The sequence below is a fragment of the Camelus ferus genome, chromosome 33 (genome assembly GCF_009834535.1).
Source record: "Camelus ferus isolate YT-003-E chromosome 33, BCGSAC_Cfer_1.0, whole genome shotgun sequence".
Taxonomy (NCBI): Eukaryota; Metazoa; Chordata; class Mammalia; order Artiodactyla; family Camelidae; genus Camelus; species Camelus ferus.
Genome location: NC_045728.1, coordinates 19698144 through 19770232, shown reverse-complemented (window position 1 = coordinate 19770232; position 72089 = coordinate 19698144). Strand labels below are relative to the sequence as shown.

At 41.9% G+C, this 72089-nt stretch overlaps 1 protein-coding gene, 1 long non-coding RNA gene and 1 pseudogene across 3 annotated transcripts; 1 reads left to right on the top strand and 2 right to left on the bottom strand.

The window, feature by feature from the left end:
- Positions 1-19763: 19763 nt before the first annotated feature.
- SLC35F2 (solute carrier family 35 member F2) lies at positions 19764-71727 on the bottom strand. 2 transcript variants are annotated; one of them, XM_032472335.1, is made up of 8 exons: positions 71362-71727; positions 36416-36591; positions 31580-31707; positions 27750-27909; positions 26590-26749; positions 25994-26046; positions 24615-24769; positions 19764-21014 (listed from the first exon to the last, which is right to left on the bottom strand). In XM_032472335.1, exons 1-8 carry the CDS (start codon positions 71472-71474, stop codon positions 20829-20831), a joined length of 1131 nt encoding a protein of 376 aa, XP_032328226.1. In that variant the 5' UTR covers positions 71475-71727; the 3' UTR covers positions 19764-20828. The 2 variants fall into 2 exon arrangements, with proteins under 2 accessions (XP_032328226.1, XP_032328227.1); XM_032472336.1 differs by having other exon boundaries at positions 20829-21014; positions 26590-26746; positions 71362-71474.
- LOC116661101 lies at positions 45444-53714 on the top strand. The gene is made up of 3 exons (XR_004316842.1): positions 45444-45585; positions 51411-51415; positions 53704-53714. It is a non-coding gene; the product is annotated as an uncharacterized LOC116661101 (long non-coding RNA).
- LOC116661215 lies at positions 52971-53103 on the bottom strand (annotated as a pseudogene).
- Positions 71728-72089: the final 362 nt, after the last annotated feature.

The following is a 72089-nucleotide window of genomic DNA, read 5'->3' as shown; positions in this document are numbered from 1 at the left end:
TCCCCCTCTCCCCCTGGGCAGAAGGGGCTCTGTTTTAGACCTAGAAATTTATTTCAACCAAACACTCCAGGATTTGGTACAATCTAGAGTAGAATCAAAGCCTTAACTCCATGCTTTTAGGAGAATTTCTTGACCTGACATTCCAGCTCAGTAATTATTGTCTGTATTCATTCTGCCTAGTGTCATGTCTATTGAATCCAGTTTTCAATTACTGTATTTTCATATGTATTAAAAAGCAAAATTCAACTGAATACATTTGAAGATCTAATTGACTTTATTAAGTGATTCATGAGTTCAGGCAGCATCCCATCTAGCAACTAAAAGTAGTTGCACAAAGGGAAGGTTTTTGCGGGAAGAAGGCGGGGGTGGGGAGGTGGGGGGGTGTCGAGGGAGCTGTTAGCAAAAGAAAAGAATAGGTTATTTTTAGGCCAGGACATCTTTTTTTGTGGGGAAGGAATTTGGCGAGGGTTTTATCATGCAGATGCCTCTTCTTTCTCTGGGGATGCAGAGGGCCCCTGAAGCAGATGACCTCACTGGTGCTGACCAGAAAATTCCAGACTGGTTGATTAAGATTACATTTCTGGTGACTGTTGAAGCTGCAATTAGGTCGGTATTAAATCTGGGTTTAGTATCATGTATCAAATAATAAAAGTTTTTATATCTAGGGGAAAAAAACATTCAGGAAAATCACTGACACTTAATAATCTTATTTTACATCATAAAACTATTGACTGTTGCCACAGCAAAACAAACAAACAAACAAAGTGTTTGATAACAGCAGGGAGGGAATTCTTCAGGTATGCAACTCCAGTCCTCACAAAAAAGACAGACTCACAGACACAGAAAACACACTTATGGTTACCAAGGGGGAAGGCAGGGGCGGGGATGAATTGGGAGTTCAAGTTTTGCAGGTATTAACTACTATGTATAAAAGAGATAAACAACAAAGTCTACTGTACAGCACAGGGAACTATATCTAATATCTTGCAGTAACCTCTAATGAAAGGAATGTGAAAACAAATAAATGTATGCATGTGTATGACAGGGACATAACGCTGTACACCAGAAATAGACACATTGTAACTGACTATACTTCAATTAAAAAAAGAAAAGAAAAAAAAATCTAGGTTTGGTATCATGGGCTTAACACAGTGACGCCATTTGGGGCCTGTGGGTTTTCTCCTTAACACCAGGATAGCTACTTGGTTCTTCTTAATTGCTTTTTGTCCCTCCTTCAGATTACCAATATCATCTCCAATTTCTCTGAAGATATTTTTTAAGCTTATTTTAAAGTCTCAGTCCATATTTTACATTAATTCTGTTTTCTCTAGCAAAGGTCATTTGGGTGGCCTTTCTCTCAGACTGGATTCCCATTATCTCAATATTTTTGCCTCTGAGTTCATTTTCCCCGGGTGTTGGGCCCAAAATGAGGAGCTGTGCCCTAGACTGTGGCTTGTATTATTCCTGGGGAGTTGGGGGGAGGGGCCATTCTACTTTCTGTACCTTCACCAGGTGACCCTGACCTAATCTCCAAGTTATTGGAGAAGCTACATGAGCCCCTCAGAAATCTCCCCTGAAAGGTCTTTTTTTTTTTTTTCTCTCTGCATTGTAACTGTCCAACCTTGGAGGGTGATATTATGATGTATAATTAAAAAAATACGTATTTGATCTTCATTCTTCTTGGCACAAAGCTCTTAAAATCCTTGGACTTTCCTGAAAGTGAGAAGAATGACAAAAATGTAAGAAACACTTTTTGTTATTCACAGCAAGCCTCGTTCAATCACACTTCAGTTTATCTTAATGAGATGACTTGGAGGAAAAAGGCTGGTAGTCAGAAGAACCAACCATGTGATTAGAGGGTCAGAACCTTCAGCCCCACCCCTTGACCTCGAGGGAAGGGAGAGGGTCTAGAGAATGAGTTCATTCACCAGCGGCGCATGATTGGATCATTCATGGCTACAAGATGAAGCCTCCCTAAAAACTGTCACCCAAGTTCAGAGAGCTTTGGGCTGGAGAACATGTGGAAGTGCTGGGAAGGTGCTCCCCTAGCCGGCCCCCCCCAGAAGACAAGGAAAGCTTCGTGCCCTTCCCGCAGAAAGCCCGCCTTATGCACCGCTTCCTCTGACCACTCCTGAGTGCATCCTTGTCTAACAAGCCCCTGATCTAGTGGGCGAGCTGTCTCCCTGAGCCCCACAAGCCATTCTGAGAACTCACTGAACCTGAGTAGGCTGTTGTGGAAACCCCTAATTTCCAGCTGGTCAGTCAAAAGTACAGGTGGCCACCTAGGACCTGTGACTGGCATCTGAAGGGGACGAGGGAAGTCCTGTGGGACTGAGCCCTTTAACTTGTAGGCTCTGAGGCTAACTCTAGGTAGACTGGGTCAGAAGTAAAGTGTGAGTGTAGTAATAAAGAAAAACAGTGCTTTTTGTTGGTTTTGTTTTTCTTTTTAGGAGGAGATGGGAGAGAGCAGGGAACACACAGGCTTAGTCATCTGACTGCATCATTATTATCTGCTTCTCACACGGCCACATCACCCTGCTGTTAAACCACTGACTTATTATTATTTTTATTTTTTGGTGGGGGAGAGGTAAATTAGGTTTGTTTATCTATTTATCTTAATGGCGGTACTGGGGATTGAACCCAGGACCTGGTGCATGCTAAGCACGCACTCTACCACCGAGCTATACCCTCCCCCCAAATCACTGACTCTTGAAGTCCTGGACTGGAGCTGCTACGTTTCCATTTTACATTACAGCAGAGCCTTCAGTGACCCACTGTGGGCAGTGGACAAAAGAGCGTAACTCAGAGTTCCCCTCCCCCATTCTACTGTAGCCTGGTCTTCCTTCTTCTACCCCAGGCTAAGCTTTCCTTCCCACACTAGGTCATCATCATGTTACCTTCCCCCTAGGACTTCTTGTGGATTTTGCCCCCATACTTCAAATCCCAGCGCTTTTCTCTCATTTCTGTGGTATGACTACGGTTTATTTAGAAGAAAGCCGAGAGCCCTGCTAATTCACTATCTCACCCAGAACCAGAAGTTGCTTCTGTTCCTTATCGGCACTGGTAGAAATCTCCTTTGACCTTGGATTTTTGAAACTTGATACATTAGAATCCTGTTTTCTTCCATCAATTAGCAATTTGATCATGAGCAAACTAATTAAGTTCCTACAATCTCTGCTTTTTTGTTCCATCTCCTGTAGTGACTGCAAGATCACGTGCAGAATCGTCTGTAAAATGTGTTGTCTGAAGTCAGTAGAGAGTAATTTAGAAGAGCAAAGTGTAGTCAAGTATCAATTAGCTCTTGCTGCTTAAACTATCCTAAATCTTAGGGATTTAAAACAGCCTGTTAAAAAAAAAAATTCAACCGAGTAAAATGTAAAGATCTTATTGACTTGATTCAGTGATTCATGAATCAGGCAGCAGCCACTCTAGTAGACAGAAAGGAGCTCTGAGGAGCTGTACAAAATGAAAGACTTCTATAAAAAATAAAAAATAAATGGAAAGACTTCTATATTCAGAAGGAAGTGGGAACAAAGTAGACATACTAGGCAAAAAAAAAAAAAAAAACAACAGATTTGCTATGGTGATGTCAGTTTCCTTTAGAGGGTGGCAGGGCTTGACAGGCAGATTATACCCAGTTAGTGCTGATCAGGGGATTCCTGGTTAACTGGTTTAAGGTTCCATTTCCGGGGGGAGCTGAAAGTGTAATTAAGTCTCAGTTTGGTGACTTAGGGCTTGACGTAAGTGACTCCATTTGTGGCCTGTTGTCTTGTTTTTAACAAACCACAATTTATTTAGCTCATGATTTTGTGGGTTGGCAATTTGGGTTGGGCTCAGCTGGGTGGCTCTGGGAATTGGCTGGAATGCCCAGCTAGAATCAGCTGGAATAAAGCTGGTAACTGGACCACGTGTTTCTCAGCAACCAGCAGGCTAGCTCCGGCTCGTTCACCTGTTCGCTTGGCGGCGAGCAAATTCCGACAGTGAGCGCAGAAGCAGGTGCGTTAAGCTTGGAACTGACACACTGTTTCTTCTGCTGCATCTGACTGACCAAAGCAAGTCATAAAATCCGTCCAAACTCAAAGGGTAAAGAAATAGACTTCACCTCTTGATGGGAAGAACCACAAAAGTCACAGTCCAAGGCCTTGGACACAGAGAGGGAAAAACCATCTGTACCCACTTTTGCAATCCACCACAATCAGTAAACACAATCTCTGGAGACTAATTGCCTGGATTTGAGTGCTGGCTCCATCATTTAGTGGTTGTGTGACCTCGGACATTACTCGACCTTTCTGTGCCTCAGTTTCCTCATCTGTTAGGTGAGGATAATTACAGCACATATCTCACAGGGTTACCGTGAATTAAATGAGCTGATGCTTTTAAAGCGCTTAAAGCAGTGCCTGCCACAGAAAGGCTGTATGTGCTGTCTTTGATCTTGCGGTTTGGCTTCCCCTTGTCCCTAATTTCTTGCCTGTGCTCATCATGTTCCCTGTTGGACAAGAGGTCAATCTCTGTCACACTTCTTCCCCCATCAAAATTCCACCCATCCCTCAAAGCTCTGCTCAAAGACTTCTTTCCCTCAGCTCTCACCCTTTCTCCTTTTAATTGGCATTACTTCTTGCCCCTCTGCTTTCCAGCATCACTCTTTGATAGCAGTTGTCACATTCTGCCTTGCATGGATTGTACATTTATCCATCCCAAAACAATAATGAGCTCTTCTGTGTTCCAGGCACAGGATAAAGGGTGATGAACAAAATGTACAAAGTCCCTGGGCCTATTGGACCTCAGTAGAGGAGAGAGTCATGTTTCTGTTTGTCTATTCTAGATTATACCTCCTGAAGGTGGAGATGAAGTTACATTCAGTTCTTTTTTTTAAACCATTTTTTAAAAATTGAAGTACAGTCAGTTTACAATGTTGTGTCAGTTTCCATTGTACAGCATAATAGTTCAGTCCTGCATATACATACATATATTCATTTTCATATTCTTTTTCATTGGCAGTTACTGTAATATATTGAATATAGTTCCCTGTGCTATACAGAAAAAACTTGTTTATTTATTTTATATATAGTAGTTAATATCTACAAATTTCAAACTCCCAATTTATTTCTTCCTACCTTCTTTCCCCTCTGGTAACCATAAGTTTGTTCTCTGTGTCTGTGAGTCTATTTCTGTTTTGTAAATAAGTTCATTTGTGTCTTTTTTTTTCAGATTCCACATATGAGTGATATCATATGGTATTTTTCTTTCTCTTTCTGGCTTACTTCACTTAGAATGACGATCTCCAGGTCCATCCATGTGGCTGCAAATGGCATTATTTTATTATTTTTTGTGGCTGAGTAGTATTCCATTGTATTTATTTATTTGTTTGTTTGTTTGTTTATATACCCACAGCTTCTTTATTGAGTCATCTGTTGATAGACATTGAGGTTGTTTCCATGTCTTGGCTATTGTAAATAGTGCTGCTGTGAACATTGGGGTGCAGGTGTCTTTTTGTATTATAGCTTTATCTGGATATATGCCCAGGACTGGGATTGCTAGATCATATAGTAAGTTTTTTTAAGGACCCTCCATACTGTTTTCCACAATGGCTGCACCAGCCTACATTCCCACCAACAGTGTAGGACGGTTCCCTTTTCTCCACACCCTCAACAGCATTTATTACTTGTAGACTTTTTAATGACGGCCACTCTGACTGGTGTGAGGTAATACCTCATTGTAGCTTTGATTTGCATTTCTCTAATAATGAGCAATGTTGAGCATCTTTTCATGTGCTTGTTGGCCATCTGTATGTCTTTTTTGGAGAAATGTATATTTAGGTCTTCTGCGCATTTTTTGATTTGGGTTACTTGGCTTTTTTTTTTATATTAAGCTGTATGAGCTGTTCATATATTTTGGAAATCAATCCCTTGTCAGTTGCATCATTCACATTCATTTCTTTATCTTTCACATACCCTAGCCACAGTAGGTATGCAAAAGCTGTTAATTGAATCAAAATACACTGAATTGAATTCAACAGAATCAAATGTTATCAAAGTGACAACGTTTGATTCAGGTCACTAGGTAACTCTCTTTTTGGGTGCTTGTTCCCTGGGAAGAGAGCCAGATTGCCTTTAATGCTTCAATAACGTCCTTTCCCAAAACATCTCCATAAGCTTCCCGTATTCAGGCACTGAAATTAAGACAGTTTCTCCAGCTAAAATCAGAAGGGTCAGCTTCTAGAGCAAGTGCCACTTGAGGCTTTTCATAGCGTCTGTGTGAACAAAGCCACTTATCTTTCCCTTGTGTTACTTCCCGTAAGATGAAATTTGTGTCCATGACTCAGGGCTATAACAGACCGTGGAGTTAGTCAGCTCAGAATGTGACGTGGCTGAGCTCTGACTCTGAAAAAAACCCCGTGCCCTGAATCACAGAGTGTTTTGATGGTGCTCAGCTGGTAGGAGCCTCTCCCATGGGGTGGTTTGAGAAGTCAGTGCAGCGCAAGATATAAACAAACTAAGTCACAAAATAAAAGTGAAGAAATTCATAATGTTCTGCTTTCTCCTATGACGGCTAATTTTAAAACAGAAATTACCAAATTCTTTCATGAACAATTTTTCATTTTGCAGGGGTAGGGCCGGGAGGGCCCTATGCACACATATGGTCTAATATTTAAAACCCCAGAAGGGAGTCTAGTGTTGTTATTACTCATATTTAACAAAACCAAGATGGAGAAATAGACAGAGTAAGGGATTTAACAAAGACCACGAGGCCGGTTACTAGCTGAGTTGCAACTCCAGACCTGTACCTTGCACTCTTCCCAGTACTGCGCAAGTACCAAGGGTGGTGTGTGTGTGTGTGTGTGTGTGGGTGTGTGGCATGTGTTGGGATGGGAGGTAGAAAGTATCTACAAAAAAACAAAGGGAAAAAAAAGAAAGGAAGGCCGTGATTCTGAAGGTCTGGGCTGTTCTTTCCCAGTGGACCCAGTTGCTGTGGGGAATAAAAGTTTCCAGGGGAGCTGGAGCAAGGTCTCTGGGAGCTGGAATCTCAAAGTGAAGCGCCACCTGGGCTAACTGCCATGGAGCAGGGCTCCCTCTTCGTGATGGATACCGTGCAAGAATCAGGCTTGCTTTTTGGGGTGGGGAGGAGGGGAGAGTGTCAACCCATCTGTTGTATCTGGTATGGGGGTTGGGGAGAGACTGTGAAAGAAATGGCAAGTAAATTACTCCTTCCCCAGAAGGCAGATTTTCAGTTGCACAGATGGGCGGTGAAACAAATCTGAATGCAGCCTCACGAATCTTTAGGGGCTTGATGTCGGCAGCCCAAGCCGGGGCAATGGGGAGCCTCCAAAGTAATGCGACCTGAATCAGATCAGTGTCTTCTCACCAGCTGTTCACTGTCAGGATGTCTGTAACAGGATTCAGCCCAAGCCCCATAGGCCTCCCCTTCCTGTGTTAAGGCCAGGATTCATCTTCCTAACTTTTCATTTCAACACCGCCACCTAGTGTCCAACGCTCGGATTTACCAGGTCTCAGTTATCTCTTCAAGGAAATGCTATTTAACTCTGTGAATTTGTCAATATTTGCTGCCTTCGAAAGCTATCTCTGACACCTCATTAAATGAAAAAAAGAAAATTAAAAAATGCTATGTACTATATAGTTCCATATATGCAGATTTGTGTTTATGTGTGTGTGCAAACTTTAATCATGTCTAGATGCATAAAGATCTGTGAAATATTCTCTAAATTGATGGTGTCGCTAGTTAGTAGGATTTGGGGGAATTTGTTGTGACTTCCTTATTTTTTTTTTTCCGATGGTTGTTTAGCAGTTGGTTATGGTTTGTTGTAGTTGTGAGAGGTGAGCCTGTGGTCCTGCCATTCCCAAGTTAAAGAGTCAAAGGTCCTACATCCCTGAAATCTGCCTGGGGACTCAGCATTCAGACACTGTTTTGAATGCAGGGAGTTGATTAATTCAGTTCTGGCCTCCAGTCAGCAGTCTCGTCTTGCCAGACAATCCTGGAATCTCTGGGACCAATTTTCATCAGGAGAGAAGGGCCCTCATTCTTCCCAAAGACTACAGAGCTCAAAGACGTGGCCTCATTTCCATGGAACCACGTGCTCCTTCTGACTTCCTTATTTTTATACTGACCTCTTCAGTTTTTCATAATGATAATCAATCATTCTTGTAAATAAGAGGAAAGCTTATTTTAAAACACCAAATAAGCCCCCAGGGTGAAAATCCACCCCCAAAAGATTATTTTCTGAAGTTAAATAAATTCAAGAGAAACTTACTGAGCATCAGCTATGTACAATGTATCCTTTTGACCATAAAGTACACCACCAAAGTCAGATAATGGCCTTAGCTTTTATGAGTGTTTACTAAATGTTAGGCACCATGCTGAGCTCTTTACATTCTAAATCTTAAAGTAATCCTGGAGGTGGAACTACTGAGGTGAGCATACTGTGGCTCAGAGAGGGTAAGTAACTTACACAAAGTCACAAAGAATATATGAGATTCAAATCCAGGTGTTTCTCCAAAACCTGAATACTCACTGCCCAATTCCCTTCCAAGTTTCTAAGGAATTTCCTCACATTATCCACGAGCATGAATAGAAAAGGGGGCTTTTTTTTTTAATGCTTACTAAGTGTCAGACACCATTCTTTAGTCCTCAGAGAAATCTGCAAAGGACATACTTATTAGAGAGCAGCCACCAGGGAGCAAAAGGCCATCTCTACATGATAACTTAAAGGCACAGAGATAATAAACACAACAAACAGTGCGCTGAGCACTTGCTGTCTGCCAGGACGTGTTCTGAGAGCTCAGCGTGTGTTGACCAGTTTAATGCTCCAAACAAAGCCAGGAGGTAATAAGCGTGATTACCCTTCTCATTTTGCAGGTGCAGAAAAGGCTCAAAGGGGTTGAGTGCCTTGCCTAAGACTTAAACCAGTAAATGAAAGAGCTGGCATTGGAACACAGGTCTGACTAACCCCAAAGCCCAGACCCTTCCCTCAGTCTGATGCTTCCCTGAGCTCAGGGTACCTACCAATCAGCTCATATTTCAGATGAATAGTTTAAAGATGAAGCTGCCATCATCCCCACTTTACAGAAGAGGATCAGGGCCCAGAGACCTGAACACGATAATCTTCCATGGGCACTTAGCTATTTGATGAGAACAGAACCCAGAATGCCAGACTCTCAGCCCCCTTTACTCCTATTCCATGTCGTGACCACTGGATGCAAGTGTATGTTCGCCACAAATGGTTAGTGTATTCGTTTTCTATTGCTGTGCAACAAACTGCCACAAACTTAGTGACTTAAAACAACACAAATTTACCATCATACGGTTCTGGAGACGAGAAATCTGAAATGGTTCTCACTGAACTAAAATTAAGGTGTGGGCAGGGCTGTGTCCCCTTGCGGAATCACCAGCAGAGAATCCATTTACTTGCCTTTTCCGGTTTCTAGGGGCTACCCACCTTCTACTTTTCATGGCCCCCCTTCCATCTTCAAAGTCAGCGATGGCTAGTCAGGTGTTTTTCATGTTGCATCACTCTGATTCTGTTTCCATTGTCACATCTTCCCTGACTCTCCTGCATCAGTCTTTTACTTATAAGGAAGGACCCCTGTGATCACACTTGACCCACTTAATAACCCAGGGTAATCTCTCCATCTCTAGATCTTTGACTTGATCATCTCTATAAAGTACCTTTTACTTTGTAAGGTCACATATTCACAGGTTCCAAGGATGAAGATTTGGACATCTTTGGGAGGCCATTAGTCTGCCTAACATGGCATACTGATCTTTAGGATTTTTAGTTATTTAAAATTGTAATTTAAAAACTGTGTACCTATGTCGTTCGCTTTCATTAAATCAGGAATGAGTCCTTGGAGGAAGCTGCTCTCTGGAGTGCCAAGTTCTCCCCTTACAGAGAGCAGGCCCAGATTTCCTTCTCTGTTTGGCAGCAGGCTCCTAACCCTTAGAGTTCTGACCTTGGAAGGTGCAATCCCACAGCCACGCTTCTGGACAGTGTGCTGTTTACCGCCATACCGGGGTCCACAGGGAGCTGTCCATGCCATCTTGCTGTGCAGCTCTTCCTTCATAACCACCATGGTTTCCCATCCTGAAAAGTACCAAGACAGGTCACGGCTGGGAAGTAGAAGGTAGAACCCAGGTGGGTCATATAGGACAAGGAGCAATGCAAGATGAGATAGATTTGACTAAAAAGGGTCAATGGGAATAAAAAGACTATCGGATACCCATGTAAGCAGTACTCCCTGGCAAGATAAAGGATATTTCCATTATCCTGGAAACTTCCTTCATGTCCCTTCCAATCGCCCTTGTGCTGCCTTGAGGCAAACACCATTCTGATTTCTCTTCCCATCAATTATTTCTTGAATTCTGTATAAATGGAATCATGAAATAGGTACTCTTTTGTTCCTGGCTTCTTTCACTCATATAATGTTTTTGTATTCATGTTATTACATTTATCAATAGTGCACTCCTTTTAATTGCTCAGTAGTGTTACATTTGCAAAGATACCAAAATTTTATAAATCCATTCTCCTGGTTGTGGACCAATTGTTTCCAACACTTTGCTATCATGATTAAAGCTGCAATAAACATTCTTGTAAATGAAAAGCCACTGGGCTGACATATCTCAAAGGACCCCAGGTAGCAGTACCCCACCTTTTAGCACAGAAATGGGGAGACCTGGTACCTATGCCACTTGAATAGTTGTACATAAGATCTAACACAAGAACACTTCTTGAACTGGTCCTTAGCTTGCTAGAAGGTAGGAAAGTAACAGAAGCGCAGTAGGACTTTCTGGATGGAGGAACGCAGTTGCTTGTTACACATTCACTATGTGCCACCCATTTGATAGGTGAATCGTTTATCTTCTCGGTAGGAGGTAAAATAATATAAGAATACTTCCTGTCTCCATGGTATTTTCCATGTGCCTGTCAGTCTTGAGATCATTGAACATGGACTCGGAGGACTTCGGACTCCTCCAAAGCCAAAGAACAAACTGAAACTCACTGGCTAAATAATTTCATTTGGACTAATTATCTATGACAAACAATTTGACAAAAGAAAAGGTTTGCAGCAACAGTGGATGGACCTAGAGGTCGTCATTCTAGGTGAAGTAAGCCAGAAAGAGAAAGAAAAATACCATATGATATCACTCACATGTGGAATCTAAAAAAAAGGACACTATGAACTCATCTACAAAACAAAAACAGACTCGCAGACATAGTAAACAATCTTATGGTTCCTGGGGAAAGAGGGTGGGAAGGGATAAATCTGGGAGTTTGAGATTTACAAATGTTAGCCATTATATATAAAAATAGATTTTAAAAAAGTTTCTTCTGTATAGCACAGGGAACTATGTTCGATATCTTGTAATAACCCTTAATGAAAAAAATAGGAAAACAAATATGTGTATGTATATGCATGACTGGGACACTGTGCTGTACCCAGAAATCGACACATTGTAACTGACTAGACTTCAATTAAAAAAACAAAACAAAACAGAAGTTGGAAAGCATGATGCGCCACATTGCAAAGGGTCTACCATTCCATCAGGACAGTTTGGAATAGAGATGCAGGATCAACAGTGTGTGATGTCCCTTAACCAAACAGTAGGTGTAATATATGATGTCCCCAGCATGGACTCCAGAGGCCCCTGGGGACACTGCTCAGTGTGTTGACCAAGATCCAGGACCTACAGAGGGAAATTCTGAATGGAATGCTGCTGATGTAAGGAACTTCAAAATCAATATTTTTTTCTCCCTAAAACATGTTGGTATTGGAAGTGCTGGGGGAAAAAATGAGGAAGGAACCAGAAGAAAGGTCTAGGGAAACCAAAGAACCACAGGATATGATGGATGTGCTGGGCGGCTTCTGCTATGGAACTGTGGCTACCTTTATCTGGTATCACGTATCTCCTTGACTTGGACAGAAGATAACCCAGACTCACAACGTGGACATTCTCCAACACACTTTTCCTAAATTAGACCGGAGATAATGGTAAGCAGGTACTTGAGGATTGCCCAGATTATGGCTCAGGAATGTCAAGTTGGGATGAATGCATATCTCTCAGTCTGGGAAGTCATGAAAGATGCTACGTCATACCACTGATCTAGCATTAGGGTTTTGCTGGGCAGGATGTGGGTGCAAGGCAATGAGAAATCTAAGCAGTCAAACACAGACTCTAAGTGGGATAGGGAAGAGAAAGAATTCAGAGGGGAAATTTTAAGTAATTAAAGAATAAGAGTTCAGGAGAGCTTGAAAAACAAGTGTGCAGAATTTGAAGATGTAAATTGTGCTCCAAATATAGAATGTGGGAATTTGAGACACAAAGGTAGAGAACTTCCAAGTGATTACAAAACACAGAGGTAATATGGGAGTAACTGTTAGAGAGACATTCCTTAATTTACCTTTAACAGGCATTGGCACGAGGAGATGAAGAAACTGTGAAGTTCAAATGTAGGTCATTGATCTTCATGGTCACGGCTCACCCAAGTGATGGAGGAAATTGGGTGGGAAGAGGGCGGCCAGGTGTCAAAGTCTTTAATGAGGGCTGGGGAGTGACTGGGGGGGCAGGAACTGCCTACACCAAGGGATTGAGGGCATAAAACTAAGATGAAATAGGAAGATAATAAAATAAAATATACAGTTGCACTGTTGGAAATAAATTTTATTGCTGTGAGAAAAATCACAAAGGAATTATTCCATTGGGCCAAAACTGAAATAATACTGTTGGCAACAAATTTTATTGCTATGACAAAAAAAAAAAAAAAAAAAAAAAAAAAAACTCACAAATAGTTATTAATCACATCAGGGAAAAGATTCCTGGAAGGTGTTATACTTCTGAAGGAAATAGTCAGATTTTTCAAACTTAATAGTTTATTCTTAAATGTAAATCATCCTCAATTTAATGTAGTAGAGTGACCTTTTAGATAACAAATTTGTGCAGTGTTTTTTCTCTTTTTCAGCCCATAAAGTACCAGAAAACTGCCCTCGCTTCACTGAGAAAGCTTCCCTTCAGAAGGGAATAGGCGAGCCTAGATTCACCGAATATAGTCACTGCTTCAGAATTTGGTGTGGACACGTTGGAATCTCCTGGCAAATCATCCCTAAAAAGGTGAGTTACCTTCATGGCACTCCACGTACCAAGTGTCCCATCCCTTAGAAAGACTTGGTTGGAAGGGGAAATGTTCCATTTTGAGGATTGAAAATTTTAAAACTGCTTGACCCCTAAAAGTTGGGACCTCTGGGCAGGCGAGGAAGTCAGTAGCTCTGGACTGGACTTTTAAGTGCTGACATCTTAAGAGATGACCGTGTGTAAACCCAGATGCTGAGTATTTGGACTGCAACATGCCTGGTCAGCTCCAGCAGGCTGGCCTCGTTCATTCTCCATCAAAGCACCACATCGTCTGTGGACACGTGGGTCAGCTAAGGCCTCACTCGGAAAGGAGGGGCATCCTCCGGCGGACTTTGGAGGGCCAACTTCTCTGCAGTTATACCGTATGTTGGGGAGAAGAAACAACAGAGGCTAATGAATCAGAGACAACGCATCCTGCCTGGGTGCAGAAGCTGGATGAAGGCCCCCTGCCCAAACGTTAGCAATTGCTGAAGCCGCCTTGGGTCTTCAGGGAATTTGGGGGAACAGGGAGAGCCCCTCAAAAGAGAAATTCTTACTAATGGGACTGTGAGTGCTCGTGTAATTCATTAGTAAAATAAATATGACATAGCTGTGCCCCCATTTATGGAGCAGTTTGTATCTGTGACATTAACAATGACAAGTCACTTGAGGCTTCCTTTATTTTGGGATCGCCGTCTTTCACTGTCAACAGCAGAAGCCGCTGGGTGTCTCAGGATAACAAGGGAAGTAGTGAGATTATGACACTTGAAATAGCCAAAGTGTACCCCAGGAGCAGAGCCTGCACCCCAGAGGACAGTGGGCCCCAAACATTACCAGGGGGGCGGTCAGGGCCTTATGTGCACCCAGCCCTGCCCACAGACACTCTGCCAGTGGCTCTGTGACCCCAAGGCTGGTGGCTTCCTCCAGAAGAGATCTCCGGTCAGGTCTGCTAATCTATTTGTGGACTTCAGTTCACTCAGGGCTTTTTGGATTGTTTGTTTCAGGTTTATGGGGTTTTTTTTGTTTGTTTGTTTTTTAAGCTGTAGATAAAGAACTCCATCTCTCTCAGGGTTTAATGTAGCAGCACATTAACTCTTCTGGCTGGCATTTCTAATAGTCCCCTGGGTAGCAGGCCTGTGCCTGGGAAGCGGCCAAAAACTGAAGCTCAGAACTAATTTTCAAATTCCCAGAGACTGAAGACACTATCTGGCAGGCCTGAGAGCTACCAAATCAAGCAGTCAACTGGTTGCTCTCGAGCGTCAGCCCTTTTTCTCTTTTTTTAATTGAAGTATGATCAGTTTACAATGCTGTGTCAGTTTCTGGTGTAGAGCATAATGCTTCCGTATACATACATGTATTTGTTTTTATATTCTTTTTCATTATAGGTTATTAAAAGATATTGAATATTGTTCCCTGTGCCATACAGTAGAAACTTGTTGTTTATCTCCTTTATATATAGTAGTTGTTAGTATCCGCAAATCTCTAACTCTCAATTTATCCCTTCCCACCCTCTTCCCCACCTGCTAACCATAAGTTTGTTTTCTATGTCTGTGAGTCTGTTTCTGTTTTGTAAATAAGTTCATTTGCCTTTTTTTTTTTTTTTTAGAGTCTACACATAAGTGATATCATATGGTATTTTTCTCTCTCTTTCTGGCTTACTTCACTTACAATCTCCAGGTCCATCCATGTTGCTGCAAATGGCATTATTTTATTATTTTTTATGGCTGAGTAGTATTCCTTTGTATAAATGTACCACTTCTTCTTTATCCAGTCATCTGTCAATGGACAGTTAGGCTGTTTCTATGTCTTGACTATTGTAAATAGTGCTGCTATGAACACTGGGGTGCAGGTGTCTTTTTGAAGTAGGGTTCCCTCTGGGTATATGCTCAGGAGTGGGATTGCTGGGTCATATAGTAAGTCTATTTTTAGTCTTTTGAGGAATCTCCATACTGTTTTCCATAACGGCTGCACCAAACTGCACTCCCACCAGCAGTGCAGGAGGGTTCCCTTTTCTCCACAGCCTCCAGCATTATTGTTCATTCATTAAGGTTTTATCATGAGACTGCAGCCAGCTACAGCTTCAGGCCCCACTTCAAATTCTAGTTCTCTTGCTGTTTCCACCACATTTGCAGTTATTTCCTCCATTGACATCTTGAACCCATCAAAGTCATCCAGGAGGGTTGGGATCAGCTTCTCCCAAATTCCTGTTAATGTTGCTATTTTGATCTGATGGCAGGAATCATGAATGTTCTTGATGACATCTACAGTGGTGAATCCTTTCCAGAGGGTTTTCAGTTGACTTTGCCCAGATTCATCAGAGGAATCACTGTCTACGGCAGCTATAGCTCACAAAATGTATTTCTTAAATTATAAGGCTTGAAAGTTGGAATGACTCATTGATCCACGGGCTGCAGGGTGGACGCTGTGTTAGCAGACATTAAAACAATGTGAATCTCACTGCATGTTTCCATTAGAGCTCTTGGGTGACCCTGGTGCATTGTCAATAAGCAGAAGTATTTTCAAAGGAATTTTTTTTTCTGGGAACGTCTCAGCAGTGGGCTTAAGAGTCAGTAAAATATGTTGTAAACAGACCTGGAGATACCAGGCTTTGTTGTTCCATTTACAGAGCACGGGCAGAGTAGATTTAGCCTAATTCTTAAGCGTACTAGCATTTTGGGAATGCTAGATGATCACTGGCTTCAACTTAAAGTCAACTTAAAGACCCCTAACAAAAGTCAGCCCGTCCTTTGAAGCCTGGAACCCAAGCAGTGACTTCTCTCTAGCTCTGAAAGTCCTAGATGGCGTCTTCTTCCAGTAGAAGGCTGACTCACCTACATAGAAACTCTGTTGCTTAAAGGAGCACATTCATGAATGATCTTGGCTGGATCTTTTGGATAACTTGCTGCAGCTTCTGCTTCAGCATTCACCTTGCACGTGGTGATGGAGACGGCTTCTTAAACCTCATGAACCAACCTCTGCCAATTTCAAACTTTTCTTCTGCTGCTTCCTGATCTGTCTCAGCCTTCATAGAACTGAAGAGTTAGGCCCCTACTCTGGGTTGGGCTTTGGTTTAAGGGAACGTTGCAGCTGGTTTGATCTCCTACCCAGACCACCAAGACTTCCTGCATATCAGCAATAAGGCTGTTTCGCTTTTTTATCATTCATGGGTTCACTGGAGTAGCACTTATAATTTCCTTCAGGAACTTTTCCTTTGCATTCTTGGCTAACTGGTGCGAGAAGCCCGGCTTTCAACATGCCTTCCTCACTAAGCTTAATCATTTGTAGCTTTTGACTTAAAATGAGAGATATATGAATCTTCCTTTCACTTGTACCGTTAGAGGCCACTGTAGGGTTATTAACAGACCTAATTTCAATATGTTGCATGAAGCCCAAGGAGAGGGAGACACGGGAATGGCTGGTCTGTGGAGCAGTCAGAAGACACACACTTATTAATTACTTCCACTGTCTTATTTGGGCACAGTTCCTGGCACCTGAAACAATTACAATAATCACATCAAAGATCACAGATCACCACGACAAATATAATAATAATGAAGTTTGAAATATTGTGTGAATTACTAAAATGTGACAGAGACACGAAATGAGCAAATGCTGTTGGAAAAAATGGTACAGATAGATTTGCTTGTGCAGGGTTGCCACGAACCTTCAATAAAAAAAAAAAAATGCAATCTCAGCAAAACACAAGAACACAAAGCACAATAAAATGAGGAATGCCTGTACATTTAATCCAACAGCTGGACTAGGAACATGACGTTCTACAGGAAAGCCTGCAGATGTGTGTCTGGGGTACGGGCAGATCAACGGCAGCAATTTCTGGAAAAATAAGATGTGGGTGGGGGAGGTGGGGGTGGAGGTGCATAGGAGTTGGTGATGGTGGTGATGGTGGTGGTGTGTCTGTGTGTGTGTCCCCTCACATAAAGGTGCACACACTGAACTAGCAGGCTTTTCATGTGGACCAGGGTGGATAAGGTCCCACACAGGATCACAAGACCAAAGTCAGGATAGGAATCTGAAAGAACGTGAAATACTCAGGCAAAAGTCGAAAAGCACTGTCACCAAGCAGAAACAGAGCAACACCCAGGGTCAGGGAAAATGGGACTCCAAACTCCAGCTGCTAACTCTTCAAGTGCTCCCCATCTCACCTGGTGTCTACGAGCTGGCCTCCCCGCTGGGCAGGCTGTGAGTGGCTGATGGAGTGATGACTATATGGCACCACCTGAATGCTCGTTATGGTCAGTTGGAGCCAATAATTGCTCAAATGGCCTATGTTTTTTTCTTGATCTCATTTCTCTTCCCTTTCCAATTTCCTTCTCCAGAAGTGGCTGCACTTCCAGATTGCTAGAAGAGGACAATATTTAAAGAATAAAGGAATAAAGTACAAGGGAAAAAAGAAAGAAAGAAAGATAAAAGGAATGAAGTGCAGGATGAAAGAAAGCACTGGGACAAGAAACTTTGGGAGATTAAATTCTACAGGTAAAAGTTTGCTCTTCCGAAGGGATTTCACTCTTGACATACCACGTCTGTATCACCAGACATCTGAAAACATTCTTTATGAAAAGACTATTGGAGAACTGCATGCTCAGCATTACCAAATTTCCTCATAAATCTCTGGCCTTTTAATCAGCTAAGTGGCTGTCCACTGAATTTCCCTGATTTATTGGTATCTTTCGGGGACTGAGGATACGTCCAGATGACTAAGTGATTAAATGGGGATGAAAATGGCACATCACCGTAATAATGACAGAACAGACTCGTGGCTCGGCATACAGAAGACCTCACAGAGATGCTCCAGATGCACAGAGGCTCCAGAACTACAGAGAAAACTGCACCATCCAGCTGGTTTTTACAGGAAAATCTTCCCAGTTCCTCTCGCTGGGGGTGCATCCCCATCCGCTGACTCAGCACTTCCACAAGAACCACGGCCCCCCTCAGGACTCGCTGTTTCAAGAGGCAGTGGGGACTTCAAGCTCCAGGAACCAAAAGGAATCCTGGATTCTGTTTTCACTTTAGTCACCAAACTCTGTGACCCACAAAGGATGTTTCAACTTTTCTGAGACCCGCATTATTCCAACTGTTAATCAAAAGCAATCCCTGCTGAGGACAGTTATCATCATACCCTCTTTTAAAACAAAACACTGGGAGCTCGAGATTTGCAGATTCTGACAGGTACATATAGAATAGATAAACCAGTTTATACTGTACAGCACAGGGAAATATATTCAAGATCTTGTAGTAGCTCACAGTGAGAAAGAATATGAAAATGAATATATGCATGACTGAAGCATTGTGCTGTACACCAGAAATTGACACAACATTGTAAACTGACTATACTTCAATTAAAAAAAAACCACTTTGATTTAACAGAACATTATGGAGGTGCTATAAAATGAAAGATTATTGTTTTTAAGTCACAGGTCTTTTTTATAATTATTAAAACGCCACCTGCTGGAAATACCGAGACTACATGTCAATTCTCTGAGACACCGGTTATCAGAAAGGTGAGAAATGTTAATTGCTGGTCCACAGAAGAACCTAGATTTAAAATGCAAGTAGTAAAACTGGCACCTGCAAAGCCCTCTCTTCTCCCCGTGTTAACCACAGTCCAATTGTGCGATTTGTTACAGCTATAAAACACTAGGGAATGATTTAGCTATTCTATTATATTATTCAGCAGGATTTTTTTAATGGCGTGTCTACAAAAAATATTGAAAAATCAATATTGCTCTAACAGGCTGAGAAAGAATTTATAGGCGGTTCTCAGCATAAGGATGTGTTGTGTTGCAAAAGCCTGTGTGTACACCAGCTGAAAACACAGCTTCTGTGGAAGTGGTCTTATGCAGGCTGGCTAGGCTCCCAGTCTTCACAACTTATTTAAACCAGGATGCACAGCCTTGCAGTCCTAACTACTATATAGTTGCTGAATGTCATTCATAGCATTGCTTCTTTGGAATACTGAAGTCTGACTTTCAGTTTGGGCTGGAACTCCTCTGCCCCTTTCCAAAGGGAGCAGGCGAGGGGAAACACCAGGAATACGGGTGATGGGGAGAAGGAGCAGAGTGGGGTGGGATGACTTACTTGCCGCTACATGCATCCGCGTGAAAGGCCTTACTTGAGCTCAATCTCCCCATTAAATGTTCTCGGCTGGGACCAAAGACAAAGTTCATTTAATAATACCCAAGGAGTGAGATACCCAGAGAACTAGAAAGATGATAACCCGTGGTGAGGAGGGCCAAGGAAACGGTAAGCACTTCAGTTCAGTAACTGCTACAAAGGAGCTGTGAACAAGAAGGACCCTGGGAACCCAGAGGAGTGGGGACCCGTGACATTTGAGCTCAGCGTCGACAGACACGTGGGGTGCAGTCACCGGAGATGCTCTACTTCACCACTATCCCCATATATATAGGTTTATTCTTAAGCAAGATATTTTTAAGAAATAATCAGTATATTAATCAAACTGAAAGTCTTTCCCAAAAAGCCACACACGTTAACATAACCTTTTCCTACTCGTTGACAGTTGTTAACGGTAAGGAGAGAAAACCAAACATCAGTTTTAATTGGCTGCAGGAAAGGAAAGTTTATTTCACTCAAGAAAAGTTTAAAAAAAAACAAACCCATGAAGGCAATTCAAAATTTTTAAATGTTTATTCTGGCACATGATCTGGGAGTCCACTCTGATTTCCTCTCCATTCCGGCTCAGCCCCAAATAGACAGAGCTGCTTCACTGTAAGAAGACATGATTCCGAAAAGTTGGATATGAAGCAATCTTGAATATATTAAGTCACTTAAAATCCACAAGGGGAAGTAGGCAGTCAAGGAAACCACACAGTAAGTATATTTCCATGAAATCAAAATCTTCTAATAATTTGAAAACTTACCCTCAATTTCTTTATATTTTTTACCAAAAAAAAAAAAAGTTTACGTATAGAGTTTTTTGTCAAGTGCATACTGGTAGCTGATATCATAATGATGCTACATATCAACACTCTGCACTGAAGTAGTGTCATAAAAATCTCACGGCACGTTGTTTGCGAAGAAGTAGCATAGAAACCATTGGGAGAAGGTTCCTAGTACGCCGTCCTCCACCTTACGGCTTCTGTGGTACTCACGCTCGTATCTCAAAATTTCTCAAGTGCTGTCGACATGTACAGTCAGTCACCAGACCTCATCTGGTGGCCTAAAGGCCATGAGGCTTGTGAACAATTTTCAGCAGGACAAAACTCAGATGCCTCCAACTGAGGACACCTACTCTAAAACCTCCCTGGGCTGCCCCTCCTGCTGACCACCAGCCAGCCTGGACAGCCTGCTTCAGGCCCTTTCCTGAGGCTGGCTCACGCCTGGGTATGCTGCCCCATCCTGCTTTCCCACCTGCACCTGAGACCCGGTGTGGGCCCCGCACCTTGTGTCCTTGATGCTAACAAGCGTTGGTCCTCAAACACACAGAAACATAATCCTGGCCACAGCTTCTGCTCTATTTTGGTATTTCTATTTTTGAAACATGATTTTGTATTCCTTTGTATCTTTGTAAAAATCTAACCACTGGATCCAATCCAATGCTACAGGGGGTTCACTCTTGAGTCTGATCATTTTCCAAGTGTCCCCTCAGCAGGCTGCCGGCTCTGCTTTTATCTGGGTGGCAGCTCCCAGCTTCTCAGGAAGCCTCGGGTGTATGTGTGTCCCTTCTTCTCCAGCTACAAGACCACGGAGTGGGTCTCCTGGAGGTTCTCCTCAAGCTTCAGTCCCAGGTTGTCAATTCCAATGCTGGTGACGGGTGGGACGCTGCTCTCAGCTGGCTCTGCTGTGCGCGTCGGGGTGGAGCAGTACAGAGTGAACCCCACCATGATGACGGTGAAGGACAGGATGTAGAGTCCTGAAAACTAAGAGGGGAGAACAGGCTATGGAAGGGCTCCCTCACATACACATCTTTGCTGCTGCCTTCTGCCAGCTGGACTTTGAGGGTTCCCATCCCAGAATCTTTTTTTCTGACAGTTGCCCAAGGAGATGCTAATGACCAAAAACCATCCCATGGGTGTGCACTGGTGTGGGCTCTGCCAACATCCCCCAGCCCATCAGCCAGCCGGATTCTTGAACTCTGGGAAATGGATTTTGTCTTTCTCTGTGATAACCTAGCCACACCCCACCTTGCAACTGGTCCCCTTTACTTAGAGGAGAGACAAAAGGGTCACCATGGTACCATGAGAGACCCTGAGTCGGACCCTAAGCACAGCTCACAACACAGGAACACAGGCTCTATGATAAAATGTGGGTTCACAGATGGGACAACTTCTCAACAACCCCTCTTATGTGCTGCTAGTCCAAAAAATTCATTCAGTTAAAATGTAATCAGTTGTCTCTATAGGCAAGTGTTACACAGTAAAATTTATGATGTAATGAGCAGATTTAGATTTTTAGAACTGGAAAGATATTTTTCAGATGAGTCTGAAGCCCAAAGAGGTGACTGGTGGAAGGTCCAGTAGGACGACCCCAGGGAGTGGAGCCCTGCGGGAGGCATCTCCTACCTGCTCTGCTCCCAGAAGGACCGATTACAGCAACAGCCCGTTCTGACAGACACACCACAAGGACGCAGGGAACTCCTGGTGACTCTCCCCAACCTGCCCTTATTTAGGATGGAAAACAACCACCCAGAGCAAAATGCAGTGAAGACAGAACACTAATTCATGGTGCATTTTTAACTGAAAATGACATTCTGACATATCCCAAAGTTTAAGTAAATATTAAGTACTCTGTATATTTAATTGTATGTGAATTGAGGATCCATACCAAAGTTCAAGTATTAAGAAAATAAATATTTGTTTCCAACAGCACAAAAAATAAAACACAGAAAGAGAAACAGCCAGACTGAGCAAGAACAGTGCAGTAAAAAAATTAGGAAAACTGTGTAGCATAATTAATGCATAATTAAATGCTCAGGATTTTTCTGGGAACAAGCAAATCCAATTTATGAATGATCCTGCTAATCTGATTTTAAAATTAAGAATGGGGCATGCTATTTTATTCAAGCCAATAAATATTTTAAAATTAACGTAGACCTCATACTATGTCCGATACAAAGAGTTCTTAATAAGGGGGATGACAGAAAAAAAAAAAAAGGAAGGAGTTGAAGAAAGAGAAGAGAAAGAAGATTAAAGAGAGAGAAAAAGCATGAAATACTCCCAAAAGTAGAAGGAAAAACTAATAGGTTTTGAAATGAGTATCAGGTAGACTACAGGTCACCTCCAGCCGTGGGTGTCTATGGGTCACTGTTGGCGTCAATGTGTTAAATGTTTTATAGGTGCTTGATTACTTCTTAACCTTAAACCTTCAGAACTTTTTAAGGAATGGAAGAGCCACAGCCCTCCCCAAGGCCAAAGGCCTCCACCGGAGTCAGTGATGGTGCAAAGCCACTGATAATGCCGAGCAGAGCCAGCAGCCAAACTGACTTCCTCTACGGGCTCTCATTCTTAGGTCCAGTCTCAGTACAGCACCCAACACACGGCTGGTATTGACTAAATGTTTGCTGGGAGGAAAAATGATTCAGAGAAGACTAAGGGAAGTGAAAGGTATTTAGAGTGCCCTAAACTTTTAAACTCAAAATCAGGAACGTCAATCATGCTCTCCTATAGAATGTTCGCTGTTACCTGTGGGAAGACCTCAGTAACTTATTCAAAACATGTCCTGTTTGGTTAGATGGTTTTAAATGTTTATAAGAAAGTGCATCTTGTTCCTCTTAAGAAGACAGGTGATTAAACGGAGGCACATTTATTGGAAGCGAGAGACTCTGAGGGAGTGAGGTCATAAGTTTCCTGAATTAGAGGCTCTTATCTTTTTCTTCTTTTAAAATTCTACCCTTTGTGTCTGGATCTATGTGGCTACTCTGCTCAGTGAGTATTTACTCAAGATCAATCCGGAGAAGGCAGAGGCTAACACTAATGAATGTAGAAACGTTTAAACCTCTTTTTCAATTGCCTGTTTTGAAATATCAGAGCCGAGGTTATTTTAGATGCTACATTTTTTTTTAATTGGTGGTATATTGGGCTGATGATTCTGTCTTTAAAAACTACTTCTAAGGTTCTAACTATCTTCTTTATGCTCTGAATGGTTTCCCACCTCTGTAATTTACGCTGAGGATCATGGCAGACCTCCTGTTTACTCTACAAGTTTTGAAACAGCCTTTGGGCAAAAACAACAAAATCTGATCTGAGTTAAGAGTGAGCTGCTAGACCTACAGGGACAGACCCAAAGCAAAGGAACTGCAGATGAATTTACAGTTTGCATGTTCCAATTTTGAGAATAATGGTATAAAGTCATGTGGCCAAAAAATGACACCCAAAAAGGCCTTTTCATATTAAAGTTAAGAGCAGTTAAAGAGCAAATATCTACATTAAGGGAGCTTATAATAGGTAATGACAAGTATACTTTCACTTTGAAGCTTTTATTCCTTTAGCCTTACTTCATCCTTGGATATTATTTTACTTATGAGGGAAAAGTAAAAATTAAACTACTAAAGCTAAATCAATATGTGTAGTTTAAAAAAAAAAAAAGCACAGGTGAGCAGAGCCACATGTTACACGGCAGAACTCTCTCAAGCATCCTTTGGGTGTGGGTAGCTATCAACTGGCCTTGAACTGCAGAATAAAGATGCCATTGCCCCCTAGTGGTGGTGATATGAAATGCAAGAACAGCACCACAGAACAACGAGAGGTATTCTCATGGGGAAAAAAAATCTAGGTCTCTCAGGATCACTTCTCTGCTCTGATTCACTTTGACATTTGTTACTTTTTAATGATGCCACCAAAAAGCTATAAAAACTTCTTCGGTCTTAGTTCAGGGAATACCTTAACCAGCAAGTTTGCAAAAGTAACAGCTGGTTCCTGTGATATGCAATCTTACAAAGCAAAAATGGTTTATGCTTCTTAAGCAGAAATTTCTGAGAACACACCGATCTAGGCATTATGAGGTCATGGCCAATTCCTGGGAATAGTGTCAACCAGTGCCAAGCAATTTCTCCCCAGATACAAAATTGTATAAGGAAAAAAAAATATAGTTTCTAAAATGAAAATTGTCAAGCAATAAGGCAACATTCTAACTATTTGTTCAAAAGACTGTAGTAGCAGGCAGGTCAACAAGCTCTGTACCAAGGAAAGATGGATTTCTAAGGCAGCAGTCCTCAAAGCAAGACTCTTATAGTAGGGAGGGTATAGCTCAGTGGTAGAGCGCCTGCCTAGCATGCATGAGGTCCTGGGTTCAATCCCCAGGATCTCCATTAAAAATAATAATAAATAAATAAACCTAATTACCTGTCCCTCCTCTCGAAAAAAGACTCATATCATAACACTGAGATGTCACCTGCCTGGAGTGAGGGTGTCCAGTGAAATTCTTGCCAAGATGAAGTTTTAATTTGGGATCTAAAATCTTAAATCTGTTACATCTTTCAGACCAAACAAGTGTTCTTCATTGAGCAACGTCTGTTTGCTTACCTTATAGCCAAACATAAAGAGGCCAAAGAAAAGACTGTAGAGGTCAGCTGTCAGGATGCCCAGGTTGACAGAAGTGGCACTAGTGACCTTAATCACCAGTGGCATGAAGCTGTACAGGCAAAACATACAGACGGCAAATGCCACAAACAGCAGGGCTGCGGGGGAAATGGAATATCCAATGTTACCGGAAGAAATCAAAAGACAAAGGTGCTTTTAAGGCTTGGTTGACATATAAAAAAAAAGTCCCTGATCCTTTAACATATAATCCACAAAGCCCCTTTGTTAACAGTATGCATTGCAAATGAGATTTACAAAGCTCTGGAGAGGGGAGGTAATAATAATAAGATGTGATGTAGGTGAAGAACTTAAAAAATCCAACAGTGTTAGATGGTCAAGGCCATAAAAGCTGGCTTGTGTGTAAGTCAAAGCTCCCATGACCCCATGCTCTCCACCTGCCCAGGGCAGAGAGATGCCTATGACAGAAGACCAATGAAAGCAGAATCAGAATCAAAAAACAAAAACAAAAACAACTCGTTATCCTTTGTTTGCTTTTATCTAGTTGGTTGGTTGGATGTGATCTGTGTGACTGGATTCAGCATGAAGTATTTTTAGGGCATCAAAGGCAGTTGTTAGGTCCATATCTTTGGTTCATTTCATGAAATTCAGCGCTCCCAGACAACACGACACAACTGTCCTCTTCAGGACAGAGCTTGTCATCCGGGTGCTGGCACCTAAGGTTTGCAACCACTTCTCCAGGCTCACTCAGCACACACACACACACACACACGCGCGCGCACGCACGCACGCGCAATCTAATTCATTTACTTGAATTAAATCATCCAAGCCTGGTAAATGAACTCAATGACACTTAACGTGCTTCTTAACTTCTTTCCACCCATCGTTAAATAAGGTTCAAATCCTTCCTAACTGCCCTAGCACTGTTTTCCTCCGTGTTACTTATCCGTGCAGATGCCCAGGACGAGCAGATGAGAGCAGCAGAGGAAGGCGGTGCTAACTACACACCATCGGATTGTCCAGGTTAATACTTCACAAATTCCGCCAAGCAGACGAACTCCTCATGAAATCTGAGGCCACGAGATACAGGCCTAGTTGAAAGCTAACGTGACCAAAGGCCAGTCTTGCTCAGAATTCCTAGTAGAGAAAGGCCATCCCTGAAGGTGAAGATTAAGGATTAACTTTTATGGGGGTTCATTTACAAGTTCGCAGAGGAAACTCAATGTAAACCACCGTGCCCTCTGTGTACTGAATTCCTCTGTGATTTTACAAAAATACCTAAATCGTATTATTAAAATGAAGTATCTATCTCTTGATGTATGTCAGAGAAAGACTAAGAAAAGAATTATTATGCATGTACATACCGATTTTCCAGTCCCAGGGAATGCTGCCAATATCTTTATATTCCACAATCAATCTGTGATGGAAACAAGAGGCACAGAGAGATCTTTACGCTGATTTTCATTATCTTATAAGCAATTAAGTTGCTTCGAGCTCTAAGTACTTCAGTCGGTGATGAATTATGTTGACTTCTGGATTTTTTCTTAGAGTATGAAAGTAACTATCTTTAGTTAAAATGACAAAGAATAAAACCAAAGGAGTCCTTAATAAACACGTTTGACGCCCTCAGAAACACCCTTCAGTCGTGGTCAGCTACAGGAGGAAAACTTGATCCTATGTGTCCCCTTTGAATAGGAAGTTAATATTTTCCAGGAATAATTGAAAAAGAAAGTCTTCACTGGTCATGTAAAGCCTACCCCGACATAAGCAGGAGCCTTCGGCGTCCCACACGTGTCAGAAAATGAGGCGTCACTGACGTTTCAACGACCTTCTAATAGGTATTTGGCAAGTTAACTGATTTCACCACATCAGGTTTGGGCCAAATAAGCGATATTAGTAGTTGGAAATTAATCCTCGATGATGTATTCGCTTGTGTTTAAGGAAAAGTTTGGACTCTTACAGCTGTATGCCACTGATTATTGTTCCGAACAAGCCCACCATTCCTAAAAACTCCTGTCTGCTCAGCTTCTTCACGATGTATTCTTCACACACATTAGACACGGCGTAGAGGGAGGCCCCGAGGAGGACCAGGATGTCGCCGATCAGCACATCACTACCTGCTGGGGGACAAGCCACAAAAAGGGACACACCGTCACTGGGGGACACTCTCCAGCTGGCTTCCAGGAGCTGACTGGCTCACGTTCATTTAAGTAAGATTTTACAGAAGGAGAAACCCTGATTTTTAAAGACTCTTGCTTCTCTCACTTTCTGGCACAACACAGCTGTGATTTTTCTTTTGATTCCTCAGGAGACGAACAGACTGGAAGATGGTGGTATGCACCGTAATGCAAGGCCTCAGACAATGATTCTACGACATGAGAAAATAATGGGACTTATTGATGGGAATTCATTGAAACCATAGGAAAGTAAGCTAGGAGAGCAAGGTAATTTTCTTAATCCAAGGAGACACTGAAGTCACTTGACTGAATTCACAGGCCTTATTTAGATTTTATGCTATCAATTGTCTGAACTTTGACATAAAGAATATCAGAATGTTCTCATCTACAGAGTGACTCAAAGAGAGATCAGTCATTTAGTGGCCACAAAGTCTCCTTTTTTTTTAATTTAATTAAAAAAATTTTTTTTACTTTTGGGGGGGCAATTAGGTTTATTTATTTATTTTTAGAGGAGGCACTGGGGATTGAACCCAGGACCTTGTGCATGCTAAGCATGCGCTCTACCACCTGAGCTGTACCCTCCCCTCGCAAAGTCTCCTTGATAAAAACAAAAAATCGAGAATCTGCGGTAGCTTTTCCAGCAACTAAAAGAAGGAGTCAAAAGAATATTATTGCAAATATATAAGGAAACCTATCTCTCATGACACAAACTATTTAGTGTGACCAAAAAAGCGGCAAGGACAGCGGGCAGATAGCAACATAATGACTGCTTTGTGGAGGTGGTTACAGGACCAGAAGCAAGCAAATCGAACAATAAAAATTTTAAAGATGGTTAATCGGGACATGTTTTCTGCCTTTTGCTATCTCTTTGCAAAATAACCAAGCGAAGACACGAGCATAGCTTTCTCTGCGACTGAACCGGACACAGGTAACCCCGTCTTACCTGCACTGTCCTCCCGCCCTGCTAGCATGTCTGCACCAACCATGGTTCCTACGCCCAGCAGACAGACAGCCACAGCGATGAAATGGATCACTCTGTATCTTGCATAAAGAATAAACCACGAGAGAGCCATCAGCACAGGAATCCCAAAGCAATCCAAAAGCTGCATGGAAGGAGAAATAAACAGCTTAAAACATCTCTTGTTAGCTAAAAAGATGGGTAATTCAGTGATAACAGGAGTCAGTGTGTATTAAGCATTTATTTTATTGCCAGCCCTGTGCTAATACTCTGCCTGGATTAATTTATTTAATCCTCACAACAATTCCATGAGATTGGAACTACAGTCTCCATCTCACACATGAGGAAAAGGCACAGAGAGGCTAAACGCGTTGCCCCAAATCACACAGCTGAAAGGGAGGGAGCCAGTTAGTGACCCCAGGAATTCCACCCGACAGCCTGTGCAGCTTACCTCCACACTCCCACCTGTGTTTAAGTCCAGTAGGCATGCACCCATTCACTCAGTCAACAAATATTTAAGCACGTGGCATGTGACAGACACTATGAGACAACAGAGACACAAGCCTTGCCCTCAGAAGTATACAGAAGGCTGGACAGACACAGAAGAATCACACAACCAGATATTTAACTGCAACTGGGCTAGGAGCTACAAAGAAGGACAGGTTATTAGGAGCGAGCGGACAGACACCATCTCCCTGACGAGGTGCCAACCCCACCATGTAAGGCAGATAATTGCTCACAGAAAATACATTTGCTCATCTTCATCATATACTCCTCCATCACCTGTTGATCCTGGGTCCAGAAAACACTTGCTACCCCCCTGATATTGCCAGCCTGAAAGGCAAGGGGATTAAGAGTGCCAAAATTATAGCAAATCTAAAATCTTTGAAGCATAAAGGAAAAAGAGATTTCATTCACTCGATTCTTAAAGTCACAAATTTTGTACAGTGCATTCAAGGAAAAGCCTATTCCTTTTACTAATAATGTTCCTGAAGATGCTTTTTTCTGGCTCATCCTGTTCTGTTATTTTTTTTTTCACCCTTGCCCCAGATTCACTCTGTATCTGTTTAGTTTTGGACAAGAGAGGCCCCTGAATCTCCAGCAGCCTGTTTGATCCACCGTTGTTTGCTGATTGCCTTTCACAGCAATGTCACATGTAGGAATGGGCACCTTGCCTTATGCCATTTATTCCAGCTGAAGAGCTCTAATCTCTTAAGTGCTTTATCAAGCTTGCCTGAATAACAAACCATCAAAAGATGCAAATGATAATAGTGTGTCCTGGAAGACACCAACAGAATCCAGCCTTAACAAAGTGACAAAGTCTAAATGACATTCCTTGAACAAAAAAAGGGGAGAAAAGGTCCCTCTAAAAATGATCATTGCAGCCCCCCTATCCTCAAACTGTGTCTTAAAATCAAAATCAAATCTGCTCCGCTTTTAACCATTTCTGGTGGGCAATGAGTGGCCGTGTGACGGAGGCACTGACATCACGGTGACCGCTCCAGAGGCCTCAGCCCCCCAGCCCTGCCACTGACCGGCTGTGCGATCTCCAGTCAGTCACCCTCTAAGTCAAAGTGTGAAATTAAGAGATCAGACCAGATGAGCTCACAAGCTCCTTCCCACTCTGAAATCCCATGCCTTCTCATCTGGAATTTACCACATTCAGTCATTTATCTACATTGAACTTTTCCAAAATGTATTCTTGGTGACAGATGCCTTCTGGATGAGCCTTTTAGTTCCAAGAGCCTCCCTGTTTGATTTGATCTTTAAAACCTATTGTACTATCACAGCAAGCAAGGTGCTAAGACAGACCCTGGAGTGAGGGGAGGCATGGGTATAAAAGAGAGCCAGACTTTATCAGAGATATGGTGGAGGATGGAGGGGAAAGTGAAATTGAATTGGGCCCTAGAGAATGGATGGGGATGGAGCAGGGGGCCCACTTCAAAAAGGGATGGACGCATTCTAGAAAGACTAGAGCAACATAGGAGAGAGAAGCTGGCTGCGAGTAGGGAACTTGTGGACGGGGCAGTGAAGTGGGAAGAGACATGAGCAGAAACCAAGGCCATGCGATGTCAATGGCCACACCGTGAACTACTACATTCCTGTTTGCAATTCGAGACTCCTTGAAGGAAGGAGGCTCAAAGACCATCCAATCTAAACTTTCACCCTTTCGGATTTACTCAAGGAGAGAGGAATCGGCTTGAAGAATTCCGGCGACAGGCACTCTCCGCTGCTGGCGTGAGTTTTAGTTGTTAGACGCCCTTTTATAACAGGGCTGGCCGAGACCGTGAGTACATCATTTTTGACAACCAAATGCTTCGGGTTTTTTTCTAAGAGACTAAAATTGTTTTCAGTATAAGGCATGAACTTTACTCACAAAAACCCGATGGTAAGGGGTTTGTTTAGCTGTGTTTAGACCTTGTACCAATTCAAAACTTTTAATGTCATTATCATTAGTCAGAGATCAAAGTTTCTGGAAATTGTAATCAAGGAATTAAATTGTGTGTGAGATTATGAGGACAGGTGTGACTAGACAAATGCCACTTTCTATAGCCTTATACCCTTCTTTTTCATCGCCAGAAGTACAGTTAATACTATCTGTGCTGAACTTCACCCTATAGGTAACTCCTGGTTTTAATTTTTATGAAATTCTGGATTTTTCATGTGCCTCCTATGATGTCTGTCTTACAAATGTGTCCTTTCTTGGCTTTTTCACTGACGCCAGTCAAAAGCCAAGACATTTGCTGAGGACGGTGCTTAGCATAATGTTACAGAAAAGAAAATATTTAATAAAAGGCATTCTGATAATCATAGCACTTAATGCATATTCACATGGGAAAAATCCTGAGTTTTCATTAATCCTTCTCTTTAAAATAAATCTAATCTCACTCCAAGTTTTCCATGCTCCTAAAATTTGAAGATAAGACTATCTCTGTTTTATATAAAAAAACGTGATGCATCATAAGTCATTAATTCATTACACTGTGACGTCTAAACCAGGCACTGGAATCTTACTTTTGCCTCCATTTATAACACATTTTTGTTGCTAGCAATGGTGAGTCAGTGTTACGATACGTCCCATAGTTTGCTAACATTAAAACGGCTTAATCAGTCTTCCCCAACTTCACCAAGTTGAGAAGTACTGCTATGTGGGAACATTTTTCCCTTCAATCCAGTGAGAATAAACCTAAAAAAGAAATGTGGATGTAAGTTTTTACCTTTGGCTACCATCTCTAGCCTCTGTCCTTAGAACAGATTCCTTCCAAGTGCTCCTTTGTCTGGAATATCTGCTTTACTTGCAAACCTCCAACTTTTCTGGGGGGAAGGGGATAGCTCAAGTGGTAGAGCGCATGCTCAGCACCCACGAGGTCCCGGGTTCAATCCCTAGTACCTCTGCCAAGCGGAAACCAATGAAGAAACCTAATTACCTCCCCCTCAGCAAACAAACCTCCAACTTTTCTGCAGCACAATGGTACATCTGCTTTGTATGCCATGTTTTAGCACCACGTAAAACAGAAGTCTTGTCAGCATCACAGCATCCGTTGCCAACTAAATATTTATGTTTATTTTGGTAGCAACTGTCCTATGCTGCTGTAGCATTAGCAGTTTGGAAGCTGATTAACTTGTGCACATTTTCACTAATTCCAGGAAGCCTTACTCAGTAGCGCATGTGCTCCACTGGAAGCCAGATAGTACCCAGCTGTGTTTAGGTCTTCTCCAAGTGAACAGGTTCTTAATACAACCAGGTGAACACATGTGAGTTCAGATTCTTCTCTTTAAGCTGTAAAATCCAAACCGGTTGGAGGACTCCTTACCTGGACGCTGGTGAGAGTTGTGTACTGGTACGCTCTGACAATCAGGTAATTCGCTTCCACGTCTGCTAGTCCAAGCAGAATGTACTTCCACCACTTCTTTTTCAAGATATATAAAAGGTTATCACTCCCTGGTTGAAAGAAATCTGGGTCAGTACATGTGACTTGAAAATGGTAACACGCATATTAATTTAGAGATCAAGACTCAAAGGACGGATTTACTATGTATTTTGAATGTGGCCCCCTCCTAGTTTCCATTACTCATAATTCATTCATAACCCAAACTCCTGCAACAGCCCAGCAGACTCACATTTTATTTTTTCGAGTATGTGGCCCAAGCTAAGGTGTCATCATAGACCAAGTGGTCAATGAAAATGCCAAAGAGACAAGGAAGTAAGAGAAAAGTGGTTAAATTCCCTTTCCCCTTGCAACAGAAATATAACATCCAGATTGCCCTTGGGAAGGAAATGTTTTCTTATAACTTCATTGGTTTTTTAACCTCCCTGCATCCATGGGCTTCTTCAAAGAAAACTCTGCATGTAATCATTCCTTTGGAAAAGGGGAGTGTGCTTTCATGAGAAAATTAAGTGAGAAATTTGGAAAAAAGACTTGGTGGAACCATTGAAGAAACAGTTTTTATCCCCTAAATTCTATTATTCAAGTTAACTGTGATTCATTTCTTTGGAGACTCTAGCATCACAAGGAGATATAGAGTTGGCACATATAAGGCTTTGTGGGTAAGCTAACTTGCAAGGAAATAAAAGTAGTAAGAACTATAGCTAAATAGTTATCATTAAATCTCCACATCAAAAAGAGAAAGGACAAAAACCACATGATCGTCTCAATAGATGCAGAAAAAACATTTAATAAAATTCAACACCCATTTATGATAAAAACTCTCACCAAAGTGGGTATAGAGGGAACATATCTCATCATCATAAAAGCCATATATCACAAACCTACAGCCAGCGTAGTACTCAACGGTGAAAAACTCAAAAGCTTTCCACTAAAATCTGGGACAAGACAAGGCTGCCCACTATCACCACTCTTATTCAACAGAGTCTTGGAAGTTCTAGCCACAGCAATCAGGCAAGAGAGAGAAATAAAAGGGATCCAAACTGGAAAAGGAGAGGTAAAAGTGTCACTATATGCTGATGACATGTTACTATATACAGAAAACCCTCAAAGGTCCACACAAAAACTACTAGAGCTAATTGAAGAATTCAGCAAGGTAGCAGGTTACAAGATTAATGTTCAAAAATCAGTTGCATTTCTTTACACTAACGATCAATCAACAGAAAAAGAAAGAAACAATCCCCTTTAAAATAGCACCCAAAGTAATAAAATACCTAGGAATAAACCTAACCAAGGAGGTGAAAGACTTATACACGGAAAACTATAAAACACTGATTAAAGAAATTAAAGAAGACTGTAAAAAATGGAAAGATATCCCATGCTCCTGGATTGGAAGAATCAATATTGTTAAAATGGTCACACTGCCCAAGGCAATCTACAGATTTAATGCAATCCCTATCCAATTACCCAGGACATATTTCACAGAACTAGAACAAATCATAATAAAATTTATATGGAACCACAAAAGACCTAGAATTGTCAAAGCATCACTGAAGAAAAAGAAAGAGGCTGGAGGAATAATTCTCCCAGACTTTAGACAATACTATAGAGCTACAGTCATCAAAACAGCATGGTATTGCTACAAAAACAGACATATGGACCAATGGAACAGAACAGAGAGCCCAGAAATGAACCCACAAACTTTTCATCAACAAATCTTCGACAAAGGAGGCAAGAATATACAGTGGAATAAAGATAGTCTCTTCAGAAAATGGTGTTGGGAAAACTGGACAGCAGCATGTAAAGCAATGAAGCTAGAACACTCCCTTACACCATACACAAAAATAAACTCAAAATGGATCAAAGACTTAAACATAAGACAAGATACAATAAACCTCCTAGAAGAAAACATAGGCAAAACATTATCTTACATACTTCTCAGCAATGCTCTCCAAGGGCAGTCTACCCAAACAATAGAAATAAAAGCAAGAATAAAGAAACGGGACCCAATTAAACTTACAAGCTTCTGCACAGCAAAGGAAACCATAAATAAAACAAAATGACAACCTACGGAATGGGAGAAAATTTTTGCAAAAGATGAAACCGACAAAGGCTTGATCTCCAGAATATATGAGCAGCTCACATGACTTAATAAGAAAAAAACAAACAACCCAATCCAAAAATGGGCAGAAGACCTAAACAAGCAATTCTTCAAGGAAGAAATACAAATGATCAACACCACATGAAAAAATGCTCAATATCACTAATTATCAGAGAAATGCATATCAAAAGTATGATGAGATATCACCTCACTTCAGCCAGTATGGCCATCATTCAAAAGTCCACAAATGACAAATGCTGAAGAGGCTGTGGAGAAAAGGGAAGCTTCCTACACTGCTGGTGGGAATGCGGTTTGGTGCAGCCACTGTGGAAAACAGTATGGAGATTCCTCAAAAGACTAGGAATAGGCTTACCATAAGACCCAGGAGTCCTGCTCCTGGGCATATATCCAGAAGGAACCCTACTTCAGAATGACACCTGCACCCCAGTGTTCATAGCAGCACTATTTACAATAGCCAAGACATGGAAACAGCCTAAATGTCCATCGACAGATGACTGGATAAAAAAGAAGTGGTATATTTATACAATGGAATACTATTCAGCCATAAAAACGACAACATAACACCATTTGCAGGAACATGGATGTCCCTGGAGAATGTCATTCTAAGTGAAGTAAGCCAGAAAGAGAAAGAAAAATACCATATGAGATCGCTTATATGTGGAATCAAAAAAAAAGAAAAAAGAACATAAATACAAAACAGAAACAGACTCATAGACATAGAATACAAACTTGTGGTTGCCAAGGGGGAGGGGAAGGGACAGACTGGGAGTTCGAAATCTGTAGACACTGACAGGCATATGTAGAATAGATGAACAAGATTATACTGTATAGCACAGGGAAATATATACCAGGTCTTGTGGTGGCTCACAGCGAAAAAGAATGCAACAATGAATACATATGTGTTCACGTATAACTGAAAAATTATGCTCTACACTGGAAATTGACACAATATTGTAAACTGACTATAACTCAATTTTTAAAATGTTTAAAAAAAAAACCTCAATTAGCAGGTACATCCTGAAAACACAGTTAATCTTCCTCAACATGAGACGGCATGGAAGGTACCTAGCAACCACCCCTTGGGGGGCTTCACTGATATATTTATGAATCACACTGACTTCCTGAAGGCCAGTGCTTACAGAGAGGAGCAAAGTCTGAGGCCATTAACCATGTACCAGCTCTGTTTCCAACTCCTAAAGTTCTCACCAAGTTTGGTGCTTTCCTCTTAAGATATTTTCCCCTTCCCCCAACTGCTTTCCATTTTCTTTCCAAAATAAGTTATTTATCCTGATACACAGGAACACCACTGGTGCATTGACGTTCATATTAAAAGAGGTTTAGCAAACATCACACTGGTGGTTTTATTATATGCCTTAAATGTGAGGAAAATGGGAGTATTGTACCCTTCCAGTCAGCTCGGGTTACTCATTGTCTTCACACTCTTGAATTCAATCTTATTTGATTTATTTTAAAATACCACGCTTTTCTTTGTGATAAAGATGGTGTTATCATGACTAGCAGCCCCTAATACAGCATGGTGGCGGGCACATGGGCTCTGGGTCAGGCTGCCTAGGTAGGATTTACAGTGAGTAAATTACCTAAGTGCTACATGCCTCGGATTCCTGATCTAGAAAGTAGAGATAATAATAATGCTCACTTGATTTGTTAGCTGGCTTCAACGAGTTAAAGCAATTAAAATGATAGCCAGCATAATAACATTAGCCAGAACTGAGTCTCTCCCATTTATGTGTAGCTAGAAATGATAATTCTATAATAATTCTAAAACAACTTAACCAGCCAGTGATGTTAATTCTCTGCCAGTTTCTTGTTTTGTTTCTCTCACAACATAGACTTGGTCTAGAGGGAGGGTAGAGCTCAGTGGTAGAGCACACGCTTAGCAGGTACAAAGTCCTGGGTTCAACCCCCAGTACCTCCACTAAAAAATAATAATAATAATTTAAAAATAAATAAATAAACGTAATTAACCCCCCCCCCCAAATTTTAGAAACAAACAAAAAAACCATAGACTTGGTTTACATGCAATCGGTGCTCCATTTAGCTGAAAATATTCTCCACTTTTGGAGAGTGAGGTTCTTGACTTAAGTGTTTTTAAAATTGTCTCTTAAATTTATCAACCACTTGATAATAATGTGTCCACATTAGTTCATCGATTGTACCAAATATGCCGCACTGATGAGTGATGGTGAGGGTAGGGGAGTGTATATGTGTGAGTGGGGAGGGCTGTGTGTGAACTCTCTGTATTTTCTGCTCAATTCTGCTGTGAACCTGGAACTGCTCTAAAAAAAAAAAATAGTCTATTTAAAAAAAAAAAGGAAAAAAATTAACTACAGAGAAAAAAATATAAAACCTAACTTGTAATGGCACTTGATTAAAAAAAAAATGCTCCTACATTACATTTTGGTGCTACTTATTTTGACCAACAATTTCAGAGAGTTATATATAACTTTCTAGTCACTACTCCTGTAGAATTCAGAGGTGTCATACTGTTCTAATAACTTTTATAAAAACGGCAGTAGTTTCCTGTTCTTGGTTTTGCCCGATGTTTTATTTTTTAAATGTCTAGAGCCAAAAGATTTTATGAAGATCATTTGTTGAAGAGGTAATTTCCACATTTGACATACCTGATTGAAATGCCAGCATCATTGTATAAATTAGAAACAGCAAGCAATAGTTGATAAAGCTCTGAAGCATGGGGGTGTTCACTTTGTATCTTTCTGCCAAATACTGGCTGGTGATGGCTGTCCCACATATACACAAGGACAGCATCTGACCCAGGGCAATTGTTTTCAAAATGTTCCTAGAAAATAAAGAATGAAATCAGAATAACTTGAAAGTAAGTTATGTCCTGGACACACACACACACACACACACACACACACTTCAGTGCTAGACAAAAAGGGAAAAGGTAGTAATTCCAGGTGGTTCCTTATTTCATTTTATTGGCTTCTTCATATGCACAAATATTACAGTGTTAGATTTTGAGACTACATTTTTATTCTCTTTACATTTCTGATTTCTTCCTCGTTACCACAAAAATACATAATCCCCCAGTCCATTGGCTGATCCATTTGGAGATTATTTTGATTGCTTAGCTATGTCATGTACTATTTGAATTGCGTGTGTGTGATTTTTTAAAACTCAACGTTACCTCTAGTTTTAAAGTCTTCCTACCCATTAAATGTTTAACATTTTCTCATCCTTTCATTCTCCCAGAGACTCGGTTTCTTCAACTGGAAGCAGAGGCTTTCAGTGTTACCTACATGTTAGAATCATGGACCTTTTAAAACTGCCAGCATTCCAGGCTGCACCTGAGATCAATTACATTGTCACCTCCAGGGGTGGGTCCCAGGCATTGGTGAAGTTCAAAATGCCCCAAGTGATTCCAAATGCAGCCAAGACTGTGAATCACTGCTCCAGAGGCTGGCACTTTGGATCCATCAAAGAGTAGGATCTAGACCCTGCCCTTTGGCATTTTAAGAAAGCCATTTAACAGCAAATACAAAACTGCAGACGCCAAACTACGCCGCAACAGTCTTGTAGCAGCGGTGCAAGTAAGGGGCTGGGAGAGCACACAGGTGCTGCTGGTTAATTCTGAGCGAGGGGCTTGGCAGGCAGAGGGCAGCAGAAGACGGTTTTACAGAAGAGGGGGTTTTTCAGCTAGGTCTGGAAGCACAAACAGAAGGGGTTTCTAGAGGAAGAAGTAGGGAGAAGGGAATCCAAGAAGATGTAACCGTAGGACCCAATGTAGAGGCACAAACATGTGGTGTGGGTTCAGGAAACACCAAGTGGCCTGTGTCTGGGGCACATGGGCAACAGCAAGGAGTCCAGAGCAAGAAGCCTGGGGAAGCGAGCTGAACCCAGACTGTAAAAAGGGTTGATGAGCACACTGTGAAGGTACACCATTATCCCGTAGAAAGCTGGGAGCCTTGAAGGATTTATGAAAGTAACTGGTGACTCTGAGAAGAAAGATGGAAGGTGAGAAGGTTACTGCAATGATCCATGGCTGAGCTGAAGCCACGTCAGTGTGAATGTTAAGTAGACAATGATGTGAGATGCACAGAGCCTAGAAACCCATGAAATCTCGGGAGGAGGTGTTGAAAATGATCTCTGGACTTTGGTACTAGATGGCCGAGTGGGCATGAGGCTGCTGACCAAGACAGGGAAGGCAGGATGAGCAGCAGGTCTGGGCAAGGGGAGAGTGGTGAGTTCAACTGAAGAGCACTAGAAATGGAGGTGGCCGGAACATCGAAGCGAAAGACAGTAAGAGGTTTGTGACAAGCAGACTCTAAGACGGACCAGTGAATCTCGGCTTCCTGGTAGGTCTGCTCTGTGTAGTCTCTCCCACTTGCATGAGGGCTGGACCCGTGACTTGATTCTAACCATCAGAATACAGGAAGAATAACGGGACACCATACTGTACAGCATGGAAATACAGCCAACATTTTATAATAACTGTAAGTGGAGTATGACCTTTAAAAATTGTGAGTCACTATGCTGTACACCTGTAATTTATATAATATTGTATATCAACTATACTTCAATTTAAAAAATAAAAACCTCATAAAAAAAAAAAAAACCAAAAAACCCATGAGATTCCACTTCCATGAATACATTACCTGAGGTTGTAACTTCCATCTCACCAGCCAACTCTACTGAGTCTCTTCCCTGCTGGCTCTGATCAAACAAGCTGCTGTATAGAGAGACCCACATGGCAAGGAACTAAGGGCGGCATCTAACCAACAACCGGTAAGGAACTGAGACCTTGAGTCCAACAGCCTCCAAGGAGGTAAATCCTGCCAACATCAACATGAGCTTGGAAGCAGGTCCCTCCCCAGTCGTGACTTCGGATGACACTCCAGCCCTGGCCGACACCGTGACGGCAGCCTTGTGGGAGACCCTGAAGCACAGGGCAGAGCTAAGCCGTGCCCAGAACCCTGATCCATAAAACCTATGAGATAACAGATGGGTGTTGTTTTAAGCCACGAAGTTTGTGGTAATCTGTTACATAGCAACAGATAACAATTCAAGGTTGAAACTCTGGACTTCAGAAAGACCATATCTGTTTTGCTTTTTACTACATACCCAGTGCCTGGCACTTTGTTGTCACTCAGTAAATATTTGTCAAATGAATGTAAACGGATAAAGCAATTACCGCATATGCCCAAATGTATGGTTACCCCAAATATAAGACACTTCGCCATTTACCCAATGATGTGCACTAGTCAGAGAAAGCCAAGACATTATCATGAAAGTGCCATGGTACAGAAACGAAGGGTAGAAAAACATTTCAAGAAGGAAGAGGCCATCAACACCACAGTGTCAGAAACTGCAGAGAGAAAAGGTGTCGTCATGGGTAAAGAGTCACGTTGGATTGGCAAGCAGGAAGCTGCTGGATATCTTCGAAGGAAAGCCTTTTGCTAGTGGTAGTGACTAAAGCCACATGCCAGTGGGCTGAATAGAATATGAGCAAGTGGATGCACCAGAAGTAAACAGCTCTTTTTTTTTTTTAATGATGAAATGGAGGATAGGGATGGGAAAGAGTTTGAAGAATAAGCAGTAGTGTTGAGTCTTTTGTTTGTTTGTTTAATTATAATCTTGTTAAAGGATCAAGGAAACCTAAGCATGTTTGGGAGCTGAGCAGAAGGCAAGAGGGGAGAAAACTTGAAGACTGTCATAAAAGAAATTAAAAGAGATGACGAAGATGGGTAGTTCCTGGAAGGTTCAGGGACCAGGATTGAGAATATTGTAACTTTTAAGAATTATCTGTTCTAAGAGTTTACAGTGTATTCTTTTCTTTGGAATATTTGCCTTCACTACTTTGCAACTAACCTCAAACAATCCTAGCAAAGGCGAAAAGGAAAAGGGGACGTCTGCTGGTAAGACAACCCTAAATATACACTTACAGAGCATCTACCATGTGCCAGGTCGTGAAGATACAAAACTGAATAGGAATTCTCTGCACCCCAGACAGAGGCTCAGAGACCACTGGGGACAAGTAGGCATATAAACTAGTAATGAGGGCAAGTACAAAAATGGGTTGGTTACAAAAACTTCCTGAGTTCCCTAGACAAGCACATAAGGAACGGCACCCCACACAGAAGGAAGAAGGAGCTCTAGACAACATGGTGCATTCGGGGATCTCAGGTGGTTTCGGGCAGCTATGGCACAGGGCGCAGGAGACAGAAACAGTGGATGGTGATGGAAAGTCAATACAAGCCCGATCTGGACAAGATCTGAAGTAGGTTCTAAAGTTGGCATCTTGATCTTGTTCGTGGTAAGATCACTGAAACCTTCTAAATAGGAGGGAGCAAAGTGATTAGCAAGGCAGGAATTAATCATCCCTGGGTCCCTAAATATGTCATAACAGCACCAAAACCTTGCCCTCCATTCCTGACATGGAAAAGTCAATTAAACAGGAAAGTTGACACAGACAGACTGGTCTAAAATAGTACCCAGTTTTCCAGATCAGACACCTGGATAGATAACGGTTAATCAAGATTCCAAAGACAAAAGAGGGGGAAAAAAAGGCACATTTGTAAAGGAGAATTAACTCCATTTTGGACAGGCTGGATTTTGTTTAATTACGAGACAGTCAAGAAGGAATGTCCAGTAGACAGTTTGGAGCCAGAAAAAAAGATTGGGCTGGAGAAATAAATTTGGGAATGATGGTCATAAAAGTGGTACCTGAAGTTGGGATATAGATGAGAGCTGTAACACATATACCTAAAAACTGAAAAGAAAAGAAGGCAAAAAAAGAAACACTCTGGGAAACAGCAACATTTAAGGGGCAGAAGGGGAAGAGGACTTAAAGATGGGGATGGAGGGGCGTGGCCAGAGATGCAGGGAGAGACAACAAGAAAAAAACACTCTGGAAGCAAGAGAAAGTGGCATTTCAAGGAGGAAGTGCACTCGTTCAGACTGCAGGAAATTCCTGCTCACTGCTCTTCCGCCCCTATTCTTCCTCTCCGCAAATCCCATCTCCACACTACAGCAAAAGTCAACTTGTTCTGAATGTTACTCTTATGGGATTACCTCCATGTCTAAAACCTTTCCGAGGTTCCCCTTTGCGCTTAAATGAAAGCCAAACTTTAAAATGGCATACCAAGGCAACCTACCATCTGATCCCACCTAGCTCTCCAGCCTTATCTTGGACTGCATTCGTACAAGCTTTAATTTTTTACGTTTTGAAATTTCTTGCAGGATATTTAAAATATAACAAAGTATAAAGCATAATCAACATGTACTCATGCATCTATCAGGCAGCTTAGGATATAAAACATTGGTAACATCAACATATGCCCTTTGTGTTCTCCCCAATCTCTTAGACCTCCCGAGGTAACTACTTTCCAGAACTTATTTATCTTTCTGTGCATGTCCGTATATTTTAATATTTGTGTAAGTATCCCTGAGCAATATATACAATGGCTATGCCTATTTTAAATGTTTATAGAAACAGCAGCATACTGAATGTGTACTTTTGCAACATGTTGCAACATTGGTGCAAGAGAGTCATCTCTATCGATACATTCATTCTAGTGCATCCCTTCTCACTGCTGTATAGTACTCCACTGTGGGAATATATCACACTTTATTTATCTATTCCTTTGTTAATATTGGGATTGTGTTCCAATTTTTTCTTTGCTCCTGTAAGCAATGCCTCTACAAATATTCTTATGTATGTCTCCTGACATACATATCTAAGAGTTTTTGTGGTTTTTAGCAAACCAGCACACCTGGGTTACTGATGTGCTAAAATATAATCGCAGCACTCAGCCTGATGGGTACCACCCAGACATCTTCCAGAAGCAGAGAACTCAAACTACCCTGCAAATATAATGAATTTCTATTTGTGTCATAAAGTATTCTTTTGTTTTGTTTTGTTTTGTATGTATGTGTCATGAAGTTTAAAGGAATCATTTGCTCTGGAGATCTATTTAAGAGTAGAATCATTGGTTTTAGGGTGTAAGTGTCTTCAACTTTACTTTGCTGAAATGCTCTTCAAAGGGCTATCTTATTTCATATAGTTTATTTTACTACTTTCAAAAGGAAGGAACTGAAGCAACCTCCACCCTTCAAGAGGGACAAATGGTATCAGGAACTGGCCAGATCCAAAGATATTTCATTACGCTACTGAAGGAAATTTTCACCCAGGTGAGCAAAAGGTTAAGGACTTGCTCCCACAGAGGTGGTATTCTTTTTAGGGATGCTCCACCTGCCGCAGGCTTATGAGGCAAACTGGATCTATGAGTTGCTACCTCTTTCTCTTGTGCTCATGTCTCCTTCTTGAAGGCAGCAAAGTTTGCACTGATGCTTGGATGTCAGGCCACCCTAGCAGAGGCACGAGAAATTCACCACCTGGTCTGTAGGGTGTACGAGGAAACTTAGAGGGATACGGGCCAAACCCAAAGAGTGAAAACATGCATTCATTTTGTGTCACTGTCCCTAGCCACATAGTTCCCTCAGGAATCACTGTGGGGAAAGGTACGTGGCCAAGGAAATGGTTCTAATTTTCTAGTATTTCATTGCTTAATTAGTACCATTATCATACATATACTCAGCGCAATCCTCACATCAACCCTGAGAAAACTGCACTCCTGTTGCAGATGGGGGAAAAGAGACTCAGCGTGGTCCTGTAATTTACCCTCAGTCATACAGTCAGGAAAAGGCAGAGGAAGTCGGTGCTCTTGGTTATTAAAAGACTAGGTCGGGGGTTTAATTTTGCTTTAAAAAAAAAAAAAAAAAAAGACCTTCTCCTTTCTTTAAATGTCTCGTCCTCTTTTCCCTGGAACAAAGTGTCAGAATTGCTGGACTTCGGTACTAATGCCCGCTTTTTTAAGTTGAAGAGATTGTGGTCCAGAAGAGGGAGTGTCCCGCCTAAGGTCATTCAGGAACAGAGTCCATGTGCAAGTGTTCCCGCCACCTGCTGCAACCGCTATGGAGCACGGCCTTGGGATAGTAAGTGAGACCGTCCCTCACAGCTGGTATGTTCTCACCTCCTGGCTCTCCTTCCTCACTTGCCTTTCCCCACTTCCGTCTCTCCGCCCTCCTTCACTTCTCCATGACTTTATCACACAACTTATATTAGAAAACACCTTTTTCAAAGGCTCCCCGCACCTCTCTTTGCTGTTGGGAAAGAAAGGGTCCGGCCTGATTTCTCTGCTACCAGTGTTAACACTGCTTCCTCATATGTCAGGGGGGCCTCGGAAGTCCAAAGGACAGGGCACCGAAAAGCTAATCGAGGGGCTGATAACTTCATCAGATTCAAAACATTTGTCACACCCCATAATGGGCTCAAAAGCAATTAAAATTTTGAAATATGTGAGAATAAGAAATCTGGAGGCACAAAGCCCTGTTCACAAATTGACAAAACCCCTCCAGTGAGCTCACATTTGCATTCTGAAATAGCATAATTAAGCAAGCTGTCCTCCAACTATAAAGTATAACCATCTTCTTAAAAAAAAAAGCCATAAATTGCATAAATTGAGTATGGAGATTTAAAGTTACAAGAATGCATTTCTCTTGGCTCCATATCGTAATGACCTCATCTATAATGGGAGAGGAGGGGACCGAGAATGAGAGAGAGTTGGGGGGGGGTGTGCTGGAGGGCGTGGAGGTTGAAAAAGAGAGAAAAGAGAGAAAACCCTTCAGACTTGGAGAGAGAGCTGCCAAAGGGCTTCAAAACAATTTCTGTTACTTGTGGCCTCATATTGAAGCTTTTGGATTTCACAAGGTCCTAGTTCACACGAATTCGGAATTAAACACAAGCACTCTCTCTACGCCACAACAAAACCTGTTCCTCTCTAAGGGAAGCTGCCAGAAGCAACGTGCATCTCACTGTGGGACATATCCTGTCCCCGTTTTTGAAGTGAATTTCAATGGGAGGATATGACCCACCTCCAAGACATGTTCCCCAAGGCAGCTTCATGCTGTGGGAGCCGGGCCACCCGAACACAGAGCAAACAAGTGACGGGTGACTGGGGGTAGCGGGTGGGAAAACCCAGCAAATAAACTGAATAACGTCACTTCTGACCACATTTACTCTTTGGATATATTGTATGAATTTAAGAATTTAAGGAATGAAAGAAGAAAAGATTTTAAAGCATTTTGTTTCCCTCTTATTTCTTCCAGAAAACCTAAAGTAGGTATCTTAACATCTATTCCATTCCAAAACACACAGTCATGCATGTGCTTTCCAATAAAACAATCTTCTTTTATTTATTTATTCAGTCAGCAAACGCTTCAGTCATGTACTTACTAAAGTTTGTTGGGTGCCGAATATGCGCTAAGCACAAGGAATTTAGACTTTTAAAGACCCATATATTTCCCGGCCCCAGACTCCTCGCTGGACCAGATCAGCAGGCTCTTGCTGTGTGTCCTGAACAAATACCACAGCCCTCTCTCCTGGCACCTACCGTCCTGTTTGTGGGTCTTCTTCCTCCAAGACCCTAAGCTCCAGAAGGCCAGGGACATTATGTTCTCCGTGACTAGCACTGTGCCTGGCCCAGAATGAGTACTTCCAGGGTATCTGCCATTGGCGAACATGGTAAGGAGCTTTCTGTCTAGCTGAGGATACAGATCTCACAACCCAGAAACCACAATAAAATGGGAAAGTGTCAAAACAGACTGGCGTGCGTGGCCGGGGGAAGGAAGGGTCAAGACTGCCTGGGAAATGTTAACAAAGGATGAGACACTTGATCACAGAACAGAAAGGTGAACAATTTCCAGGAAGATTCGGGAATGAAGGAAAGGCTGTAATATGGATTTTGGCCCAATTCACACACCTAACTTTACATAAAATATACACATGACACGATGCTTGATACTTTTTTTTTTCAGCTCTTTTTCATTAGCTTAGATTGTAGTCTTCTACCCGGGGGTACATTTTAAAATCACTGGGAGCTTTAAAAAAACACTGACACCAGGACACCAGCCCAAACCAGTTGAATCAGATTCTTAGGAGGTAGCAGCCAGATCCCAGTCTATTTTAAAAGCCCCCTAGATGAACCTAACATACAATGAAGGTGACAAACCACTGAATTATTTGAAGGGAAAAAAAGTCTCAAATGACGGAGAAAATGCAGTATTTGAATGCAAATCAGACATTTTTGTTCACTGTCTGTCTCAGATCCGTGCACATCGTCAGCTCAAGGCAAGATCTAGTAGTTGAGCTAAAAGACGTCTATGCACATTCTTCTTGGAGAGATTTTTTTAAATCCATCACACCTGCCATCTGTAAATACCTGGGACAGAACAACAACTTGAACACTTCTATAAAAATCCTGTTACAAATCTGAAAAGAAATAGTCATTTAGACTAAAGCTTCACATTCAGCATGTAGATTACTCAGGGCCAGGTCGAGTGTTTTATCTATGGGTAAATTAGACAGGAAGCTAGAAAATACATGACAGTTCTTCTTTCAATAGTGATCAAGTGTCTCATCCTTTGGTTACATTTTCCAGGCAGTCTTGACCCTTTCTTCCCCCTGTCCACGCACACAAAGAATAGCAGTCTTGCTGATCTGTTATATCCTTTCCTTATCTACGTTTGTGTGACTCAAAAATTTAGCCATTAGTGTATCATCTAAATCTAACAAGCACAAGTAGCTAGCAGTGTTGAAGAACTCACATTGTGATGTAATAAAGGCGTATTCAAAACTCAAAGTGGCCAAGAGAGCCAAATTTCAAAGAATAAAAGGGTAGAGGTACATACGATTGCCTCAAAAGGAAGGTAAGTAAGGAAAGGCAATCTTTTTCCCCTCTGGGTTATGTCTTACTGACCTTGGAGGAGCTCGGTGTTCATTAAATGAATGAATAAATGCTGCAATTAATTATCGAGATGCTGTAATGCTAAAAGGCAAGGGGGACAAACACTACAGATAAGAAACCCTCAGAAGTGAACTCAAGGAATGTTACAGCAGAAGGAATTATATGCTTAGACAAAACTGGGGTCTGGATTTAAATTCAAAACATGGAAAAGGGGAACAAGTGCAGGCAAGTGAAAAAACAGTGGTTCTTGCCATTTGTTTTGTTTTATAAAAGGCTGGTAGACATCTCACCCCAAATATAACCTTTGGGAAAGGAATACTCTTCTGACATAGTGGGAAAAACTCTAGACTTTGAATCAGAGGGCCTAACCCCTTCTCTCAGTATTACGAAGTTGAATAAGTTAGCCTGTCAGAACTGGTTTTTTTTAAATGGACATAATACCACTTCTATGGCTTAAGGGTTAATTGATACAACCTGTGTGCAGTGCCATGCACCTTAGGCACCCCGCGGATCTTCCTTCCTTCCTTCCTCTGGCTCACACAGCCTTTTGGAAACCTCTAGACCAGAACTGTACGGTAGAACTCTCTGTGATGATGGAAACCTTCTGTAGCACCAACCGATACAGCAGCCTCTAACCATATGGAGCAATTAAGCACTTGAATGAAGAACTGAATTTTAACGTTATGTGACTATGATTTACATCAAAAGAGCCATGTGGTGAGAGACTCCCACACTGGACGGGTGTGGCCAAGGGCCAGTCCTGTGCAGCAGAAGTTCCTGGAAATGTTTAAAAAGTGGCTCTTGAGCACTTGAAATGTGGCTAGTAGTCTGAAGGAGGAACGGAAGTTTTTACTTTATTTCGCTGTAATTCATTTGCATGTAAACAGCCCGTGTGGCTGGCAGTTACAGGGCTGATGAGCACAGCTCTGACCACAGCTTCCAAATCTTAAATGTGCCACCAGGCACCCGAGGACCTTGTTAAATCGCACATGCTGACTCAGTAGGTTTGGAGAGAAACTGAGGCTCTGCATTTCAAACCAGCTCTCCGAGGATGCCTGTGATGCTGGTTCCTGGGCTACACTTTCAGTTGCAAGGCCCCAGGGCGGTGCTTCCAATTCTGAGATTTCTCAGCTCTAGGAATCCATGGAGCTGGTGACAGCAATCTGTGAGTTATTCAGAAGCTGTTTCTGACCCTTTAGAAAGCTTAACAGTACTTCTGACCATTGCTGGTAAGAATGCAAAAGGATACAGTCTTTATGGCGGGGGGGGGGTGTGCAATTTCTAGCAATTTTAGTAACTTTTCCAGGAATCTATCCCAAAGATAACCTGGCAAAAATACAAAAGGTGTATATATAGGCTATTCACTGAAGCGCTATTTAAAATAGTAAAATTCGAAAGAAAAAACCTGTATATCTAACAATAGGGGACGAGCTTAATAAGCACTAAGGAGGGCTGTGCAGCTACAAAAAGCAAAGCAAATATCTCTGTGTACTTTATAAAATGACTGCCAGGATATACTAAAAAAAGAAGCAAATGTGGAGGAAAATGGGTCTGAAATGTAAACATTTACCTGTATCTAGTATTTTAAAATGGAAACACAAAATGAAAACTGTTCTTAAAGTTACCTACAGGTCAGGAGAGAGAAAAAGTAAGAGGTATATTATGTCTGAATACGTCTCGTTTTATAGATTTATCTTACATAATTATAAAACAAAAATGAAATTTAAAAAAAGCTACCTGTAAACCTAACAACAAAATTTTAAATGAACATAAGGATGTTTTAAGTTGATGGCAAAACCAAAGAGAAAGGAATTATTTCAAGTGACTTTAAAACACACTAACTTGACAGTACATTCCTAGCAGAACATACCATAGGAACAGTGAGAATTGTAAAATGTCTTAAACTATTTGGAGGTGGTGTTGCTGTTATTTTGAGATTGCGTGTGCAAACTGTGGATCAAAGCAAACAAGAAACTGTATTAATGTACTGATTTTCGGTACAGGAAAGAGGAGATGAAGATGTTAAGACTGAAGAAGTTATGTGAAAAATTCTAGGGCTCTGAACTTTTAATAAAGTTAGGATTAACTCAAAGGGCATTTTATATTTTTTAATATATTTCCTATGACTGTCCACTGAAAAACTCTGAAGCTATAACCAATCAGCAATCATGAACACCCCAGTATGCCTCGAACGGGGCGACAGAACACTATTTCCCACTAAAAAGAACTCGGGCTCCTTGGACAACGGCTGACTTCAGACTTGGGGCAAGAAATGTACAAATAAGCCTGGACCATTTTGTCACAAATGGCGAGAAAGCTATGAAAGACTTAGTGGGGTTGTAACAAAAAGACTTTCTAGGCATCAGTAAGAACAACTACATGGATTGAAATGCCTCCAATGTGTTTAAATCCATGAAATAATAGCAATACTTACAATTAAAAAGAAATAAAACTCAGTGGGGGGGAGGGTATAGCTCAAGCAGTAGAGCGCATGCTTAGCATGCATGAAGTCCTAGGTTCAATCCCCAGTACCTCCTCTAAATATAAATAAACAGATAAACCTAATTACCTCCCCCACCAAGAAAAAAAAAAAAGAGTATTAAAAAAAAGAAATAAAACTCATTGGCCATCCTTGGAGAATGCTAATGAACCAACCCACTATTTTGAAAACTGGTAAACAGAGGGGAAGAAGCAAACATTTATCCTGCCCTTTCTATATAAATTACACTGAGCTGATGGCAGGGAGTTTGTCCTTGTAGAAATACATGTACAAGAAATAAAAATGGAATGACAGAAATAGAATGTCATTTTACAACCCCTAATAAAATAATGAATCTAGGCAATAAACCTCAAGAGCTCCTAATATAACAAAAGGGGGGACAAGCAAACATCATACACCTCCCGAAGGGAGTACACAGTATCTATGAAAGAGTCTTGCCAAAAATGTAGGACCACACGATTTTTAACGGGGATCCATGGATCAGGTCCATGAAAATATTCTGGGAAACTTGGATGGAAAAAAAATACATCCTGATCTTCAGTAACATTAAACTGAATTTTAACATTCCCTTCAATGGTGAATGCAGGTAACAAATTATAGTAGTAACCTGTGACTTTGCTGCCAAAGAATATAGGTATTTTCATATCATATAACAACCATTACTGGAATTTCAAGATATCATTACTATTCTAAAATTATGGTAGTTAAAGACCCATTGTGAGATCTTGTTATTTACTGTGTGTTTTTTTAAGAAAAGAAGCACATATATTAACATCACCATGTGTTTTTAATAGTTTAATATCTAAATAGATGTAAGTGGTTTCCATTACAAGCCTATGTATTTTATCTTATGCATTTAAAAACATTATTCTGGGAAGGAAATACTGTAAACCTATCAGAATGATACAATCAGCAAAACCCAGAATGTGGAAAGCTCTCTATAACAAATGAACTGTTTCTTCAAAAATAAACTTCGAGAGAAAAATGCAAGACAAAACTACAACAAGGTATCACCTCATACGAGTCAGAATGGCCATCACTAAAAAGTCCACAAATGACAAATGCTGGAGAGGGTGTGGAGAAAAAGGAACCCTCCTACACTGCTGGTGGAATGTAAATTGGTACAGCCACTGTGGAAAACAGTATGGAAGTTCCTTAAAAAACTAAAAATAGAGTTACCATATAACCCATTCCTGGACATATATTCAGAGAAAACTATAATTCGAAAAGATGCATGTACCTCAATGTTCATAGCAGCACTATTTACAGTACCCAAGACGTGGAAGCAACCTACATAAATGTCCATCAACAGATGAATGTATAAAGAAGATGTGGTATAAAAATACAATGGAATACTACTCAGCCATAAAAAAGAATGAAATAATGCCATTTGCAGCAACATGGATGGACCAAGAGATTGTTATACTAAGTGAAGTAAGTCAAAGACAAATATCAGATGATATCACTTATATGTGGAATCTAAAATATGATACAAATGAACTTATTTGCAAAACAGAAACAGACTCAGATATAGGAAACAAACTATGGTTGCCAAAGGGGAAAGGTGGATGGGAAGGGATAAATTAGGAGTTTGGGATTAGCAGAAACAAACTACTATGTATAAAATAGATAAACAGCTAGGTCCTACTGTACAGCACAGGGAACTATATTCAATATGCTGTAATAACTGATAACGGAAAAGAATATATATATATGTATGAATCACTTTGCTGTACACCAGAAACTAACACAATATTATAAACCTACTATACTTCAATTAAAAAAATAAATAAATAAACTGCAAGAAAAAAGAGCAGGAGGAAGAGGAAACGTATAGAAGAAAGAAATGTAGACAAAACAACCTGTTGAACTGTATGGGCCTTATGTGCATCTTAGTTTAAACAAACTATTTTAAAAATTATAATTGGGGAAATTTGAACATGGACAAGAGATGTGATAGTAAGGAATTATTGTTAATGTTTTGGTGGAATAATGGTATTATGACTATGTTTCTTAAGTCCTTATAGAGATTAATATTTGAAATACTTATGCATGAAATTATAATGATGTTTAAAATTTACTTTAAGGTAATCCAGAAGCAGTGAACTGGAGAAATATGAATGAAATAAGATGAGTTGATAGTTTTCAAAACTGGACAAAAAGTACATCACAGTAGGTCACAGTCTCTACTTTTATTTAAACGTTCCCATAAGTTTTGGGGTTTTTTTTTAAGCCTAGCAGAAGGCCTACATTTACCCGTGATAAGGCTGTTCAGACAAACCAAAACATCCCATTTACTTACTTGCAGCTATAATTATACCACCCAAGTGTGGTACCACTCATTTCCTCTTGCTAATCAGAAGCTTTAGTGTCTGATTAGCTAAAAAAGAGAGAGAAAACGAAATGTGTTATTACTTAGCAAATGCAATTTAGAGGAGTTTCTAAATACGTAATTCCTGGTAGAGAAGTAATGAAAGGGGTGTATAACGAAGGAAAACCCTAAAGATTGCTGATCTAATGCAATGTCTCGCACTGTGCTCAGGATGTGTCTGGCTCCCCAGGCAGGTTAGAAGCTCCTGAAAGTCAGAAACAAGGTCCTATTCATCTTTATTTATCCAGTACGTGAATCATCATGAGCTGGCTGAATTGTTGCAAAGGTGAAACTGCCACAAGAGGAAGAGTCCTTTCTGAAGCCTACCTGCAGCAGAGGGAACAATTTATGGGCTACAGAAAGAAATCATTCTGCGGTGTAACTCGGAAACGTGTCAGCCCAAACACCACCAGAAAGCGTTCAGCTTCAAAATGAAAATGTGAACTAAGTTGCAATGGATATTGAAATGGGACAGAGTGATCATGGTCTGCTCTGCCGGGTAACAGAAATTCTAGAAAAAGGAAACTTGCCAAGTTATTACAGTTTCTTTAGTCCTATACAGGGGCAAGAGTCCATTCAGGAGTCGATCTTCACCGCTCAGGAGCCAGCTACTAAGAGCAGAAGAAGGGACTTTGTGAAGTCAGGGAAGACGCACTTTCTTCTGTCCTCTTGTTCTAGAGTCACCAAACAATGCCAGGTCTTGTAACTCCCAGGAGAATTTTTCAGTTGGGATGATCTTACTGTAGCCAGCTGTCAAATTTAACAGTGGCAGTTCTCATTATTAATGAATACATTTGAAATCTAAGTCTCAACAGCAAGAGCCACTTTATCTACAGCCGGATCACCCCCAAATGAACTGGGATGTTCCAGATACAACAGAGGTGGAAAATTCCACCAAGGAACAGGAACCTAGAAGCTCAGATATCAGCGTTCTTATCTACAGCGCTAGAAGCCGGTTCATAAAGTTTTGCCAAAACCAGAGTCTGTTATTTAATGAAGTAATGAAGCAAGCCTGTCCAAAAATTGCCCCCCAAAATGATAACATCCATTATATTTTCTTGTATGTATAACTACTATACAGAATAATGGAATAGAACACTTTGAAATTGACAAAACATTTTCCTCTACTCATCTTCACTCTATGTCATCTTGAACTTCTCAGACTAGCAGGGGAGGGGGGAGTTAACCAATCTGGTGGCATTCTATGACGATTACAACAGAAGTTTGGAGAAGGACAAGCTTAGCATGGGTCTAGATCCAAGAAGTAACCCACCGGATTACATCCAGTCACCTTAGTCGTAACTCAGGATGTTTTCAACCAGAATGAACTTCAGCCTCTGGGCCTTTACAACTCTGTTAGTTCCTGAAAACTGTCTCATTCTAGTCTGACTCTGCAGAAACAAGAGAGGGCCTAGAGCCAAAGGAAATGCTATTGGAAGACATAAGAAGTCAGTGACTAGGTTGGTCAGTGGATCAAATTACCTGACTGAGGCTTAAAATTGATGGACAATCTGGGTGAGATAATAGGACTTTTGTTGTTTTCTTCTTTATCCATTTGGCACATACCAAGTTTTTCTAACAATGGAAATCTATCTTTTGAAAAAAAAATCTATGTTCTTTCTTTAAAAACCTGGAAAGTGAAGGGACCAAAAAGGGAGCATGCAGGATAACATTAGAAGATTTGTTTGAAGCCTCCCTTTAATCCTGTGCTAATTTGGACTCACAGCTTGCCTTCTGTCCTCTGTTCTTCCCCCAGCCTCCTTATGACCGTCGATTCTCAGCTGACGATTCAAGGTTTCCGAACTGCTGGCTTCAAGCTCCCTGGATTCACAGTGGGGCATCCATCATCGTCACGTTTTATTTATTTATTTATTACATTCATGCTAATGGACCCCATCAGAGTACCTTACTTTATGTTTTTTATAGTGCCTCACAATTTACAAAATCTTCTCTATACCCTCTCTTATTTGATTTTTTTATCCATAGGACAGTGCTGTAGAGTTACAGACGAAAAAACCGAGACTGAGAGAGCTGACAAGGGTCACCTAACTGCTGCTGTTCAAAAGTGGCAGAACTGGGTACAAAATACAAACCCCTACAGTAAGTGGAGTGCTTCTGCTAAGCCCTGAGGTTCCCTCCTGCCTGATTCTGTTCAAATAACTTCAAAATAGAGGAGCCAACTCTTCTTTTTTCCCCTCTAACCAAATATTTGATGAAAACGGATGAAGCTGCAAAAATACGGGTTGGATAATTCTAATGCCATCTCTTCCTACACATGCTTGACTTCTTACCTGGTCATTGACTATGACTTCAATATTATATTTTCCCATATATTTTTCTAATAGATAAAATATTCCATAATAACTGCAGACTTGGTTTGCATAGAATTAAATCGTTCATAGAATTGTAATTATTTTACATTTTACTGGGGAATTTCGTGTGCAAATATAACCTAACACATGCCAAATCCATTTAATAAATCCTGGGCACACTACTGAAGTATACAACCTTCTACAGTACCTGGCAGCTCCCCACCACCACCCCGGAAAGCACGAACGCAGTCCCCCGATACCACAAATTACACAATCGAGTTTTCCACATCTGGGGAAATCACAGGTGTCAGTCAGCACATCCGGGGTGCAAATTACCTGGCAGCTTTGATCATCACAGTATCACTCCGCAGAGCCAATAAAAGAGGAGGTTACCAATATCAAATCCTCTAGAAAGTTAGAGTTAAGCAGAAACACACACACACGCACACGCACACACACACATATCCTCCCACAAGGAGAGAAGTGTAGAGAGAGAATAGCCCCTTGAGGGGCATCATTTCCGAGGAAGCCGATCTCTCTCGGGGATGATCAAATCAAGCTTGTACCTGTGTCTCTTTCCAGGAGAGGGGTGGCCTTTGCAGTGGTACACCACTCCTGCCTGGAGGCTGCTTAGTGGAAATCGTCCAATCTGGCCGCCAATTCCAACAGCCCACAGTGACCTTTATTACCATCTTCTTAATGACACCCTTTTCAATTCACTAAATATTTTTTTTTTAGTTCCTGGCACTGTGCCAGGCTCTGCGAATATAGAAAAACAGTAGATAGAAGACCCTGCCCTCGTGGAATTCACAACAGAGCAGCGAAGAAAACAGTAAAGAAACACCTGGGATGGGACCTGGCCTAACCCGAGATTTCATGCAAGGCCTTCCTCATGAAGTGACATTTCATCGGACACTTGAAGAATGAAGTCAAGTTGTTCAGGTTAAGAGAAAGGCAATAGGAACTCCTGTCCTTTTAGCCGATAACTGGGTTCACCTCTTAGTGGGTGTCAAGCCAAAACACACAACAGAGCCAAAGAGCTGGAGAAGGAAGAATTTATTACTTGCAGCGAGTAAGGAGAACATCAGGTATCTTTCCCAAAGCAGTGTCTTCCCAACAGCAAAACTGGGGAATTGGGAAGCTAAGGAAACATGCATATTCATGAAGGGGCTGAGAAGAGGCAAATTCAGCACAGAACTGGGACAAAGACTGACAGAGTCCAATCTTCAGCTGACCGAAATCACGAGGGTCAGAAAAGGTGACCATCACCATTCCTTAAGTTCCAGTTGAGCTGGTGGTTGAAGCGGGGGGCGGGGTTTGAGTTTTTGCAAAACAGCCCAAGAATGCACTTCAGGCTAATCATTACCGCTGAAACAGAACTGGGATTCTTTGTAACTGATTGATTCTTTGCTACTGTTATTTCTTTTGCCCATAACAGTCATTTGTTCTTTTGTTCCCTTAAGATCACTAAGTATTGAGACCTGTTCAAGGGCACTGTGGCCAGGCTTAGATCACAAAATGGCTTAGGCCTCAAATGGACTTCTCTTGTGTCAAGAAAGCCATGCCTACTTCTCCCTCTTCCAGGGACCCCCCTACCCTATCTGCTTACAGTCCCAGCAGAGGGAACGGTTATGTGAACTCTCCAGCATGACTGGAGCCCAGAGATGCAGCTCATCCAAAGAAATTAGCAGCTCCCAAGTCTCCTTCAAACCTGTGGCACAATTTGGAAAGAGTCTAGCAAGTCCTGATTGATTATTTCAAACACTGACTATGTGCAAAAAGTGGGTTAGATGAGTTGAGAAAAGGTTCCCTTGACATTTTACGAATTACTGCTTACATTACTACCAGCATCCAGGTGGTCTTTGGGCTCTACAGCTGTTTTTCTTATTGGAACCAAATTTAGATTCCATCACCAAATGTAGCAGACAGAATAACGTCTCTCCCAAAATGCTGTTCATGCCGTAGTACCCTGGAACCTGTGAACAGGTCACTTAGCATGGTGTTATCTTGACATAAGAAATACATACTTTAGTCTTGGTTTCTGATCAGATCCTAAAAAACCCTTGTAAGTTCCTAAATGATAAGAGTGAAAGGAGCACCTTTTGCTATTTTTTTAAATGTTATTTCCTTATTGTTTTTTTTTTGTACTTTTTTTTTTATTGAGTTATTGTCAGTTTACAATGTTATATCAATTTCTGGTGTACAGCACAATGCTTCAGTCATACATGAATATACATATATTCATTTTCATATTCTTTTTCACTGTGAGCTACTACAGGATCTTGGATATATTTCCCTGTGTTATATAGTATAAACATTTTTATCTATTTTTATATACGGCAGTCAGTATCTGCAAATCTCTAACTCTCGGTCTATCCCTTCCCAACATTACAGAGCTACAGTCATCAAGACAGCATGGTATTGGTACAGAAACAGACATATGGACCAATGCAACAGAATAGAGAGCCCAGAAATGAACCCACAAACTTTTGGTCAATTAATCTTCGACAAGAGGCAAAAACATACAGTGGAATAAAGACAGTCTCTTCAGCAAATGGTATTGGGAAAACTGGACAGCTGTATGTAAATCAATGCAGTTAGAACATTCCCTCACACCTTACAGAAAAATAAATTCAAAATGGCTTAAAGACTTAAACAAAAGACCAGACACAATAAATCTCCTAGAAGAAAACATAGGCAAAACATTATCTCACATACATCTCAGCAATGTTCTCCTTGAGCAGTCTACCCAGGCAATGAATGAAATGAAAGCAAAAGTTAAAAATAGGACCTAATTAAATTAACAAGCTTCTGCACAGCAAAGGAAACCATAAACAAAACAAAACGACAGCCTACGGGAAGGGAGAAAATATTTGCAAAAGATAAAACTGACAAAGACTTGATCTTCAGAACATATAAACAGCTCATAAAACTTAACAAGGAAAAAAACAATCTTTTCCTATTTTTGACTAGAGGACTAGAACCTTCAGCTCCACCGTTGGGGAGGTGAGAGGAGCTGGGGATGAGTTAATCACTCATGAGTACATAACAAAGCATTCATTAAAAACCCTAACCAAGGGATTCAGCGATCTTCCAGGCTGGTGAACACACTGAGGTGCTGGGGGGGGGGGGTGAGTTGCTTGCAGAGGACATGGAACATCCACGTGCCCTCCTCCATAGCTTCTACCCAGCTGTCCCTGAGTTGTATCTTTTTATAATAAACTGGTAATCTAATAAGTAAACTTTTCCTGAGTTCTGTGAGATGCTCTAGCAAATTATCAAACCCAAGGAGGAGGTCATGGAAACCTCTGATTTTATAGCTGGTCAATCAGAAGTACCAGGTGACAACCTAGGACTCTCAACTGTTGTCTGAAATTGGGGGTGGGGGGGTCGTTGGCAGGGGGAGCCAATCTTGTGGGATTGAGCCCTTAATCTGCGGGGTCTGCACTAACCCCAGGTAGTTGGTGCCGTAACTAAGTTGTTGGACCCCCAATCGTGTCTGGAGAGTTGAAGAATTGGTTGATGTGAGAAAACCCCACACACATTTGATGTCAGAAGTATTGAGTTTAGGAAAAAACAGCTTTTTCCTTTTCCATGGCAAAAGGGACTTTGCAGATGTGATTACAGCTAAGCGCCTTGTCTTTCATTTTCTCCCTGATATTGGAAAGATCTAATTGAAACATGATTTAGTAGGAACATTATATCAACTTAAAACTTTGATTTAGTAAAACCTCAACATTTAGATCCTTTGTCCAGTGGTAATATTTACCAAGAAATGCATTCAGCTTACTCAATAAACCAAAAGGGCATTTAAAATCACAAAAATAAAGGAGAACTTATGTTTAGATCTTGTTTGAGTTAGAAATTTTAAATTGAATTGTAGGCGTTTCCATTAGTGAACCACATTCTCTAACACCCTGCCCCTGGACTGGCTTGGATTCATAACATGGATGGTACTTGAGGATGTGAGGTTACAGTGATGCTCCTTGTAACAGCTAAGTGCTTAAGTTCAGTGTAAGATGCATAACACTTCTTTGAACTGAGCCCCGCAACCAGTTCTTGAACAGATTGCTTGAATTTTGTGTAAATGATTTATTGGGAATGGTTTTCCCACATAATTTCAAAACCATGACGTACCAGGGGAACGCCGTAACATGTGTGCTTCAGCACAATAAGACTGATCCTGGGATGCTGTTTAGTTTGTATTTTGTTTAACATTTTTCTCATCTGAAGACAAACCTGACTTCTGTACTAAATCATTTATTATACATTAAAAAGCTACTCTTTCTGATTAAAAAAAAAAAAAAAAAAGGACCTGGGAAAGGTTCTTCCTTGAAAAGAAAGAAAGGAAGAACCTTTCCCAGCTGTTTTTGAGGGAGGTAAGCCTACAGCAGACAAGCCAGATGCAAGGTTGCTTTGAAGATAGGGGAAGGGGCCATAAGCCAAGGAGTGCAGGCACCTTCTAGCAACTGAAAAAGTCAGAGAAATCCACTCTCCCTAGAGCCTCCAGGAAAGAACACAACCCTGCTGACAACTTGCTTCTGGCCCAGGGAGTCCTGGGTCAGATTCCTCCCTGCAGCACTGAAAGATAATAAATCTGTGTTGTTTTCAGTCCCTAAATGTGTGGTAATTTGTTATGACAGCAATAGAAAACTAACACAACAAGTCATCTTAGCTGCATAGGACACTTTCAAACAATACTTGAGGTGGTGGATATAGCACAGTAGTACATGCACAAGGTCCTAGGTTCAATCCCCAGCACCTCCATATAAACAAACAAACAAACAGACAAACAAACCGAATTACCTGCCCCGCCAAAAAAAATCTTTAAATAAAATTAAAAAATAAAGCAATACTTGAATCATAATGTTATAACTATTTACATTCATCTCAATAAATGGCCTTAGTTCAAGATAATCACATCAAATAAAAAGCCTATTAAACAAAAGGACCTACTATATTAACACAGGGAACTATAGTCAGTATCTTGTAACAGCCTATAATGGAAAAGAATATGAAAAATAATACATATAAATACACACACATATATACACATATATATAACTGAAACACTGCTGCACCCCTGAAACTAATAACATTGTAAATTAACTACACTTCAATTTAAAAAAAGGATGAATACCAAAAAAAAAAAAAAAAATAGGCCTATTAAGTAACTGCAGGCAAAGCTGATCAGGAGCCATCCTGGGTTAAAACAATTTCATGATTTGCTAGGAAGAACACAAAACCACGCCATCAAGCCAGAAACCATCAAACTAGCTTTATGCAAACCAAAAAAAAGTAAAACTTGTAAATCCTCTCACATATCATGTCCTGCATGACTCACAGATAGTCAAGAATACAGGGGAAACACGTTAATACATGTTTTAATACATGTCATCCTCTATGCAATAAAAGGGAGACAAGAGCCAGTCCCTGTACCAAGCTTCTACAGATAGTCACTTACTGGATTTTCACACAACCTTAAAATGTGGGTATCATTTTGCCGAAGCTCAAAGTCCTTGAACCAAGTTCATATGGCAAATAAACAGTAATAGTGGATGAAAATCCAAATAAGATTCTAAAGCCTGTGTTCTTTCTATTCTGCTCTGCTACAAGAAGGAAATAATTGTGGGAAGAAAGTAAGAAAGGTCCCTGGTTCCAGAATGATGACCTTCCCATTTCTGCGGCATCTGCACCGTGAGCCCCCTTCCCGTCGTCTACATTCTGTCTGGGGCATACGTGTCTGTTTCATTTGCATCACTAGATTACAAACCCGGAAACTGTGCCATGGGTATTTTTGTGCCTCCTCCTTTTATATATATATCCACACAATATCTACTACTGTTATTATCATTGTTACTGTTACTACTACTATTACTACTGTTACCCTGTTATTGTTTACAGTAACAATAATGACAATATCTAACACTTACTGAGTGCACACTATGTACCAAGCACAGTTCTAACAATTTCACAATGTCATAGTCCTAATTTCTTTAATCCTCCCAACAGCTCTATGATTGGTAGGTACTATTTTTATTGCTATTTATAGATAAAGAAACTGAGGCACAAGATGTTAAACAACTTGTCCAATATTGCAAAACCCGAAGGGCAGCCCAAGCCCACTGGTGCACTGGAAGTACAGTAACCACTGCATTCACAGGGGTCCGTTCTAAGAACCCCAGTGGAAGCCTGAAAACGCAGGTCATACCCAACCCTATGTATACTATGTTTTTTCCTATACATACATGCCTAGGATAAAGTTTCATTTATAAATGAGGCACAGTTAAGAGGTTAGCAACAGTAATAATAAAATAAAACAATTATAACAACATACTACAATAAAAGTTACGTGAATGTGATCTCTCGCTCTCAAAATACCTTAGGGTGCAAAGATGGAAACATCTTAACTAAGCACTTAACATGCACTGCGGCCATAACTTCTGCAGTTTGAGGTGTGACAGCAACACCAGCATATTTCTTTTTCCTTCTTCACAATTTCACGGATAAAAGATTCATTCTTACTGTAGATCTTAGCAATCTCAGCAGTCTTTTTTTTTTTTTTTAAGTAGAGAACTTTCACCTTTTCAATTCAAGGAAGCACTTTATGGCTTCTCTGCAGTGTATCCAAATTGCCAACATCACTACTCTTGCACTTGGGGGTCATTTTTAAGTAAAATAAGGGTGACTTGGATGAACACAAGCACCGTCGATCTGATAACCAAGATGGCTACTAAGTGACGAACGGGCAGGACTCGCTGGACAAAGGGACAATTCAAGCCCCAGGTCGGATGGAGCAGAGGGCACAGGACTTCATCACGCTACTCAGAACTGCACGCAATTTAGAACTTATGAGTTGTCTATTTCTGGAATTTTCCTTTAATATTTTCAGACCTCAGTTGTCCACGTGTAACTGAAACCATGGTTGGGGGTGACAGTACCAGCATCCATTAGGGACTCAAAAAAATCCTTATTATCCTAACAAAAGTGAGGTGGCTTAATAAAAATAACTGTGCCAGGAGCCATACTAAGTGCTTACATATGTCATTTCATTTGATTCTCACAAAACCTCTTGTGAGAAGGGGATCACAAGTACAATCCAACAGGTGAGAAACTGGGTTTTAGCTGCTCAGAAGAGTTAAGTAACTTGCCTCAGGTCAGACAACTAGTAAGTTTGTGTTTTTCCCATCCTATACACTGCCTCCCAGATAAGAACAAAAATAAAATATATAATTGAGGATTATGAAATGTTACAAGGAGATCAATTGATACAAATTACCCAGAATCTCTAACAAGGGGCATTAACATACCCATTTGATTATATGTTCTACAATTAATTATTTTAACAAGGAGTGTTCTAATGAAAATAAGAAAGAGGACATAAAATCTATTTATGATATCCTTCCTCTGTCTTCCAATTTATATATATATATAAATTTGTGGGGAAGGAGGAAATTAGGTTGGTTGGTTTGTTTTAATGTAGGTACTGGGGAGTGAACCCAGGACCTCGTGCATGCTAAGCATGTGCTCTACCACTTGAGCTATACCCTCCCCCGTCCTCCAAGTTTTGATTGACTGCAGTGAGAAAGTATGAAACACATATTCATTCAACTCACCTCTTCTTTTTGGACTCAGGTCAAAGAAGCGAGTCCTACAGCCTACCGGGGGTGGGGGTGGGGTGGTGGCGGACAGCACTGAAATGTGGGCAGTATGCAGAGGATGTGACGTCTACCTTCAGGGTCCTCCCCCCACCAGAACTTGCGTGAGAATTCTAAGAAGGGCACCAATGGGAACACACCCCAAAGGCCAGGAAGAGGAGCTCCAGGAGGACCAACAAGTTGGGTGCAGGGATGGGAGAAGGGCAGATTCAGAAGGATGGGACTGGTATTGGGTAATGGGGCGCTGCTGTTTCCAGAGTCTGGATGACTAGAGTTTATGACCCTGGGACAGACGTACAAACCCTGTCTCTGCTGGGCCCAGTCAGGCAAAGGCATGAAAGAAAACAGACCAACCCTGTTCTCAACAGGCAGCCAAGAAGCCACGCCCATAAAACTTTAAATTCCTTACACTGCCTGCCCACTGAGGCCGAGGCTGAATAGGAAGATTTGAAGAACTTTCTTTTTTTAACCATTGGAAAATCTAAATGTACATCCCTTGTGGGTCATCAAAACGAAAATACAGATTTCAAAACCTGAGGGTTTGTTTTGCTTTGTTTCGTGTGATCTGAACTGTAAAATGTAATCCTCAAATGAAGACAACTGGTCTGCAGTTAGAAGGATGAAACTGACAGCACACAAGTGAAATAAAACAACGCACAAATAAAGGGACGGGCAGGGAACCCCGCTGTGGTTTGGGTTCCTGGCTCCAGCTGCGTCTCTGCTGTCTGTGGCTTGGCATTTTAACCCTCCTTGAATTCTGTGAAGTCATAAATCCTCTTTTCACATACAGCAGTGGTGAGCTGGATTTCTCTGTAACGATCAAACCAATATTCTATTCCAACACCAACCAGGCACCAAAAGAAAAGAGGAGTCTAAGCCTGAATTAGGAAGTTCCCTGGGCCTGGGCCAGGGAGGGAAACGGAGGCGTAAGGGAGATTTCCTGTGAGTCATGTTAGCCTTTCAACACTCCACAGGCCTCAAACCAGAAAAGCTCACTCCCCGCCTTAATCTGCTTCATTTGCTCCCAATTTACACCTGCCAACTCTCAACGACTCTCAACCTAAAAGTAATCACATAAGATGAGTATTTCACAGGAAATACGGGTATGTCTCAAAAGTGGAAACCAGTAAGGCCAATAAACACACACAGAGACATAACTCCATTCGTGATCACAGATATGCAAATTAAGAGATACTTTTCTACATTTATTTGACTGTCAAAAATGTTAAAGTCTTATAATACCAAGTGTTTAAAAGGATACTTGTTTCACAGGATTTCTCATACCCGGCTGGTGGGAGTGAAAACTGATACAACTGCTTTGGAAGAAGTCTTACATTATTTTATGACGCTGAACAACCGCACACCCTATAATCCAGCTCCTAGACTTATGTATATGTGCCTGTGTGCACAAAAGCTCTTCCCCGTGATCAACAGGAGACATGGAAAAAATGTTCCTGGAAGTCCTGTTCACCTGTACTGCAGAACACATGGGGAAAAGCCCAAATGACTACAAGCAGAATGAATGGATAAAGTGTGATATGATCACAGAAAAGAATATTTTACAGAGCAAAAGGGAGTGTTTCGCAGCACCAGGCAACAATATGGGTGAATCCTAGCAATGGGATAAAGAGGGGTAAATAAATCTCAGCAGATTATAAACAGCATGATATCCTTTTTTAAAAGGTAAAATAATAAAAATAATAATAATAATAAACTTTTTTTAAGGAATATATAGAAGTACAAAACTACATAAAAATGAGAGCAAGGGGCCACTGGCAACGAACCTTCACCTGAGGGGCCTCTGAGCCTTTTCTCTCCCTTTCCTGTTTCTGACCCAGCCCTTGACTTTTGCAGACACTTTTAATCGTGTTCCTTGCTGCTGCCACAATCAGCATGATTCTATAAGGTTCAGTTAGATCATTTATAAACCAAGAGTTACATTTAAGCAGAATGCACAAGTGAACATGTCATAATTTTTGTTTAAAAAAAAAAGAGAGCAGGGAAATGGTGAAAGGATGGTTCAGGATGGTGATCATCTTTGGTTGGAGAAGAAAGGAGATGGAATAGGGGATGACCAACAGATAGATGAAAATTACCACCACAACTCCAGCTCTAGGGCTGGGGGTGTATGGGAACTTACTGCATCAAAAAACAAAAACTAACTTATTCACGGGCCAACGGTGAAAAGGTGGCATGAGCCAGGAATGACGATTAATCCACTTCCATGCAACTGGAATCTAAAATAAATGATGCTCCAGGAAGAGCATTACATTTATCCTGTGAATTTATATACTCTCTGGAACCCCTGGGGATACAAACAGTACAAAACAAAAACCTCAGGGGGTAAACTGTCCAAGGCCTGTTTTTTCTGTTTGCTGCCCGGCTCACAAGAGGCAGGAGCCCAGGCTCTGGGGCCAGACTGACTTGGGGGAGGAGTGAGACCTGGCTGCCTTCCTTACTACTGTGTGACTAATCCTGCCCGGGAAGACTTAAGCTCTCAGCTTCCAAATGTGCCCAGTGTGGCCGGCGGTGATAGTAATACTTACTGCAGAGTTTTATTGTCAGGATTACAATAAATTCACATGACGTCCTGGAATACTGAGGTTGCCCTCGGTATACTAAGTAAAGTTTGCTCAACAAAAATTGGCTTATTATTAATTTTTTTAATCTCTGGCTTGATTCCACTGTGAAAAGCTTAAGAAATATATTCTTCTAAACTCTTTTGCACAGTCCTACTCTGGGGAGCTCTAAATCACACAGCCTCAAGCTCTCAGTAGGATTTGTTGGGACCAAAGAAACTGCGTAGATACATCTTGTAAATACTCTGGTTTCCAAGGAATGACTAGAGAGAAGTTTGGGGCTCAAAGGTGGTTTTTTATAGAATCTTTCTCTGCATCATTAACATAAATAACCAAGTTTTTGTGACATATCACTTATCTGATGACTTTAATTAACACAGATTCCTGTAACCATTCCACTCCCCGCAAGTCTCCAAAATCTGTGGGCTTCAAATTTTTATAATTTATTAAAATAAAAAAACATTTAAATCTTTCTACAGGGACTATTTATACTTTAACCACAAGCAATTCTGAGAAACTGAGTTACCTGGCATCTACAGTGTTAAGAGTTTAGACGTTATAATTTAGAAAGAATGCAGACTTTCAGAGATATGCCCAGTAACACAGAAAAAATCATGTGTGACAACTGTGAGAAAAAAGTCAGAAAAAAATAAGACAAAAAGTTAACTTAAATAGTCTCTGAGCAGCCTACTAGTCAGCAAAATAATTAAAGTTCATAATAATGATCCTCAATGATGAAGAAAAGGTGATAAAAGGGTTGAATGCACTTTATTGATTCAAAGGTGAGCAGTCTCATATACCTGTGTTAAATATGCCATGAAGACTTCTAAATAATAGGGGCTTTTTTCCTGGTAAAATCTCCAGGATTATTTGCAAATGGACCCACTAAGTAATTCAGTGAGTTAGCCTACCTTAGAAAGTTGTTTGACATAAACCAAATAAATGTTGAAGAACTGTTGCCCCAAATTATGAATAAATTAATTAACAGAAGTAACCCATTGCATAAACAGTGCCATTTAATTGGATTTAAAAGTAAATTTTAATACTTTCAATGAGTGAGTCGTAAGTTATCTGTGAAATTCACCTGCGTGAAATGATTCATTTTCTCTGAAGCTCCTCAGTAAGCAATAATATAAGGAAGTTTTATAGCTTTTTTATAAACTTACCCAAACTTATAAGCAAGCTTGGCTAGTGAAAACGACCTTTTACATCACAGTATGGTGAATGCAATGAGCCAGGAAACAGGAACTTGAAGGGTGTAGAGGAAGGGCACCCAACAGAGAGACGGCAAGGAGCCAGGCAAGAAGACAGCCTGACTTGGTGATGCCTATAGGAGTCTTCCAGCAGCCAAGAGAAGAGGTCAGACAGGAGAGAATTCAAGGAGGGAGCTCCAGGTGGAAAGACGCTGACTATGGTGTGTGACAGCAAGGGACTCAGAGGCACGCCAGGCTGACACTTGAGAGATGGGCACTCTGCGGCATGAGCCTGGGGAGGGAAGTGGGCCAGTGACAGAGGGCCTTATAGTTGATGTCAAGAACCTTGAGGAGTCGGGGAGGGCATAGCTCAGTGGTAGAGCACATGCTTAGCATGCACAAGGTCCTGGGTTCAATCCCCAGTACCTCCATCCAAAAAAAAGAAAAAAAAGAAAGAAAGAAACCTGAGCTCTCACAAAAGGACAAATATTGCATGATTCTACTTATATAAGGGATCAAATACATAGGGACGGAAAGCAGAATGGTGGTTATAGGTGCTGCGGGGATGGGGGATGCAGAGTTTGTGTTTAACAGGTTCAGAGTTTCTGTTTGGGATAAATAAACAAGTTCTGGAAATGAGAGAGGTGATTAGACAGGCTGACTGGCCCTGACTGCCCTCCAACAAGGGGAAGAAAGTGTCAGGCTGATGAAAGGCAGGACATTTCTCTTATCCCACAAGTGGCTCCTTAATCCCGAGGACCCAGTCCTACAACAGGGCGATTTATGACCCACAGCTGCTGCATTCACTCCAAGGACATAGCCCGGCATCCTTCTTTGTTCCTGCTGAAGTTCCTGCTTTAGGGCTGAGCTCCATGGGAGGAAAGAGCCAGTAACAGATGACTGAAGCCACCAGAAGGAAGATGATGATGGCAAAGCCTTCCAGTTAAAGACCCCACAGCCCATCAGGGGCTGGAGCTGTCTCAACCCGCTAACTGGCTGACGGCTCCCCACTCGACGGTTTTCTTTCCCTCTCTCTCTGAGCAATTAAAAGCAGCTCTTTTTTTCTCTTTGCCCCTCTTCCTCTATTGAGAATTCTTTCTCAGTCAGCGGTCAAGGACCCACACATTTGGAGGGGGCGTGCGCACACGTTTGGTGGGCTTTCCAGTTTGGGGGTGTCTCTATCCACTGACAGAAATAGAAGAGTGGTGATGGCTGCACAACACTGTGAACACAATGTCACTGAGTTATACACTTTAAAATGGTTAAAATGATAGATTTTATGTATATTTTACCACAATAAAGACCACTAAAAATGTAATAATTGTGTTTCAGTCCAGAGGAAGAAGAGGGGAGGGGAGGGGAGGGGGAGGAGGGAGGGAAAGAGTAGCCAGAAGCTGAAGCAACAGCTCCAGCTCGAGCTCCATCCAGTAACCAGCGGCTCTTCAGTCCTGTTTTAGCTGCAAGACCCTTTCTTCAAATATCTTACACAAAAGCCCGTCTATAAAACAGGCAAAGTGACAGACTTGGTGGGGGCCAGAGGCCAGCCCAGAAGCACACCAGCTTCTGTTTCCCAACTTGCCCCCATAATGGCCCCTCAGGAACCCCCAGGGAACCCCAAGAGCTCCCCCAGTTGGCAAACAGCTGCTGGGGAGGAAGCCGTAAGGTTTCAGCCTGACCATGGTACACTGAGACTTCTGAGATAGCAAAGTGGTCTGGTTCAGAATCAAATGAAAAGAAAAAAAAAAATCAAATGAAATTATCTCAGCTCAGCCTCTCACCAGCCATGTGCCCCAAAGGCAAGTTACTTATCTGCTGTCAAAGGGACTTAAACAACTTTCTGTAAACACTGATGAAATGTTAGGAGGATGCCTTGACACAGGGTCAATCCCCACTTAGCGGCAGCTACTGGTACCCTGCAGTTTTCTTTGGCATCCTTCTGGCTCTTGTGTAGTGAGACCATTTAGGGTAGATGGAGGCACGGATGGAAGCCATGACAAGAGTCCAAGTGATGATAAAGGCCTGAACTGAAGCAGTGACAATACGGATTGGAAGGGGAGGTGGACTCCAGAAATATCCTGGAAATGCTGTAAAGATGAGAAATATGCACTGGCAGCCATCTCATATTCCTCCAAATCAACCTAAAGAAAGGGGCAGAGATAAGCAGGAATAGCCTAAAGGTAGTCTAGACTGGTCTGGGGGCAGGGAGAGGACTATACACACCACACCCTGGGGCAGAGAACAGCCCAAGGCCAAGTGAAAGGTTTTTCAAGCCCACCCTTACCGCTCCCCTACATTGCATCTGCCTATCCCTTTAACAACTCCCTGCAGCACTGAGAAGTTAATAAAAAGGTTCAGGCTTGCTAGCCAGGAGCCATTCCTCCACCCACCCCCTCCATGCTTCTAGTGTTTTTGGACTACAACCTGGAGAGTCTGCCTGCTCCGTCTCCCAGAGCAGCTGCTGATAAAGCCATGGTCACTGAACCGCCTGGAAAAGGGGTGCCGAACCACAGCAATCAACAGGGGTTCTGTAATGCCCAAGGATTCTCCACTCTGGGATTCATAGCCTCCCTTCTGCTTAAAGTCCCCTGGAGGGACTTGGACCCGGGCCTAGCCATTGGGTCTCCTTGTGCACAAGGGGACATGCATGGGAATGCTCATCGCAGTGTTGTTTGTGGCTGGGAGCTGGAAACCAGCTGAGTGTCCGTCACTGGAGGACCTTGGAACCACAGAATGCTCTGCAGCAGACAGTTAGAGGCAATAGGCTAGATCAGTGGTTCTCAAGCAGGGGTGATTTTGTCGCCAGGAGACACCTGACAATGTCTGGGAAGATTATTGATGGTCAACGCACAGGTAAGGGGTTGGGGGTAGTGCTATACTGGCCTCTGGAGGGCAGAGGTCAGGGGTACTGCTACACCCTAGGGCACACAGGCCAGCCCCAGAACAAAGAATTATTTGATCCAAAATGTCAATAACCTGAGACTGAGAAACACTGGTCTAGATGAACCAAACAACATGACTGGGTCACAAACATACAGTGCTGAATGGAAATTTAAAAAAAAAAAAAAAAGAGATGTAATCTATTATAAAATTCCTCTTTGGAATTAAGGATTCATTTAGTCAATCATCTGATGTTTGCTGTGTATCTATTTACAAGGTAGGTGCTATGCCTGGCAGAGAACACAACAGTGACCAAAACTAGACTGGATTCCTTACCTCCTGAAGTCTAGTAGAAGAGGCAGATATTAATTAAATTATCCCACAAATAAAAGGGGGAGGGAAGGAGATATTTTGGGGACTGGCAGGATCTACAATTCCCTAATCCCCCACTTGCAAAGGCCACAGAAAGGTCCTTCAACTTACATGTTTGATTGAATTAGCACTACAGAACACTACTCTTCAGCAGGGCTACATCCTAGCTCAGGGATGTATTGTGTACATGGTGAGTACTCAGTAGATGTTTGTTGAGTGAAGAGATGAAGGCCATACAGTTAAGTGTCACTAAACGACTCCTTCAAAAGTTTCCAGGCCTTGGCAGGGGTGGGTGGGTGTGTATAGCTCAGTGGCAGAGCACATGCTTAGCATACACAGGGTCCTGGGTTCAATCCCCAGTACCTCCATTTAAAAAAAAAAAAAAGTTTCTGGGATTTAACCTTTGAAATGAGGAAAACGAGCAGAAAGGAGGATGCAAAGGGCCAGGCCCCCTGTACTAGTCAATAACAAGGAGCACACGTGCAGACCGACCAACTACGGTTGTTCATTCCTCCTTCATGCCCCCTCACACTAAACTACTTGCAGGTCCTTGAGCAAAGCACTCTCTGGCATCTCTACACCTGCACTGTCCATCCTCACCTAGTCCACCTGGAAGGCTCCCACTCCTGCTTCAAATTCCTGATCACCTTCTCTAGCAAGCTCGTCAACCCTACCTCGCCCTGGTGGACTTGCTCTCCGGCCTCCTTTGTGCCACCTGCACTTTGTGCTCATCTCTATAGCACTTATCATAACTCCTTACTATAATGAGATTATGAGCTCTCTTGAGAACAGGAACAATATCCTATCTATCTTAAAAGCCCAGAGACTAGTCTAGAACCTAGAACATCACAGAGGGTCAAGGTTTGTCAAATAAAAGAATGAATGAATGAATGAATACATGTCCTGCACTGTGCTAAATCTATGCCCTCAAAAAGCTTACCATCTATTTGATGGGAAAGGATAAAACTGTGAAATAATAATTAATTTTTGCTAGAGATATAAACTTGACAGTCATGATAAGAAACATCTATTTTTCCCATATTTGAATTGGAGCATATGTGTTAGGATATAATCTGCTAGATGGTATACATACAATTAAATAAATGTCCTCAGGTACTCCTGGAAACCCATCTCCTGCTATCATAGTATTTGTCATTTGAGTTGACAGTAATAAATGACAAAAGCCCTAATTACAAGCAGAGTCCACTTGGAAACACCGAGAGCTCATTATCATGAGTGCCTGGCATGTAGTAGGTCCTCAATAAACTTTTATGGATGGAGTGAACATATATTCTTAATCACAGAGAAAAGTTATCAATCCATTACTGAGGCAGGTACATCAGGAGTTTGAGTTACCTGGAATATAGCCCTTCAATAATGAAAGCAGAACCAGGTCAAGGCCCTAAACCTTTCCCCTGCTATTTAGTACCCAACTGCCAAAAGAACTATTATGGACCTCTTTTGGTAAAAGGAGTAAAAAACAGTTGTGTGGTCACAAAGTATCCCTTTACATCCTATCCATATGGGGACAGCATATCTTCTCACCACCCCTCTCCAGCCCCTGTGGTCCCCTGGCCACGGTCGGGGACTCATGGAGCTAAAGTCAAATTTAGGGGATGAGCTGTAATACTGAGGGTTTAAAATGATGACTGTAAGGAGTACCGGACATCTGGTAAACTGCATTTTTCTGATTGCTGGGTCAGACAAGCAGAACCTGCTAACCAGAATTTGTGTCTGGACAGTTGCCAGAGGTGGGACTGAAAATCTTAATGAAAAAAAGAGCCCTGTCAACCAAAAAAATAGAAAAAGTCCAGCCCAAGACCCTCACAATAAAGATCAGTACAGGGAGGAATGTAAGGATGGCAGAAAGGAAAGGGAGCCTCAAGAACCTTTGTCCTCCCTCATTCACTCATTCATTTAAGGCATTCATTCATTATGGGGGGGGGGGTTGTGGGAAATACAAAAATTTAAAAGACTTGATTCTTGCTCTTAAGGACTCCACCTATCAGAAATGTCACATGCCCACAAACTGCTATACCACAGGGAAGAAAGTGAAAATCTACACAGGAAGTACAAAAAAAGGGGTGTCCAGAGACAGAAGAAATCTCGTATTTAGGAAGCTATTAGATATTCCTGACTGGGATTCCTGGTAAAAACATTACCAGGTTTTGAAAATATTAGAGCATTCAGAGAAAAAAAAAATTCATTGCTAATCCTTGTCATGTCTTGCTAAACTGAACTGCCATATTTTCTGCCCCATCAGCAAGGTTGCTACCACCTCCTGGACCAACAAACACATCTTTCTATCACCCAGGAATGGCGCCAGATGGTGGGGGACAACTGACCTGAGCAGAGTAGTAGCATGAGCCTGGCTGTCTGCCACTCCTGTGTAGTCAGCCACTTAATCCTCACAACATCCTTGACAAATAGGTACTGTTATCCCCATTCTACAAGTAGAAAAACTGGGGCACAGAGAAGTTAAGTGACTTGCCCAACGTCACCCAGTAAGAGGCACACAAGCAAGCTGTGAGTCCAGAATCTGTACCCTTAGCCTTCACACCACACTGCCTCCCAGTTGAGAACTTATGACTAACTTTATCAGGACATACTGTAAGGCAAGGAGGGATATATAGCTCAGGGGGTAGAGCATTTGACTGCAGGACATACTGTATATAGCTGGATGATACAAGGTGATTTTTGACCAAATTTCCCCTTTAAACCACACGCATCTGTTTAAAACTATGCTTATTTACATGACAGAAATACATACACCATTACTGTTCTAGTTTTGGAAATGGTATGACTTCTTAAGACATGGTTTTCACAACCTTTAACAGAAAATTCTCTTTGTAATGTAAAAAGAATTCTATATATTCTATATAAATTATATGCATATAATTGGACATCTGGTAAACTGCATTTTTTCTGATTGCTGGGTTAGACAAGGAGAAACTGCAAACCAGAATTTGTGTCTGGACAGTTGCCAGAGGGGGGACTGAAAATCTTAATGAAAAAAAGAGCTCATATATGTAATTTTCATGGGGTGTTTCATGGGGTGCCAGCGGCCAGGAGTAATAAAGGCCAGTTTCGACTGGGGCTGGCAGGCGCCACCCCTTACCGGCCTTGGGGAAATTGTCCAGCCTTCTTTGTTTCTCCACCTGCAAAGTAGGGGTAACAATTGTGCCATCTCCTGAAGTGCTCAGGGTTAAATGATGTTGTCCATACAAACTGCTAAGCACAGTACCCGCCACAGTGAATGCTCAATAAAGGTTGGCTTTCATTATTTATAGGTCCTGAGTTATCTGAATTTCCAGAATGCAAGTCGTCCAGTAACCTCAGAAATGCTCTCCCCGTCCCAGGGCCGCTGCCAATCCCTGGAGCACTTCTCCGCTTCCCGCAGAGCACAGTGACAACAGAAGCAGGCTTCCCTGGATCCCAGCCCCAAAGGCGGCTACATCGCTTAGCGGGGCCCGGGAAGGAGGCGAGCTCTGGACTACCCCGGGGCGGCACCACAAAACTCAGCCCAGATTTCTTACTTGGGATGAACCCAACTGTTAGTGAGGATCGCCCGCCGGGTCTGACGGGCTCGGCAGCGGAGGAAGGTGGGCGCCGGCGCCAGGAAGGGGAGCCCTCCCCGCTCCCAAGCCCAAGGGTGGATACCCCTCCTTCACAGCATCCCAGGGCAGTTCGTCCCCTCTCGGCTGGGAGGCCCCCGGGGATCGACCCAACAATGCGAACAGGGTGAATGTCCCCCAGATCTTCGGAAATGCATTCCCAAGATTTCTAAGGGGGGGGGGGGGGCCGGGAAGGCGCACCGAGCGCTTCCTAAAGCTAGGAAAGAGCACCATCCCTGACGCACGTGTCGAGCCGTCCGGACCAGCTCCCCGCCCGCGCGGCCGCCACGTGCGAGCCCCCGCGCGCCCCGCCGGCCCCTACGCACCAGGTGCAGAGTTTGCCCTTGACCCGGCGCAGCAGGCCGACCGATGCGCGCGCCGCTCCCTGCTCCTGCGGCGGCGGAGGGGCGCCGGGTCCCCCCGGCGAGGCGGCCTCCATGGGAGCCCCACGGTCTCCGGCGCCCGGAACCCCTCGAAGTGTCGGGTCCGGAAGACGGGAGGCGGCGCCTGTGCGGCCGGTGGAGGCTCGGCTCGCCCCGGCGCCCGCGCTCCCGCGCTCGCTCGCGCCCCTCTCTCTCCTCTGCCCCGCGGGCTTGGTCTGCGGCAAATCATTAACTGTCAAGCCCCTGGGGCCAGACAATACATTTGCAGATTACAGCCTGGCACCTCCGGGAGCCAGGACCAGGAGGAGAAAGGGCGCTGTTTTTTTTTTCCTTTTTTTTTCCGCCTTGGCAGTGGACCTTCAAGGCTTGGGTGACACCCAATGTGCATTTCAAATTCTTACGGCTCCTTATTTAAAATCAGTAAATGAGGTGACTCGGGGTTATGCCAGCGTGTCTTAAACCAACATTTAGCTACTGCCTGAACCTTGCTAACTGGGGAGGATCGGCTGACCCCCTCCCGTGACCTAGAATCTCCCTCCCTTCGACTAACTTATAAAAGGTATTTCCCATCTAAGGACAAGGCGCTTTAGTTCTGTTTCTTTTTTCCCGAAAAACATAGGTAAAATCCTATTGTTTCTTATCCTTAAAAGGATCCTGGAAACATGTCTTTG

Coding starts and splice junctions, on each gene's coding strand:
- SLC35F2 (XM_032472335.1), bottom strand. CDS start 71,474: ATGGAGGCCGCCTCGCCGGGGGGACCCGGCGCCCCTCCGCCGCCGCAG. Junction 27,910..31,579: donor CAACTCTCACCAGCGTCCAG/GTAAGGAGTCCT, acceptor CCTTCCATGCAG/CTTTTGGATTGCTTTGGGAT. Junction 24,770..25,993: donor TCCCTGGGACTGGAAAATCG/GTATGTACATGC, acceptor TTTCCCCCGCAG/CCCTGCTGTTTGTGGCATTT.